The sequence below is a fragment of the Delphinus delphis genome, chromosome 6 (genome assembly GCF_949987515.2).
Source record: "Delphinus delphis chromosome 6, mDelDel1.2, whole genome shotgun sequence".
Classification (NCBI taxonomy): domain Eukaryota; kingdom Metazoa; phylum Chordata; class Mammalia; order Artiodactyla; family Delphinidae; genus Delphinus; species Delphinus delphis.
In genome coordinates this window covers 68,872,417-68,933,364 of record NC_082688.1, presented here as the reverse complement: position 1 = coordinate 68,933,364, position 60,948 = coordinate 68,872,417, and the positions used below count along the sequence as shown (strand labels likewise).

The window sequence follows — 60,948 nt, the reverse complement described above, 5'->3', positions numbered from 1 at the left end:
AAAAAAAATAAAGACGATTAAAAAAAAATTCTAAATCATTTTTGAAATAAAGGGCTGTAGTGATTCTATTGTTAATACAAGGATCTGTTTAAAAATTCTAAATCATTTTTGAAATAAAGGGCTGTAGTGATTCTATTGTTAATACAAGGATCTGTTTAAAAATTCTAAATCATTTTTGAAATAAAGGGCTATAATGATTTAAAAAAAAATTTTTTTCCAACAAACAAAAGCCCAGGACCAGATGGCTTCACAGGCGAATTCTATCAAACATTTAGAGAAGAGCTAACACCTATCCTTCTCAAACTCTTCCAAAATATAGCAGAGGGAGGAACACTCCCAAATTCATTCTACAAGGCCACCATCACCCTGATACCAAAACCAGACAAGGATGTCACAAAGAACGAAAACTACAGGCCAATATTCCTGATGAACATAGATGCAAAAATCCTCAACAAAATACTAGCAAACAGAATCCAACAGCACATTAAAAGGATCATACACCATGATCAAGTGGGGTTTATTCCAGGAATGCAAGGATTCTTCAATATACGCAAATCTATCAATGTGATAAACCATATTAACAAATGGAAGGAGAAAAACCATATGATCATCTCAATAGAAGCAGAGAAAGCTTTTGACAAAATTCAACACCCATTTATGACAAAAACCCTGCAGAAAGTAGGCACAGAGGGAACTTTCCTCAACATAATAAAGGGCATATATGACAAGCCCACAGCCAACATCATCCTCAATGGTGAAAAACTGAAAGCATTTCCACTAAGATCAGGAACAAGACAAGGTTGCCCACTCTCACCACTCTTATTCAACATCGTTTTGGAAGTTTTAGCCACAGCAATCAGAGAAGAAAAGGAAATAAAAGGAATCCAAATCGGAAAAGAAGAAGTAAAGCTGTCACTGTTTGCAGATGACATGATACTATACATAGAGAATCCTAAAGATGCTACCAGAAAACTAGTAGAGCTAATCAATGAATTTGGTAAAGCAGCAGGATACAAAATTAATGCACAGAAATCTCTGGCATTCCTATACACTAATGATGAAAAATCTGAAAGTGAAATCAAGAAAACACTCCCATTTACCATTGCAACAAAAAGAATAAAATATCTAGGAATAAACCTACCTAAGGAGACAAAAGACATTTATGCAGAAAATAAGACACTGATGAAAGAAATTAAAGATGATACAAATAGATGGAGAGATATACCATGTTCGTGGATTGGAAGAATCAACATTGTGAAAATGACTCTACTACCCAAAACAATCTACAGATTCAATGCAATCCCTATCACACTACCACTGGCATTTTTCACAGAACTAGAACAAAAAATTTCACAATTTGTATGGAAACACAAAAGACCCCGAATAGCCAAAGCAACCTTGAGAACGAAAAACGGAGCTGAAGGAATCAGGTTCCCTGACTTCAGACTATACTACAAAGCTACAGTAATCAAGACAGTACGGTACTGGCACAAAAACAGAAAGATAGATCAATGGAACAGGATAGAAAACCCAGAGATAAACCCATGCACATATGGTCACCTTATCTTTGATAAAGGAGGCAGCAACGTACAGTGGAGAAAGGACAGCCTCTGCAATAACTGCTGCTGGGAAAACTGGACAGGTCCATGTAAAAGTATGAGATTAGATCACTCCCTAACACCATACACAAAAATAAGCTCAAAATGGATTAAAGACCTAAATGTAAGGCCAGAAACTATCAAACTCTTAGAGGAAAACATAGGCAGAACACTCTATGACATAAATCACAGCAAGATCCTTTCTGACCCACCTCCTAGAGAAATGGAAATAAAAATAAACAAATGGCACCTAATGAAACTTCAAAGCTTTTGCACAGCAAAGGAAACCATAAACAAGACCAAAAGACAACCCTCAGAATGGGAGAAAATATTTGCAAATGAAGCAACTGACAAAGGATTAATCTCCAAAATTTACAAGCGGCTCATGCAGCTCAATAACAAAAAAACAAACAACCCAATCCAAAAATGGGCAGAAGACCTAAATAGACATTTCTCCAAAGAAGATATACAGACTGCCGACAAACACATGAAAGAATGCTCAACATCATTAATCATTAGAGAAATGCAACTCAAAACTACAATGAGATATCATCTCACACCAGTCAGAATGGCCATCATCAAAAAATCTACAAACAATAAATGCTGGAGAGGGTGTGGAGAAAAGAGAACACTCTTGCACTGCTGGTGGGAATGTGAATTGGTTCAGCCACTATGGAGAACAGTACGAAGGTTCCTTAAAAAACTACAAATAGAACTACCACATTACCCAGCAATCCCACTACTGGGCATATACCCTGAGAAAACCAAAATTCAAAAAGAGTCATGTACCAAAATGTTCACTGCAGCTCTATTTACAATAGCCCGAGATGGAAACAACCTAAGTGCCCATCACCGGATGAATGGATAAAGAAGATGTGGCACATATATACAATGGAATATTACTCAGCCATAAAAAGAAACGAAATTGAGCTATTTGTAATGAGATGGATAGACCTAGAGTGTGTCATACAGAGTGAAGTAAGTCAGAAAGAAAAAGACAAATACCGTACGCTAACACATATACATGGAATTTAAGAAAAAAAAAAAGTCATGAAGAACCTAGGGGTAAGACAGGAATAAAGACGAAGACCTACTGGAGAACGGACTTGAGGTTATGGGGAGGGGGAAGGGTGAGCTGTGACAGGACGAGAGAGAGTCATGGACATACACACACTAACAAACATAGTAAGGTAGATAGCTAGTGAGAAGCAGCCGCATGCCACAGGGATATTGGCTCGGTGCTTTGTGACAGCCTGGAGGGGTGGGATAGGGAGGGTGGGAGGGAGGGAGACGCAAGAGGGAAGACATATGGGAACATATGTATACGTATAACTGATTCACTATGTTATAAAGCAGAAACTAACACACCATTGTAAAGCAATTATACCTCAATAAAGATGTTAAAAAAAAGATTAAAAAAAATAAAGACGATTAAAAAAAAATTCTAAATCATTTTTGAAATAAAGGGCTGTAGTGATTCTATTGTTAATACAAGGATCTGTTTAAAAATTCTAAATCATTTTTGAAATAAAGGGCTGTAGTGATTCTATTGTTAATACAAGGATCTGTTTAAAAATTCTAAATCATTTTTGAAATAAAGGGCTATAATGATTTAAAAAAAAAATTTTTTCCAACAAACAAAAGCCCAGGACCAGATGGCTTCACAGGCGAATTCTATCAAACATTTAGAGAAGAGCTAACACCTATCCTTCTCAAACTCTTCCAAAATATAGCAGAGGGAGGAACACTCCCAAATTCATTCTACAAGGCCACCATCACCCTGATACCAAAACCAGACAAGGATGTCACAAAGAACGAAAACTACAGGCCAATATTCCTGATGAACATAGATGCAAAAATCCTCAACAAAATACTAGCAAACAGAATCCAACAGCACATTAAAAGGATCATACACCATGATCAAGTGGGGTTTATTCCAGGAATGCAAGGATTCTTCAATATACGCAAATCTATCAATGTGATAAACCATATTAACAAATGGAAGGAGAAAAACCATATGATCATCTCAATAGAAGCAGAGAAAGCTTTTGACAAAATTCAACACCCATTTATGACAAAAACCCTGCAGAAAGTAGGCACAGAGGGAACTTTCCTCAACATAATAAAGGGCATATATGACAAGCCCACAGCCAACATCATCCTCAATGGTGAAAAACTGAAAGCATTTCCACTAAGATCAGGAACAAGACAAGGTTGCCCACTCTCACCACTCTTATTCAACATCGTTTTGGAAGTTTTAGCCACAGCAATCAGAGAAGAAAAGGAAATAAAAGGAATCCAAATCGGAAAAGAAGAAGTAAAGCTGTCACTGTTTGCAGATGACATGATACTATACATAGAGAATCCTAAAGATGCTACCAGAAAACTAGTAGAGCTAATCAATGAATTTGGTAAAGCAGCAGGATACAAAATTAATGCACAGAAATCTCTGGCATTCCTATACACTAATGATGAAAAATCTGAAAGTGAAATCAAGAAAACACTCCCATTTACCATTGCAACAAAAAGAATAAAATATCTAGGAATAAACCTACCTAAGGAGACAAAAGACATTTATGCAGAAAATAAGACACTGATGAAAGAAATTAAAGATGATACAAATAGATGGAGAGATATACCATGTTCGTGGATTGGAAGAATCAACATTGTGAAAATGACTCTACTACCCAAAACAATCTACAGATTCAATGCAATCCCTATCACACTACCACTGGCATTTTTCACAGAACTAGAACAAAAAATTTCACAATTTGTATGGAAACACAAAAGACCCCGAATAGCCAAAGCAACCTTGAGAACGAAAAACGGAGCTGAAGGAATCAGGTTCCCTGACTTCAGACTATACTACAAAGCTACAGTAATCAAGACAGTACGGTACTGGCACAAAAACAGAAAGATAGATCAATGGAACAGGATAGAAAACCCAGAGATAAACCCATGCACATATGGTCACCTTATCTTTGATAAAGGAGGCAGCAACGTACAGTGGAGAAAGGACAGCCTCTGCAATAAGTGGTGCTGGGAAAACTGGACAGGTCCATGTAAAAGTATGAGATTAGATCACTCCCTAACACCATACACAAAAATAAGCTCAAAATGGATTAAAGACCTAAATGTAAGGCCAGAAACTATCAAACTCTTAGAGGAAAACATAGGCAGAACACTCTATGACATAAATCACAGCAAGATCCTTTCTGACCCACCTCCTAGAGAAATGGAAATAAAAATAAACAAATGGCACCTAATGAAACTTCAAAGCTTTTGCACAGCAAAGGAAACCATAAACAAGACCAAAAGACAACCCTCAGAATGGGAGAAAATATTTGCAAATGAAGCAACTGACAAAGGATTAATCTCCAAAATTTACAAGCGGCTCATGCAGCTCAATAACAAAAAAACAAACAACCCAATCCAAAAATGGGCAGAAGACCTAAATAGACATTTCTCCAAAGAAGATATACAGACTGCCGACAAACACATGAAAGAATGCTCAACATCATTAATCATTAGAGAAATGCAACTCAAAACTACAATGAGATATCATCTCACACCAGTCAGAATGGCCATCATCAAAAAATCTACAAACAATAAATGCTGGAGAGGGTGTGGAGAAAAGAGAACACTCTTGCACTGCTGGTGGGAATGTGAATTGGTTCAGCCACTATGGAGAACAGTACGAAGGTTCCTTAAAAAACTACAAATAGAACTACCACATTACCCAGCAATCCCACTACTGGGCATATACCCTGAGAAAACCAAAATTCAAAAAGAGTCATGTACCAAAATGTTCACTGCAGCTCTATTTACAATAGCCCGAGATGGAAACAACCTAAGTGCCCATCACCGGATGAATGGATAAAGAAGATGTGGCACATATATACAATGGAATATTACTCAGCCATAAAAAGAAACGAAATTGAGCTATTTGTAATGAGATGGATAGACCTAGAGTGTGTCATACAGAGTGAAGTAAGTCAGAAAGAAAAAGACAAATACCGTACGCTAACACATATACATGGAATTTAAGAAAAAAAAAAAGTCATGAAGAACCTAGGGGTAAGACAGGAATAAAGACGAAGACCTACTGGAGAACGGACTTGAGGTTATGGGGAGGGGGAAGGGTGAGCTGTGACAGGACGAGAGAGAGTCATGGACATACACACACTAACAAACATAGTAAGGTAGATAGCTAGTGAGAAGCAGCCGCATGGCACAGGGATATTGGCTCGGTGCTTTGTGACAGCCTGGAGGGGTGGGATAGGGAGGGTGGGAGGGAGGGAGACGCAAGAGGGAAGACATATGGGAACATATGTATACGTATAACTGATTCACTATGTTATAAAGCAGAAACTAACACACCATTGTAAAGCAATTATACCTCAATAAAGATGTTAAAAAAAAGATTAAAAAAAATAAAGACGATTAAAAAAAAATTCTAAATCATTTTTGAAATAAAGGGCTGTAGTGATTCTATTGTTAATACAAGGATCTGTTTAAAAATTCTAAATCATTTTTGAAATAAAGGGCTGTAGTGATTCTATTGTTAATACAAGGATCTGTTTAAAAATTCTAAATCATTTTTGAAATAAAGGGCTATAATGATTTAAAAAAAAATTTTTTTCCAACAAACAAAAGCCCAGGACCAGATGGCTTCACAGGCGAATTCTATCAAACATTTAGAGAAGAGCTAACACCTATCCTTCTCAAACTCTTCCAAAATATAGCAGAGGGAGGAACACTCCCAAATTCATTCTACAAGGCCACCATCACCCTGATACCAAAACCAGACAAGGATGTCACAAAGAACGAAAACTACAGGCCAATATTCCTGATGAACATAGATGCAAAAATCCTCAACAAAATACTAGCAAACAGAATCCAACAGCACATTAAAAGGATCATACACCATGATCAAGTGGGGTTTATTCCAGGAATGCAAGGATTCTTCAATATACGCAAATCTATCAATGTGATAAACCATATTAACAAATGGAAGGAGAAAAACCATATGATCATCTCAATAGAAGCAGAGAAAGCTTTTGACAAAATTCAACACCCATTTATGACAAAAACCCTGCAGAAAGTAGGCACAGAGGGAACTTTCCTCAACATAATAAAGGGCATATATGACAAGCCCACAGCCAACATCATCCTCAATGGTGAAAAACTGAAAGCATTTCCACTAAGATCAGGAACAAGACAAGGTTGCCCACTCTCACCACTCTTATTCAACATCGTTTTGGAAGTTTTAGCCACAGCAATCAGAGAAGAAAAGGAAATAAAAGGAATCCAAATCGGAAAAGAAGAAGTAAAGCTGTCACTGTTTGCAGATGACATGATACTATACATAGAGAATCCTAAAGATGCTACCAGAAAACTAGTAGAGCTAATCAATGAATTTGGTAAAGCAGCAGGATACAAAATTAATGCACAGAAATCTCTGGCATTCCTATACACTAATGATGAAAAATCTGAAAGTGAAATCAAGAAAACACTCCCATTTACCATTGCAACAAAAAGAATAAAATATCTAGGAATAAACCTACCTAAGGAGACAAAAGACATTTATGCAGAAAATAAGACACTGATGAAAGAAATTAAAGATGATACAAATAGATGGAGAGATATACCATGTTCGTGGATTGGAAGAATCAACATTGTGAAAATGACTCTACTACCCAAAACAATCTACAGATTCAATGCAATCCCTATCACACTACCACTGGCATTTTTCACAGAACTAGAACAAAAAATTTCACAATTTGTATGGAAACACAAAAGACCCCGAATAGCCAAAGCAACCTTGAGAACGAAAAACGGAGCTGAAGGAATCAGGTTCCCTGACTTCAGACTATACTACAAAGCTACAGTAATCAAGACAGTACGGTACTGGCACAAAAACAGAAAGATAGATCAATGGAACAGGATAGAAAACCCAGAGATAAACCCATGCACATATGGTCACCTTATCTTTGATAAAGGAGGCAGCAACGTACAGTGGAGAAAGGACAGCCTCTGCAATAACTGCTGCTGGGAAAACTGGACAGGTCCATGTAAAAGTATGAGATTAGATCACTCCCTAACACCATACACAAAAATAAGCTCAAAATGGATTAAAGACCTAAATGTAAGGCCAGAAACTATCAAACTCTTAGAGGAAAACATAGGCAGAACACTCTATGACATAAATCACAGCAAGATCCTTTCTGACCCACCTCCTAGAGAAATGGAAATAAAAATAAACAAATGGCACCTAATGAAACTTCAAAGCTTTTGCACAGCAAAGGAAACCATAAACAAGACCAAAAGACAACCCTCAGAATGGGAGAAAATATTTGCAAATGAAGCAACTGACAAAGGATTAATCTCCAAAATTTACAAGCGGCTCATGCAGCTCAATAACAAAAAAACAAACAACCCAATCCAAAAATGGGCAGAAGACCTAAATAGACATTTCTCCAAAGAAGATATACAGACTGCCGACAAACACATGAAAGAATGCTCAACATCATTAATCATTAGAGAAATGCAACTCAAAACTACAATGAGATATCATCTCACACCAATCAGAATGGCCATCATCAAAAAATCTACAAACAATAAATGCTGGAGAGGGTGTGGAGAAAAGAGAACACTCTTGCACTGCTGGTGGGAATGTGAATTGGTTCAGCCACTATGGAGAACAGTACGAAGGTTCCTTAAAAAACTACAAATAGAACTACCACATTACCCAGCAATCCCACTACTGGGCATATACCCTGAGAAAACCAAAATTCAAAGAGTCATGTACCAAAATGTTCACTGCAGCTCTATTTACAATAGCCCGAGATGGAAACAACCTAAGTGCCCATCACCGGATGAATGGATAAAGAAGATGTGGCACATATATACAATGGAATATTACTCAGCCATAAAAAGAAACGAAATTGAGCTATTTGTAATGAGATGGATAGACCTAGAGTGTGTCATACAGAGTGAAGTAAGTCAGAAAGAAAAAGACAAATACCGTACGCTAACACATATACATGGAATTTAAGAAAAAAAAAAAGTCATGAAGAACCTAGGGGTAAGACAGGAATAAAGACGAAGACCTACTGGAGAACGGACTTGAGGTTATGGGGAGGGGGAAGGGTGAGCTGTGACAGGACGAGAGAGAGTCATGGACATACACACACTAACAAACATAGTAAGGTAGATAGCTAGTGAGAAGCAGCCGCATGGCACAGGGATATTGGCTCGGTGCTTTGTGACAGCCTGGAGGGGTGGGATAGGGAGGGTGGGAGGGAGGGAGACGCAAGAGGGAAGACATATGGGAACATATGTATACGTATAACTGATTCACTATGTTATAAAGCAGAAACTAACACACCATTGTAAAGCAATTATACCTCAATAAAGATGTTAAAAAAAGATTAAAAAAAATAAAGACGATTAAAAAAAAATTCTAAATCATTTTTGAAATAAAGGGCTGTAGTGATTCTATTGTTAATACAAGGATCTGTTTAAAAATTCTAAATCATTTTTGAAATAAAGGGCTGTAGTGATTCTATTGTTAATACAAGGATCTGTTTAAAAATTCTAAATCATTTTTGAAATAAAGGGCTATAATGATTTAAAAAAAAATTTTTTTCCAACAAACAAAAGCCCAGGACCAGATGGCTTCACAGGCGAATTCTATCAAACATTTAGAGAAGAGCTAACACCTATCCTTCTCAAACTCTTCCAAAATATAGCAGAGGGAGGAACACTCCCAAATTCATTCTACAAGGCCACCATCACCCTGATACCAAAACCAGACAAGGATGTCACAAAGAACGAAAACTACAGGCCAATATTCCTGATGAACATAGATGCAAAAATCCTCAACAAAATACTAGCAAACAGAATCCAACAGCACATTAAAAGGATCATACACCATGATCAAGTGGGGTTTATTCCAGGAATGCAAGGATTCTTCAATATACGCAAATCTATCAATGTGATAAACCATATTAACAAATGGAAGGAGAAAAACCATATGATCATCTCAATAGAAGCAGAGAAAGCTTTTGACAAAATTCAACACCCATTTATGACAAAAACCCTGCAGAAAGTAGGCACAGAGGGAACTTTCCTCAACATAATAAAGGGCATATATGACAAGCCCACAGCCAACATCATCCTCAATGGTGAAAAACTGAAAGCATTTCCACTAAGATCAGGAACAAGACAAGGTTGCCCACTCTCACCACTCTTATTCAACATCGTTTTGGAAGTTTTAGCCACAGCAATCAGAGAAGAAAAGGAAATAAAAGGAATCCAAATCGGAAAAGAAGAAGTAAAGCTGTCACTGTTTGCAGATGACATGATACTATACATAGAGAATCCTAAAGATGCTACCAGAAAACTAGTAGAGCTAATCAATGAATTTGGTAAAGCAGCAGGATACAAAATTAATGCACAGAAATCTCTGGCATTCCTATACACTAATGATGAAAAATCTGAAAGTGAAATCAAGAAAACACTCCCATTTACCATTGCAACAAAAAGAATAAAATATCTAGGAATAAACCTACCTAAGGAGACAAAAGACATTTATGCAGAAAATAAGACACTGATGAAAGAAATTAAAGATGATACAAATAGATGGAGAGATATACCATGTTCGTGGATTGGAAGAATCAACATTGTGAAAATGACTCTACTACCCAAAACAATCTACAGATTCAATGCAATCCCTATCACACTACCACTGGCATTTTTCACAGAACTAGAACAAAAAATTTCACAATTTGTATGGAAACACAAAAGACCCCGAATAGCCAAAGCAACCTTGAGAACGAAAAACGGAGCTGAAGGAATCAGGTTCCCTGACTTCAGACTATACTACAAAGCTACAGTAATCAAGACAGTACGGTACTGGCACAAAAACAGAAAGATAGATCAATGGAACAGGATAGAAAACCCAGAGATAAACCCATGCACATATGGTCACCTTATCTTTGATAAAGGAGGCAGCAACGTACAGTGGAGAAAGGACAGCCTCTGCAATAACTGCTGCTGGGAAAACTGGACAGGTCCATGTAAAAGTATGAGATTAGATCACTCCCTAACACCATACACAAAAATAAGCTCAAAATGGATTAAAGACCTAAATGTAAGGCCAGAAACTATCAAACTCTTAGAGGAAAACATAGGCAGAACACTCTATGACATAAATCACAGCAAGATCCTTTCTGACCCACCTCCTAGAGAAATGGAAATAAAAATAAACAAATGGCACCTAATGAAACTTCAAAGCTTTTGCACAGCAAAGGAAACCATAAACAAGACCAAAAGACAACCCTCAGAATGGGAGAAAATATTTGCAAATGAAGCAACTGACAAAGGATTAATCTCCAAAATTTACAAGCGGCTCATGCAGCTCAATAACAAAAAAACAAACAACCCAATCCAAAAATGGGCAGAAGACCTAAATAGACATTTCTCCAAAGAAGATATACAGACTGCCGACAAACACATGAAAGAATGCTCAACATCATTAATCATTAGAGAAATGCAACTCAAAACTACAATGAGATATCATCTCACACCAATCAGAATGGCCATCATCAAAAAATCTACAAACAATAAATGCTGGAGAGGGTGTGGAGAAAAGAGAACACTCTTGCACTGCTGGTGGGAATGTGAATTGGTTCAGCCACTATGGAGAACAGTACGAAGGTTCCTTAAAAAACTACAAATAGAACTACCACATTACCCAGCAATCCCACTACTGGGCATATACCCTGAGAAAACCAAAATTCAAAAAGAGTCATGTACCAAAATGTTCACTGCAGCTCTATTTACAATAGCCCGAGATGGAAACAACCTAAGTGCCCATCACCGGATGAATGGATAAAGAAGATGTGGCACATATATACAATGGAATATTACTCAGCCATAAAAAGAAACGAAATTGAGCTATTTGTAATGAGATGGATAGACCTAGAGTGTGTCATACAGAGTGAAGTAAGTCAGAAAGAAAAAGACAAATACCGTACGCTAACACATATACATGGAATTTAAGAAAAAAAAAAAGTCATGAAGAACCTAGGGGTAAGACAGGAATAAAGACGAAGACCTACTGGAGAACGGACTTGAGGTTATGGGGAGGGGGAAGGGTGAGCTGTGACAGGACGAGAGAGAGTCATGGACATACACACACTAACAAACATAGTAAGGTAGATAGCTAGTGAGAAGCAGCCGCATGCCACAGGGATATTGGCTCGGTGCTTTGTGACAGCCTGGAGGGGTGGGATAGGGAGGGTGGGAGGGAGGGAGACGCAAGAGGGAAGACATATGGGAACATATGTATACGTATAACTGATTCACTATGTTATAAAGCAGAAACTAACACACCATTGTAAAGCAATTATACCTCAATAAAGATGTTAAAAAAAAGATTAAAAAAAATAAAGACGATTAAAAAAAATTCTAAATCATTTTTGAAATAAAGGGCTGTAGTGATTCTATTGTTAATACAAGGATCTGTTTAAAAATTCTAAATCATTTTTGAAATAAAGGGCTGTAGTGATTCTATTGTTAATACAAGGATCTGTTTAAAAATTCTAAATCATTTTTGAAATAAAGGGCTATAATGATTTAAAAAAAAATTTTTTTCCAACAAACAAAAGCCCAGGACCAGATGGCTTCACAGGCGAATTCTATCAAACATTTAGAGAAGAGCTAACACCTATCCTTCTCAAACTCTTCCAAAATATAGCAGAGGGAGGAACACTCCCAAATTCATTCTACAAGGCCACCATCACCCTGATACCAAAACCAGACAAGGATGTCACAAAGAACGAAAACTACAGGCCAATATTCCTGATGAACATAGATGCAAAAATCCTCAACAAAATACTAGCAAACAGAATCCAACAGCACATTAAAAGGATCATACACCATGATCAAGTGGGGTTTATTCCAGGAATGCAAGGATTCTTCAATATACGCAAATCTATCAATGTGATAAACCATATTAACAAATGGAAGGAGAAAAACCATATGATCATCTCAATAGAAGCAGAGAAAGCTTTTGACAAAATTCAACACCCATTTATGACAAAAACCCTGCAGAAAGTAGGCACAGAGGGAACTTTCCTCAACATAATAAAGGGCATATATGACAAGCCCACAGCCAACATCATCCTCAATGGTGAAAAACTGAAAGCATTTCCACTAAGATCAGGAACAAGACAAGGTTGCCCACTCTCACCACTCTTATTCAACATCGTTTTGGAAGTTTTAGCCACAGCAATCAGAGAAGAAAAGGAAATAAAAGGAATCCAAATCGGAAAAGAAGAAGTAAAGCTGTCACTGTTTGCAGATGACATGATACTATACATAGAGAATCCTAAAGATGCTACCAGAAAACTAGTAGAGCTAATCAATGAATTTGGTAAAGCAGCAGGATACAAAATTAATGCACAGAAATCTCTGGCATTCCTATACACTAATGATGAAAAATCTGAAAGTGAAATCAAGAAAACACTCCCATTTACCATTGCAACAAAAAGAATAAAATATCTAGGAATAAACCTACCTAAGGAGACAAAAGACATTTATGCAGAAAATAAGACACTGATGAAAGAAATTAAAGATGATACAAATAGATGGAGAGATATACCATGTTCGTGGATTGGAAGAATCAACATTGTGAAAATGACTCTACTACCCAAAACAATCTACAGATTCAATGCAATCCCTATCACACTACCACTGGCATTTTTCACAGAACTAGAACAAAAAATTTCACAATTTGTATGGAAACACAAAAGACCCCGAATAGCCAAAGCAACCTTGAGAACGAAAAACGGAGCTGAAGGAATCAGGTTCCCTGACTTCAGACTATACTACAAAGCTACAGTAATCAAGACAGTACGGTACTGGCACAAAAACAGAAAGATAGATCAATGGAACAGGATAGAAAACCCAGAGATAAACCCATGCACATATGGTCACCTTATCTTTGATAAAGGAGGCAGCAACGTACAGTGGAGAAAGGACAGCCTCTGCAATAACTGCTGCTGGGAAAACTGGACAGGTCCATGTAAAAGTATGAGATTAGATCACTCCCTAACACCATACACAAAAATAAGCTCAAAATGGATTAAAGACCTAAATGTAAGGCCAGAAACTATCAAACTCTTAGAGGAAAACATAGGCAGAACACTCTATGACATAAATCACAGCAAGATCCTTTCTGACCCACCTCCTAGAGAAATGGAAATAAAAATAAACAAATGGCACCTAATGAAACTTCAAAGCTTTTGCACAGCAAAGGAAACCATAAACAAGACCAAAAGACAACCCTCAGAATGGGAGAAAATATTTGCAAATGAAGCAACTGACAAAGGATTAATCTCCAAAATTTACAAGCGGCTCATGCAGCTCAATAACAAAAAAACAAACAACCCAATCCAAAAATGGGCAGAAGACCTAAATAGACATTTCTCCAAAGAAGATATACAGACTGCCGACAAACACATGAAAGAATGCTCAACATCATTAATCATTAGAGAAATGCAACTCAAAACTACAATGAGATATCATCTCACACCAGTCAGAATGGCCATCATCAAAAAATCTACAAACAATAAATGCTGGAGAGGGTGTGGAGAAAAGAGAACACTCTTGCACTGCTGGTGGGAATGTGAATTGGTTCAGCCACTATGGAGAACAGTACAAAGGTTCCTTAAAAAACTACAAATAGAACTACCACATTACCCAGCAATCCCACTACTGGGCATATACCCTGAGAAAACCAAAATTCAAAAAGAGTCATGTACCAAAATGTTCACTGCAGCTCTATTTACAATAGCCCGAGATGGAAACAACCTAAGTGCCCATCACCGGATGAATGGATAAAGAAGATGTGGCACATATATACAATGGAATATTACTCAGCCATAAAAAGAAACGAAATTGAGCTATTTGTAATGAGATGGATAGACCTAGAGTGTGTCATACAGAGTGAAGTAAGTCAGAAAGAAAAAGACAAATACCGTACGCTAACACATATACATGGAATTTAAGAAAAAAAAAAGTCATGAAGAACCTAGGGGTAAGACAGGAATAAAGACGAAGACCTACTGGAGAACGGACTTGAGGTTATGGGGAGGGGGAAGGGTGAGCTGTGACAGGACGAGAGAGAGTCATGGACATACACACACTAACAAACATAGTAAGGTAGATAGCTAGTGAGAAGCAGCCGCATGCCACAGGGATATTGGCTCGGTGCTTTGTGACAGCCTGGAGGGGTGGGATAGGGAGGGTGGGAGGGAGGGAGACGCAAGAGGGAAGACATATGGGAACATATGTATACGTATAACTGATTCACTATGTTATAAAGCAGAAACTAACACACCATTGTAAAGCAATTATACCTCAATAAAGATGTTAAAAAAAAGATTAAAAAAAATAAAAAGAAAGACGATTAAAAAAAATTCTAAATCATTTTTGAAATAAAGGGCTGTAGTGATTCTATTGTTAATACAAGGATCTGTTTAAAAATTCTAAATCATTTTTGAAATAAAGGGCTGTAGTGATTCTATTGTTAATACAAGGATCTGTTTAAAAATTCTAAATCATTTTTGAAATAAAGGGCTATAATGATTTAAAAAAAAATTTTTTTCCAACAAACAAAAGCCCAGGACCAGATGGCTTCACAGGCGAATTCTATCAAACATTTAGAGAAGAGCTAACACCTATCCTTCTCAAACTCTTCCAAAATATAGCAGAGGGAGGAACACTCCCAAATTCATTCTACAAGGCCACCATCACCCTGATACCAAAACCAGACAAGGATGTCACAAAGAACGAAAACTACAGGCCAATATTCCTGATGAACATAGATGCAAAAATCCTCAACAAAATACTAGCAAACAGAATCCAACAGCACATTAAAAGGATCATACACCATGATCAAGTGGGGTTTATTCCAGGAATGCAAGGATTCTTCAATATACGCAAATCTATCAATGTGATAAACCATATTAACAAATGGAAGGAGAAAAACCATATGATCATCTCAATAGAAGCAGAGAAAGCTTTTGACAAAATTCAACACCCATTTATGACAAAAACCCTGCAGAAAGTAGGCACAGAGGGAACTTTCCTCAACATAATAAAGGGCATATATGACAAGCCCACAGCCAACATCATCCTCAATGGTGAAAAACTGAAAGCATTTCCACTAAGATCAGGAACAAGACAAGGTTGCCCACTCTCACCACTCTTATTCAACATCGTTTTGGAAGTTTTAGCCACAGCAATCAGAGAAGAAAAGGAAATAAAAGGAATCCAAATCGGAAAAGAAGAAGTAAAGCTGTCACTGTTTGCAGATGACATGATACTATACATAGAGAATCCTAAAGATGCTACCAGAAAACTAGTAGAGCTAATCAATGAATTTGGTAAAGCAGCAGGATACAAAATTAATGCACAGAAATCTCTGGCATTCCTATACACTAATGATGAAAAATCTGAAAGTGAAATCAAGAAAACACTCCCATTTACCACACCAACAAAAAGAATAAAATACCTAGGAATAAACCTACCTAAGGAGACAAAAGACATTTATGCAGAAAATAAGACACTGACGAAAGAAAGTAAAGATGATACAAATAGATGGAGAGATATACCATGTTCGTGGATTGGAAGAATCAACATTGTGAAAATGACTCTACTACCCAAAGCAATCTATAGATTCAATGCAATCCCTATCAAACTACCACTGGCATTTTTCACAGAACTAGAACAAAAAATTTCACAATTTGTATGGAAACACAAAAGACCCCGAATAGCCAAAGCAATCTTGAGAACGATAAATGGAGCTGAAGGAATCAGGTTCCCTGACTTCAGACTATACTACAAAGCTACAGTGATCAAGACAGTACGGTACTGGCACAAAAACAGAAACATAGATCAATGGAACAGGATAGAAAGCCCGAGATAAACCCATGCACATATGGTCACCTTATCTTTGATAAAGGAGGCAGGAATGTACAGTGGAGAAAGGACAGCCTCTTCAATAAGTGGTGCTGGGAAAACTGGACAGGTACATGTAAAAGTATGAGATTAGATCACTCCCTAACACCATACACAAAAATAAGCTCAAAATGGATTAAAGACCTAAATGTAAGGCCAGAAACTATCAAACTCTTAGAGGAAAACACAGGCAGAACACTCTATGACATAAATCACAGCAAGATCCTTTCTGACCCACCTCCTAGAGAAATGGAAATGAAAACAAAAATAAACAAATGGCACCTAATGAAACTTCAAAGCTTTTGCACAGCAAAGGAAACCATAAACAAGACCAAAAGACAACCCTCAGAATGGGAGAAAATATTTGCAAATGAAGCAACTGACAAAGGATTAATCTCCAAAATTTACAAGCAGCTCATGCAGCTCAATAACAGAAAAACAAACAACCCAATCCAAAAGTGGGCAGAAGACCTAAATAGACATTTCTCCAAAGAAGATATACAGACTGCCGACAAACACATGAAAGAATGCTCAACATCATTAATCATTAGAGAAATGCAAATCAAAACTACAATGAGATACCATCTCACACCAGTCAGAATGGCCATCATCAATAAATCTACAAACAATAAATGCTGGAGAGGGTGTGGAGAAAAGGGAACACTCCTGCACTGATGGTGGGAATGTGAATTGGTTCAGCCACTATGGAGAACAGTATGGAGGTTCCTTAAAAAACTACAAATAGAACTACCACATTACCCAGCAATCCCACTACTGGGCATATACCCTGAGAAAAGCATAATTCAAAAAGAGTCATGTACCAAAATGTTCACTGCAGCTCTATTTACAATAGCCCGGAGATGGAAACAACCTAAGTGCCCATCATCGGATGAATGGATAAAGATGTGGCATATATATACAATGGAATATTACTCAGCCATAAAAAGAAACGAAATTGAGGTATTTGTAATTAGGTGGATAGACCTAGAGTGTGTCATACAGAGTGAAGTAAGTCAGAAAGAGAAAGACAAATACCGTATGCTAACGCACATATATGGAATTTAAGAGAAAAAAAATGTCATGGAGAACCTAGTGGTAAGACAGGAATAAGGACACAGACCTACTAGAGAACGGACTTGAGGATAGGGGGATGGGGAAGTGTGAATTGTGACAAAGCGAGAGAAAGGCATGGACATATATACAGTACCAAACGTAAGGTAGATAGTTAATGGGAAGAAGCTGCATAGCACAGGGAGATCAGCTCAGTGCTTTGTGAAGGCCTGGAGGGGTGGGATAGGGAGGGTGGGAGGGAGGGAGATGCAAGAGGGAAGAGATATGGGAACATATGTATATGTATAACTGATTCACTTTGTTATAAAGCAGAAACTAACACACCATCGTAAAGCATTTATACCCCAATAAAGATGTTAAAAAAAAAAGTTATTTTCATGGTGGATGGGGTGCAATTTTTGTGACTCTATTTCTTTTGGGGAAAGATATGTACTTCATACCGCCCAGTCCCTGAGCAGTATTGTTAGCTGTTAGGCCATGAGTGTGAGACCTGTTTGAAGCAATTGTCCCAATAGAGATGTGGGAAAAATTCAGTTAGTCACATGAAGGGATTAATTCTTCAGGCCTGAGCTCCGGTGGTTATTGAGCATAATTGGCTGCCTAGATTGATTCTGCAATGTCCCAAGGCCACGCTGATAGGTGTGTATGGAAGGGCAGAGGAGACACTATTTTTGTTATAGTGCATTACAGAAACATAGCTGCTTCTGCAGCAGTCATCTTCAATTCATTGTGTTCAGGGTTTTCCTCTGGAATGTGTAAGTTTGCTTAAGATTATACTTTAGTTCTCCATGAGACCTTCAACTCAAGTGGTTGAGCTGTCATTAAATATTCTTGTGGCTGAATGGTTATTAAAACACCAGAAAGATGATGCCAATAGGTATGGACCACTTTGCCAGGTTAGTACAGCATCACAAGCCTGAAGAAAAGTGAGGTTACACACCATCACATACCAAAGAAACCATAAACAAACCAAAGATTTTCATTGGCAAAGGGTAGTTAAAATATTTAATTGAACCCAGCAGCAGAGTCAACATAGCATATTTATATTTTAAAGCAATTGAGTGTGTCATAGCATATATCAAAATTTGACCATTTGCAGAGAGGCAACACTTCAAGCCCATTCTGGACCAACTAGAGTTCAGTAGTCTAAAAGGGACTTGCTTTATCAGAATTCTAAGATGAAGTTACTGCAGATGTTGGATTTACAGAATGAATAATATAAGCCATCTATTAGAAAAGATTTGGGAATTTTGCTTTGATACAAGGACAAGGAAGACAGCTATTCAAGTAGGTCCTTACTATTAGGTCCCCCCGACCCCTTCTGTTACATGAGAATAAATACTCTAGTCTTAAATCATTTCCCTGATGTTAGAGCCCACCTCCCTGGCTAGAAATACCTATTTGCGAATGGTCAGGTTTCCCCATAGGGGCTGTAAGACACACACATGGTTGATAGAGATTACAAAAATTGCATAGGTCCATGAAATATATAAACATGTATCTGTAACGTATTTAAAATAAAGACAGATGGAAGAATGTGCCCACAAGATGACGAAACAAGACTATGTATGTGTATTGGTCCAAGTCTTCCATCAGTATTGCTCCAGCTCCACACCAGGTATACGTTATGGCCTAGAGAGTATATGCATGCATACACCCAAGGGAGCCTCAAAGAAAGGAAATTGCAGTAGGCACACAATTCATCTCTAGCTGCCCACCTGCTAAATGTTGGCAGACTACTCTGGGTCACAACCCACATGTTGTGAACTACAGTTTTACCTCCCTGGGTAGCATGTGGTTTTGAAGGCAAAGGCTGTGAGTTTACGTTCCCGGATGCCATATGTATGCAGTTAGCGGACAACTATGGTCTCTTTATATGTACATGGCCACAAATCATTCCAGATTGATGCCTGGATGATGGACTCCATGTCCTGCAAATTTCCCATATGCTTCACCTGACTCCAGAATGAGTTGGAAGAAAATATGCAATATTGGGAGCTTTTAACAGAAAAATGGGAAGCCTCTACTTGGGGAACTACGGCATGTGAAGCTACAATTGGCAATGAAGGGAAAGTCAGCTTTTCCTGAATTTCCTTATGCATTCAAAAAGCAAATCGAAGAAAAGGAAACCACCTGCAGTGAAAATATAATAGACTGCAGGGGCTTTCTCCCAAGTGGTTCTGATTCATCCTTAGTATTTGCAAGGGAAGAGCCATCCCCATGTTAAACTATGGCGTTTTCACAGATCAAACTGTGGGATTCCCAGTTTCTCTTTTTCTTCTCTCTCACTTTCCTTTTGTTCTTTCTTCCTTCCATTTCTCCTTCCCTCCTTCGTATGTATGTACATATTATTTTTCTCACTTTATGAGGGACTTGGGAGAGTAAGCAAGAACTACAATTAAACAATAACCTCAGCACCATGGCAACTGAGAGCACAAGCTGACCATAAAGACCAGGAGTTTATTATTACTGAGCCTCCAGATAACCTACTTCTCCTGTGAGTGTCCTTAGAATAAAGAACAAGAGAAACCTAACTTACATGATTTGTTATCAAAGGGGGGAAACGCATTGCTTCCTCATACATAGGTATCCATAGGGGTGTATCAGGGCAGGTGAGCGGGGTGGGTTTGAGTGAGGCTTTAGGGCCCCTCTTTTTTTCATGAAATATTTCAAATAAACGGATAAGTACAGAAAAGATGAGAAACACCCAGTGTACCCCCCCATTTCGTATAAAGGCTAAAATTTCCCAAGTTTCCTCAGGCTTTGTAAAGAAAATATTTCAGATATAAGTGAAAATTCCTGCCTACCACTCTTAACTTTCATTCCCTCCTTCCTTGCTCACGGTGAGTACAAGCGAGGGTTATTCTTATGCACGTTTTATCCGTGTAGAGCTCAGGCTCAGTAGTTGTGGCTAACGGGCTTAGTGGCTTCGCGGCATGTGGGATCTTCCCGGACCAGGGCTCGAACCCGTGTCCGCTGCACTAGCAGGCGGATGCTTAACCACTGCACCACCAGGGAAGCCCAGCCCTCAAACTTTTAAAACCCTATTTTACATTATAATCTACCTCCCCTACACACACCCTTGAAAGTATTTACCCCTCCATCTTAGGGCAGTTTCCCTAACAGCAGAGCTTGAGACAGAATTGCTAGTGGGAGAAAGTGAGAGAAGTGAGGAAAGGAAGAAGCTTAGCAAAGACTTGCCTTCTGCTGAAGATTAACTTCAGCGCGACCCCGCAGGAAGTTCCGAGCTCCGCAGGAAGTTACCTCACTGAGGCAGGGGTTGGGTCTGGCCTTTATACCCCTCATTTATCAGCCATTGGCTGCGGGCCACGGTGGAGGGGTTGCACGGTGTCAAGGGGATGGGGGTGGGGTGGGGACGGTGCAACCGCCCAGGCATTTCCAGTTAAAGAGGCTCCGCTTTGGGAAAGAGTGCAGCTGTGAGCAGTTAGCAGCTAATAGACCAGGTGGGGGTGAGTGCGCTCGCCCAGTAAAGGAGATCTGGGCAGGGCACCGCTAGCACTGACTGCACCTTCCAACGTGTGATACGTCCTGATGTTTTTCTCCCTCCCCTCCCCCCTCCCCTTCCTTCTGTTCATTGCCCACTAAATTGATTTCATTAATTTAGCGAGTTAGCGGGGATAGGATAGATTATTCAATAAATGGTGCTGGAATAATTGGCTATTTATGTAGAAAATAAAGCAAAATTATATCCCTCATCTACACACACACACACCCACGCACACAGATTCATGGATGAGTAAAGATCTATAGTTAGTAAAGATCTAAATCTAACCTTCCCTCTCATCTCTTCCCCCTCCCCCTTCCTTCAGTTCACTGTTCACTAAAATTGATTTCATTACCTGTTAATGGATCACAACCTCAAGTTTTAAAAACACTGTCCTGGGATATGCCTAGAAGGGGAATTGTGGGTGTATGAACATCTACATTAGAAGATACTACCACCTGGCTCTACAAAGCAGTTTAATTGATTTATTTTTCTGCCAGTAGTCTGAGAGTTCTGGTTTTATCACATCTGTGTATGGTGGTACTTGTCATTGCTTTCAGACTTTGATTTTTTACAAAATTTATGGCTGTGAAATGGATATATCATTATTGTTGTAAACTGAATTTCTCTGATTACTCAAATTGAGCAACTCCTTGCGTTTGTGAATCAATAAGTTTTCCCTTTTGTAACTTGACCATTCATATTCATTGCCTTTTGTTCTTGTTGGTGATTTCTAGAAGTATAACTGAGCAGGGCCCTGTGAGGGCTTCCCAGGACAAACATACCCCACCCCCCACCCCCCCACCCCCCCACTCCCCCCACCCCCGTCCCCACGTCCTCCCTCTGCCTCTTGTTTGCAGAAAAACATTAGCTTCCTAGGTCCTCCCTGAGTTCCAAAGAACAGATTTAATCAGAGCAGTGAGAAAATACGCAAAACAAAGGAAAACGGTTAAGCAAGACAAAATAATAGTAGTTTAGCATTAAAGCCAAGGACATTTAGTTCCTCCTCAAGGGTTAGAGATAATATTCTGAGCCATATCCTTGAGCTATTTTGCAGATACTGAAACCCTCACCAGGTGGAAGAAGTTAACTGCATGCTGCCCACAAGCACGTAGACCCCAGACCAGGTGGAACCAGGTTGATGATGTTGACTCGCGATTACCTTACCATCCAGCAAGCAGAATAATGTGCACAAGGTGATCGCGTAGCCCGCAACCCTCTCCCTCACCCTGTCTCTAAAAACCTTTCCCTGAAAGCCATCCAGGAGTTCAGGCCTTTTGAGCATTAGCCATATTCCTTGCTTGGCCTTGCAATAAACCTGCACTTTCCTTCACCAAAACCTGGGGTCAGTAGATTGGCCTTACTGCGCAGGCGAGCGGATTGTAGTTTGGTTCAGTAATAGGAGTTCTTTATGTATTTTGGGGAAAAAAAAATATATAAGTTTTTTGTGTTTTGGTTTTTGTTTGTTTTTGGTTAATGTGTTGAAAATACCTTCTCCCCGTGTTTGACTTTTTACTTTATGTATCTCTTGATGTGCAGAAGTTTTAAGTTTTTATAAAGTCAAATTTATATTTTCCTTCAGGTTTTGTGCTTTTTTGGGGGTACAATTATGAAATTTTTCTCTAGCTTGGAGATATAAAGATATTCTACTTTATTTTCTTCTAAATAATTTAAACTTTTATTTTTCACACTTAGATCTTTATTCATCCATGAATTTTTTTTTTTAGGATGTAGATTAGGGATGTAATTTTGTTTTATTTTCTACATAGCCAATTATTACAACACCATTTATTGAAAAATCCATCTTATCCCCACTAATTTGTAATGTGTCCATTTTCCCCATATACATAAGTCTGTTTATAAGTCTTGCTATCCGATCCCATATATCTATTTGTCTATTCACCTGCACCAAGATCATGATCTCTTACTTTTTATAGCTTTATGATAACTCATGATATTTGATAGGGCCAAACTACCCATTTTGTTCTTCAAAATTTTCTGGGTGTTTTTTGTCCTTTTTTTCTTCCATATAAATTTTAGGATCAGCTTTTTAAGTTTCATAGAAATTTCTGTTGCATTTTTATTGGAATCAAATTGATATATTAATTTGAGAAGACTTTATGTTATTGAATCTTTCCATCAATGAACATGGTATATCACAACATTTATTCAGATCCTTCAATGCTATTTTTAAGTCTTCCCCATAAAATTATAGCATATCTTTTCTTAGATTTATCCCTAGATTTAAAAAAAACACACTTTATTGATATTTTGAGGGGTATATTTTTTTCTATTACATTTTCTTTGTGGTTATTGCTAGTCCATAGGGACATAACTGATGTTTGTATAAACTCTTCCTGAGCTCTCTTATTGATTCTAACTTTGTATAGACTCTTATTTTCTTTAGGCAATCACATCATCTACAAATAAGAAGAGGTTTCAGGTTTCCTTCCCAAGTTTTATGCTTTCCTTTCTTTTCTTATTTCATCAGTTAGGACTTTTATCACAATATTGAAGTGAAGCAGTCATGTAGGTGAAATGTTTTATTAAGATAGTGCTTGCTATAGGTATATGGTGTTAAGGAAGTTCCCTTATAATCCTGGTTTGCAGAGATTTTTTAAAATCTTGATGAATATTACATTTTATAAAATGACTTTTCTGCATCTATTAAGTATATACTTATCTCCTTTAATCTGTATTTAAAGTGTATGACATAGATTTTCTTATAAACTCTTTGGTTTTTATACACTGACAAATGATTTGCTGATGTTTTATTTAGGACTTTGTATCTCTCTGCAAATATATGCTTTTCTTTTACAATCCTTGTCTGGCTTTAATATTAGTGTTAGACTAACCTTACAAAATGAGTTGGAAATATTACTTCTTTTATTCTCTGAAGCAGAGATTACCAGATGTGCTATAAAAACACAATCTACTTTTAAATTGCCTGCAAAAGACTCACAAAACCAAGCTTAATTTTTTATTAGGCAAGGTCAAATACTTACATTGACTGAGTTTTCTGACATATTTGGGTTTACTTCTACCCTTTTATTTTAGGTTTCCTGATTGCCTTTTTTTATTCTTGCTTATTTTCTTTTACTTCCTTTCATCTAGTGGACTAACAAGAGAACTACAATTTTTCCTCCCTTATGCTGTTTTATAAACTAGATTGTTTTCCTACCATTTTAGTTATTACTCTTAAATGTTTACCAAAATATTTAACCATACATTTTTCTAACAACATTTAGCTATGTAATATTTCTATCTTTCTGGCGAACATTACTTTCCGCTTTTACTACCAAGGAACAATGCCCCCACTCCATCTTTTTTGTGTGTGTCTGTGAATAATATTTTAGTCATCTTTGTTTACAGCTGAAACTCTGGGAACTCAAAATTAACATCCTTGCCCATGAGCTTGTTATAGACACCAGAAAACGTTTCAGCCTTGTGTTCCACATTGTTCTGCTGTGCTTTATTCAAACGAACCTTTATGAGTCGGCTGCCATCCAGCTTCACGCGGATTCTCTTGCCCACGATCTCACTTCGGAAAACCAAGTCCTCCAGGATGGCATCATGCACGGCTGTCAGAGTGCGGCTCCTGGGACGTTTTTGCTTATTTTTTGTACGGCTTTTTCGAGTTGGCTTAGGCAGAATTCTCTGAACGATAAAGACAACGTGCTTCTCGCTGAACTTCTCCAACTCACACACTAGCCAGACCTGGATTTTCTGGAAGGATTTCAGATGAGGAACGGAAACAAAGATTATGATAGCTTTTGGACAACCAACATCTTCAATTTCTTTGGCGGCTGTGATGTGCAGCTCCCGCAGCTGGGCCTTGAGGTCCGAGTTCATCTCCAGCTCCGGGAGAGCCTGGGAGACGCCAGACTCGAACTCGTCCGGCTCCTCGCCATTGGGCTTCACGATCTTCACGCTGGAACTGAACATGGCCGGGACCTTGATGACGCGGCACCCCACTCCATCTTTTTATTGTGTTTAGAGCTTTTATTGTACTTAAAAAAATTCAAAATAGTTATTTTTATTTTTGTGTGTGTCTGTGTGTGTGTGTGTGCTGTTTCATTTCTTCCTTCTGGGTTCATTTTTTCTTCTTGAGATAAATCATTTAATAGTTCCCTTTGTGAGGATCAGTAGTTGGTAAATACTCCAAGTTTTTGTGTGGTGAAATGACTTTTTTGTCTCTACAACTGAAAGGTTGTTCGGGCATAAGAGTGTAGATTGACAGTTATTTCTTGTCAGCCCTGAAGATATTATTGTTATTTTTTGGCATTGATTGCAGCTGAGGAAAAGTCTGCTATCTGAGAGCTTTAAAAGTCTTATTTTCTTTGATGTTCTGCAGCTTCATTTTAATGTTGACATGTGGATTTATTTTTATATATTCAGTTCAAGACTTTGCACTTCCAGTCTGAGGACTTATGTCTTTTTCAATTTTAGAAAACTACTATTTATTATGGTTTCAGATCTTTCTTTCTCCTTCATTCTGTTTCTTCCTAAATTACTATTTCATAACTTCTCCTCTTTCTTCAAACCTTTAACACCTCCGGTACCCTCATCATCCAAAACGAAACCTTCACCTTCTTCCCCAAGTTAGCTTCTCTCGTGTTAACTTTCTTTTCTTTCTCTTAAATTCAATCTATTAACAATCCTATTGGCTCTAATTTAAAAATAAACCCAGTAAGTGACCACTTCTCACCTCTCTCACTATCACCACCCTATGCTAAGCCACCATTGTCTTTCTGCTTCACCCTTTTTCCCCCCAGTCTATTCTTAGCACTTAAAATTTTAAATTGCATCTCCTCCCCTACTGTCCTCGTCTTCTCCATTTTTCATTTTTCTCCATGGAATTTACACAATTAAAAAAAAAAATATATATGTATACACACACACACATACATAGTCCCTTCTTCTTTTTCTTCTTCCTCTCCTCCTTCTCCCTTCTCATTCTTATTCTTATTCTTTTCACTGTTTCTCTTTCTCACTAATATATAATAAGTTCTGGTGAGATAAGAATAAGGATGCTTAGAAGCATAAGGATTTTGATTTGTTTTGTTAACCCTGTATACTCAGCACCTAGAACAGTGTCACACATAGTAAGATTTCATTACATATTTGTTTAATAAATACATATATATTAAAAAAAATTTTTATTATTTATTTTTGGCTGTGTTGGGTCTTTGTTGCTGCGCACAGGCTTTCTCTAGTTGTGGCGAGTGGGGGCTACTCTTCATTGTGGTGCACGGGCTTCTCACTGCAGTGGCTTCTCTTGTTGCAGAGCATGGGCTCTAGGAACAAGGGCTTCAGTTGTTGCAGTATGCAGGCTCAGTAGTTGCAGCACATAGGTTCAGTAGTTGTGGCGCACGGGCTTAGCTGCTCCACAACATGTGGGATCTTCCCGGACCAGGGCTTGAACCCGTGTCCCCTGCATTGGCAGGCGGATTCTTAACCACTGTGCCACAAGGGAAGTCCCCAATAAATACATAGATGTTTTCCACTTAGGTAAATGAGAGCCAAGAAATTCAAATAAATGATGAGAAATATATCTCAAATAATTAAGAACATGACATTATTTCAGAGAATTAGCAGTCCATCCTGGATCTTAGCATTCATGTACTTTTTAAAGGAAAGGCATCATGACTGCATTCTAAGTTAGGAGATGATGCCGCAGGCAGAAGAAAAAGAAATAGGAAACTTTGTAACCAACTGCCCAAGCGAAAGCTAAATAAACAAACAAATTAACCAACTGTCTTTCTGGGCTTATGACAGAGGTGCTGGAAATCACAGGAGACTTGCCTGGGACATGTGTTGTGTAACAAATCCTGACAAATACAGGGATCATCAAAGAGATTTCTATTTTATATACTGAGAAGCTTTATGATCCAGGAAGTGGTCAGGCCATCTGGGATCTCCTGCTTACCCATCTGGAGCTCTGATTGAATATGTGAGAATAAAAGGAAAGCTCAATTTTAGTGAACATGAGCTGTTTGGAGTCAGCATGGGGGTGCATCAAAGGTGGTGGTGAAACAAAGGGATTACTTTTCCACCAAGCCCTTGTAAGGGAGGGCAGAGGGTGGTCAGTGTTGGAATAAGAAGAAGGAATGACAAAGAAGGAAGCAATGACCTTCATTTCTCCCAGTGATGATGTTATAGGATGCTGTCACTGACCTAAACAGCCAGGCATTTTCTTGGGATGGGGAATTACTGAGAAATACATGGAAGCATCATGTTGTCAGGAAAATAAATTATTTTAAACTATAGGAACCTTCAGTAAATGTAGTAATAAATTGTGTTTATATAGCACGTTACACTTTTTCAAAGCATATACACCACCCCATTTAGTATTTTCAACCCTGTAAGGTAAGGAGTACAGACCACTTGAAGCCAGGAAGTAAGCCATAATTCTTTAAGCATGCTCTCCTACCCTCCCGGCCCCACCAGGGTCTAGTATAGTGCTGGATGTATAAATCGCTTTTAATCACTGTTATATTAATTCCCATTTTACAGTTGGGATTGAGGAAATTATGAAGTTTTTAGTTGCCAAACATCACACAGCTAGTCGTGGCATAGCTGGATCCAGGAGCAAGTCTACTACCTTTTAAATCTTGTGCACTCAATATTCCATCATGTGCCCTGCCAAGCGTGCCAACATCCAAAGACCACACAGATGCAGGAACAAGAAATACAAGTGTTCTTGGCAATTATCCTGTGCCAAGGGTCACTGATCTTCTTGATGAAGAGCTACTGTTGATTTACCTAATGTTTAGTAATCTACCAATGAAGGCACCATTAAGAATTGCTTAACATAAATACTACTTGCCAGTTAGGGGAAGCTTGGCACAGACAATGTGTTGGCTAGAATGCCCAAGTCCATCCAAAGCAGGAAAATTTATTAAAATCTCCAAGACTGGCCTAGCTTCAAGGAAGCATGCCAAAGAGGCTCTAGGAAAACAAAACAATGTTTCTTCCAGCCCTAGGTGACTTATTCAAAAAGCCTCACTTTTTTTTCTCTTAACTTCAGTGTCCTGCTCCAACACTGGCAGAGGTAATAGACCTCCTTGCTTCAGGCTCCCAGTGTGCTTCCCATATCTACATGGAAACCCACTCCACACTGCGGGCATCCACCTGCTCATAGGAGGCTGTCCCTCGGTTCACTTCACCAGCAAGTATACGCAGTTTTCTCTTCCCATACAAGTGAACGATGTCTCTGCGAAATTATCCACCAATGGGAATGTCCTGGGGCCTACTCAACCCCACTGAATAACTCAAAAATAGAGACCTCTATCTCCCTCACCCTCACATATACAATAACAGAGGTAATATCTTTCACTAACACTTTTCCTTTCTCAATTCCCTAACTTTCTCATCTTGTTAATGTGAATCAAGCCATCAACACTTCATCACTGGGATCCCCTCATACACAAAATCATTTTCTTTGAGTTCCAAATGATTCTGGGTCACCTTGGCTCCACTAAAACTGTAAATGGTAAGGGTTATTGTCACTCATTCATCCCACATTTGCCTAACAAGATCTAGGGTCCTCTGTATCTCCCCACCCTTTCCTTTTGCTATCCTGTTCTGGAGGGACCCATTTCTCACCATGTGCCATTTAGGGGCTACGAGCAGCTAAAGGGCTTGGTGATGACTCTATCTCCCCATTAGGAGTAAAGAAGGGACTGACTTGGGGGCTAATTCTCAAAAAAGTGAGAATTCTAGATTGACAAGTTGAGTCCCTTGCTTTATTTCAATGTCTAATTAATATTGAAATATCTTTTAATTGAGAAGGCAATGATTGATAGGAGAGATATATTTAGAAATTCACAAAATATTTTTCTAGGTTTTAACCTTGCATCATAGTGAAGTTCTAGAATTAAAATATTGGGTTTTATTTTTTGAATTTTTATGTTTTGCAAAAGGAATGTAAAGTTGCCTGTAACAAAAGATGTATCAACTGCTTAATGAAGTAAATATAAAAAACAGATCCCAGGGCTTCCCCAGTGGCACAGTGGTTAAGAATTCGTCTGCCAATGCAGGGGACACGGGTTCGATCCCTGGTCCGGGAAGATCCCACATGCCGCGGAGCAACTGGCCCTGTGTGCCGCAACTACTGAGCCTGCACTCTAGAGCCCGTGAGCCACAACTACTGAGCACGCGTGCCACAGCTACTGAAGCTCGCGCACCTAGAGCCCATAATCCACAAGTGAAGCCACCACAGTGAGAAGCCCACACACTGCAATGAAGAGTAGCCCCTGCAACTAGAGAAAGCCCGCATACAGCAACGAAGACCCAAAGCAGCCAAAAAAAAAAAAGATCCTAGCACTGCTTTTCAAACCAGGGTAAACCAGTCAGAAGAAATAACATATCCATAGAGGCAGGGAGTCAAAGTAATAGAAGCATGGCTGAGGTTTCTAGGGCATCAAGGAGGGACTGTTAACTGAACATTAACCAATAACTCAAATATCAGATGTTGAAAAAGCCAACAGCAGACCATGGCCTGGAGGATGCCAGAGGTCTATTTTTTGATAATGCCAGTTTCTTTGTAAAGAGGTTCCCTGGAATGTGAAAGGAGATGTGTAGGTCAAACGAACACTGCTGCTGTGATTGAGCTACAGATCTGGCTCAGAGTTTCCTAGTTTTCAGTCAAAAGGGGACATATGGTCAGTAATCTAGCTTTTGAAAGCAGAATGCAGGAAGCCTAATAGGTCCTTAGGATGATACATTTTTATTTTGGCAAAGAAAATACCTCTTTCCAGTTGTAAGATTAACAAGTTCTGGGACCTATTGTACAGTATGATGATTACAGCTAATAATACTATGTTATATAGTTGAAAGTTGTTAAGAGAGTATATCTTAAGTGTTCTCACCACAATAAAGGAATGATAATTATGTGATGAGATAGAGGTGTTAGCTAATGAGATGGTGGTAATCATCTTGCAATACAGAAGTATATTGAATCAACATGTTGTACACCTTAAATTTATACAGTATTATATGCCAATATAATACTGTATAAATTTAAGGTGTACAACATGTTGATATGCCAATATATTAATAAAATAAAATACAACTGGGGGAAAAAAGAAAAAGTATCTCCATTGTTGGCTTTTAAGAAGTAAGTTACCATATTATAATAGGGCCCATAAAAGAGCCACATGACAAGGAACTCTGAGAAGCTTCTCAGAGTTGAGAACAACCCTTACCCAACAGCCAGCAAGATAGGGACCTCGGCCCTACAACTGCAAAGAGATAAATTCTGCCAACAGCCTGAGAGCTTAGAAGCAGCTCTTTCGCCAGTTGAGCCTCTGATTAGACCTTAGCTCTGGCTGACACCTGGATTACAGCCTGATGAGACCCTGAGGTGGAGAACACAGTTAAGCTGTGCCTGGATTTCTCACCTACAGAAACTGTGAAATAATACACGTGTGTGTTGATTTAAACTGCTAAATTTGTGGTAATTTGTTATAAAGCATAGAAAACGAATACAACTGAACATTAAAAGACATGGCCCCCGTTCCTTGAGCCAGTCCTGTATGAACTTGACTCAGTTATTTTACCGTATCCAACATAAGAACTAGAGCTTTATAGGACGTTAGAACTCCAGGGAATAATCTTGTGACAACTACCCCTGTTAACATTGCTTTTCTACTGATCCATAAAATCTAAGTCTAAATACCCCTGGTTTGAGGACATTCTTCTGGAGTGGTTTTCAATGCTCCCAGCACAAGCTTGAGTGTGTGTGTGTGTGTGTGTGTGTGTGTGTGTGTGTGTGTGCATGCGTGTGTGTGTGTGTGTGTGTTGTGGTGGTAAAGCAACTTTTTAATGGGGTCAGAACAGCTGGATGGGGAATTTGAAATCCAGGCGGGTGTAGAGCAGAATATCGAAGTCTAATGTTAGATCAGTGACATGGAAAGCGTTCCATCACCAGGAGTCAAATGGGAGATACCAATGACTGAGTGGACAAACGTGAGAGGCAGAATTCATGGAGCTTTTGATGTGACAACGAACAGGAGTATCTGAGTGGATGGATTTGGAAATTTAGGTTCTAATGATGGTAGCCTGCGGTGACTTCCTTGTTTAAAATTGATTTTCCCCTGAATATCTTTTGAAAGCTCAAGGCTCACCATTATGGGAATCTCCTTGCCACAGATACTTCTCTGATAGAGAGCCAAGAAAATGGTTTCCTCGATCCACAGATCATACCCAGAGAAGGCAAATTGCTTGCTTAAAGCCACATAGCATCATCGTAGGAAATAAATCTGGGGCCTCTGATTGCAAGCTAACTGTTTTCTTTGAGATTGTTGAAAAATGGATATAATTGATTTAACAAAATGCATAAAGGATGCAAAATGGGAGGTGTTGAAAGTTCCAGTGAAGATAGAAAAGAAATACAAAAGCAGACTGAGATCAGGAATATAGGCAGGAAATAGCCAGATATGATTCAGATTGGAGAAAGAGAACCCAAAACATCTGGGGAACAATAATTTGAAACAGATACTCTCTTGGAGAAAGAAATCTGGAAAGCAGTAGCAGGGTGAGAGACCTGGGTAGCACTGTTAAGACAAATGGGGTCTCTAATGTTCGTGCAATGGTCAAACCTGGCTAATTGAATTTGGAAGCCACGGCTAGAGAGGTCAATGGATACAAAGGGAGGATGCAATTCTTAGGGTCTACGTGTCTGACACCATGCTCTTCCAGTCCTTCCTGGCTGTGCACTCAGATCCCTCTGGCTAGAAGGGAAAGTCATAGATTCCCTGCTAATGAAGACAAGGAAAGGTTCTGAAAAATTGATCCTCTCAGCCCCCAGGGCAGCTGGAGCCCCTGGGCCAATTCTTCAGTTTTTAACCAATCTCTCTTTTTACTCCAATCTGCATCAAATATTATCATGGTCTCTGTGCGCCATAAATTAAAAAAGGACCCACAGGCCTAGAAGAAACTCCCACTCTCTGCTTGTTCTTCTTTCTAAATAGTATCAATTAAAATTTTTATATCAAATAGTACACACATACAGAGAGGAGCACAAATAATAGATTTACAGCTTGATGAATTATATAAACTGAACACACCTGTTTAACCAGTACCCAGATTAAGCTGTTGAACACCACCAGAACTCTAGAAGTGCCTTCCCCCCACCTGCTATGATAACCTTCTTCTGATCACTACTCACCCACTAAGAGCAGAGATCAGTTCTGCCTGATCTTGAACTTTATATATAGTTGGTAATTTTTACATCTGGCTTCTTTTGCTCAACATTATGTTTGTGAGTTGCAGGTATGTTGTTGCATGGTAATACATTTTCATCTTCTCATCGTTGTATAGTATTCCACTGTATGAATATATTTATTCATTCTGTTGGTGATGAACATTGGGTTGTTTCAGTTTGGGTCTATCTTCTGGTAAGCATACGTACAGACTTCTTTTAGTCTTAGCCAGCTTTTAAGAGTCTTTCAAGATAACCTGGTCTGAATTCCATCATGTGCCTGAGGCCTCAGGGGCTCAAAACACATTTAATTATTTCGCCTCCCTCTCTTCCTTAAAAACAGATGAAAACAGCCAATGATCACTATTAACAATTATTCTCAGTTGAGGCCAAGATCTTTATATACTTGCTCAGAAGCATTATTACAAATGGAATATGTAATATTTACAAGTGACCAGTGAGAAGCCTTTGTTCAAGAATTGAGCCAGCTTTCCGTTTGATGGTGTTGCTGCAGAAGAAATGGTACCTGTTCATTGAACCTACTACAGATGAGGCATAGATGGAATCAGTGCCCCAGGGGAGACAATGAAAGAGGGTCAGAACCAAGGGTTGTTACCTGGATTGTCTTTTGGGAACCCCACAACCGACCTCAAAGAGGGTGACCAACCTCTTTGTTTACCCCAATATGCAATTCACATATCATCATGGTCTGTGTATGCCATAATATCAAAAACAAATGTTTCTTTTTTAACACTTTAACAGAAACACTTGGTAATTCTCCCTTCTCTGATAAACACCGTAGAGCTTTATTACCTGTAGAGGCCAAGATTTGTATAACTCAAATCTCTTAAATATGCTTATTCCCAGACACCAGGCCCCTCCCTACCTCTTGCCTTAGAAGAAATTCGTTTTCCAAGGAAGACTAAGGCTGTTCTATTTCTTCGTTGGGAGAGGAGACAGAATGAAAACAAAATCAAGGTTAATCTCTGACAGGTCATCCTGTTCTTCTAGTGCCCGTGTTTCTGTCACAGCACATGTTTTCCTGAGGCAAACCGGATACAATATGATGCATCATTTAGGAAAGACATTTTGCATTAGACTAACTGCCCAAGGCACCATTGATATCAGGTACTAACACTGCAATGGTAAATAGAAAAAAACAAAACCAAAAACTCTTGTTTTGTTTGAATGTTTTTAGGATTTATCATTAAAAAATGGGTCTATCAATTAAGGTTTTTTTCTCCCTTGTAAGTAAAAGAAATGGACTCGGGCTAACTTGAACTACAACCAACACAACAAAAGGATTTATTGGGAGGATATTGGGAACATCACAGACTTGAAGTAATGGCTGAACAGTAAGACTTTAGGGCCAGGAATAAATGTGAGGAAATGGCATGCTTTCTCTCTAGGGTTAAAGGCCCACCTATTTCAGATTAGTGTTCATTTCTTGGGTTGTTTCACTGTGGCTGAGGCAGCCTCAGGGGACCAGCATGGGTCACGGACCCTTTACCTCAGGGACAGAAGACGGTCACAGACAAAAGCAGTAGCCTAGCACTGCAAGGGTGATAGCTGAAGTCATCAGCCTACTGATGGAAATAGTACAAGAAAAAAGGAAAAGTGGTTTGATAAAGGTGATAACATGGGTAAGCAATATAAGAAGACCTGGGCTAATGACAGTACCGGAAGATACACGAAAAGGCTTCATTTCTGCACATACCATAATCAAAGGGTAGATATGCTCAGTGTAGGTTTGCTACAGCTACACATTTTTTTCTATTAAAAATTATTCCACTTCCTGCAGGAAAGTAACTTTGTTATTGTGTCTTCTCCTTCATCTCATTGAAAGAATTTTTTAATAACATAGTTCTCAATAATATGAGGTTTCTTAGGAATGCAACTATTACGTTATAGTTAAACACATACACACATATATGTTGGGTAGGACTTTCATATCCATATACATAAGTGAGACTGTACTGTAATTTTTCCATACTATACTATACTATACTATACTAACTATACTGTATTATGGGAGTTCCCAGTGTTCTCATTCTCTCAATAGTTTGTTGAGTTACCCTTATGTGACAGGCTTTATGTGAATGTAGGTGCTGGGAATACAGGAGGTGCTCATGGAGGACACTTAGCCTGGTGGAGTTTAGAGTTTAGTAGGGAAGACAGATGACAACAACAGAATGTAATGAGTTTTTTGATAAGAGAAATACAGGGTGATATGGAAACAGAGCAATGTACATAATAATACCTACTTTATAGGGTTGTTATATCGGGGTAATGAATAAAGTACCTGATCCAAGGCAGAGCACATAGTAGGCACTCAAAAATATTATTAATAATGTTTCACAACTTTTTCTAATTTTTTAGTTGGATTACTAGTTTATACAAGTTTTTAAGTTCCTGAGCCAATTTTGGTAATATCTATTTCTTGCAAATATTGTCCACTTCATCATTATATTAGCATAAAATTATGTTGAGTATGATCTAATAATTAAAAAAATCTTCATGTCTATGGTTACCCACACCTTTTTCTTCCTATTTTTTCTCTTCTTTAGATTTAAGGAGAGGTGGTTGGTAAATTATGTTAACTTTTAAAAGTCTTTTTTATGCTTGAATGTATTTATTGATTTTTTGACTTTTAAGTCAATTATTTATGTTATCCTCCTCAATACCTTCTACCAATTTTTCTTACAAATTTTTTGTTTTCTATCTTAAATTTAATGCTTAGCTTATTACATTTCGTCCTTCTTAATACTTAAAACATTTAAGAATGAATTTTTATCTGATATAAACTTGGCTTCATCCTAAAGGTTATGATGGTTATTTAATTACTTTATAAATCATTTGTAACTCCAGTTTTTATTTTTTCTTTTAATAAAGAGTTACTTAAAGGAGCATCTTAAAACTTCCAAATGGCTGGCATTTATTTTGACTTTTAAAATGAAGGTTTTTTTTTTTTTTTAAACAGGTCAATTTAATAAGAGATTGATAAAATTTCTGTTTTTCTTAAAAGCATTTATATCTTCTCTATAAACGTTTATCTTTTATATAAACATTTAATTGTAAATATTTATAATATATGTATTTATGTACATTTTATACACGTACACAACACACTCTGGTTTTTGTTAATATTTCATGGGAGCCAAAAAACGTGTTGTCTGTAGGCTGCAATGTTTGAGATGGATATCTGTACATACATGTTTAGTAAGTCACTCACATCAATTGTTATTTTTCAGCCCCTCCATGTCCTGTGTATATTTGGCATTATAGAGCTATCTAAAACTGAGAGCGTTCTTTTCATGGATCAGTTCTATTTTATTTCTGTCACTTTCTCCTACTGCAAACATTTTCCTTTTGTACATTTGGATGCAATGAGTTTTGGCACATAAAATCTGTTGACTCATATCTTCATTATGAATTGAACCACTTATCAACATGATAAGTTGATATATATCACAAGTTATATTTGTGTCTCATGATTATTGTGGTAAATTTTCCTTTTTGTTGTACTAGTATTGTGACACCTATTTTTGGTGGGAAAAGGGGAAAGGGAATACATTTAATATCTTTTTATCTTTTTGGCTTTATGTTTTAGTAAACTTTAATAAATTTTCACTTTTAATAAACTATCATTGAGTTTTAAACATTTACTTTGAAATTCTTTGTATTTTAATAGGGAGTTCAACCCATTTATCGATGTAACTATTGTGATTTTACTTCTAATATCTATTTTAATTATTCTCTCTAGGCCTCTTTATTGTTTTCCCCCATGTAGACTATAATTTCCTTTTATTTTCTACAGTGCTTGGAAGGTTCATTTTCCAGTTTAATTCTATTTCTTTTTAAGTTAAAAAATTGTCCATTGACCAACATCTCTTTAATTATTAAAGTCAAAAATAAACATGAATCTTTAAAACCCTGTATTTTAGACAAAGAATTTAATATTCTTATATTTTTTCATGCTTTCTTCCAGCTTCTTATTTCCCAATTTTTTTTTTTTTTTTTTTTTTTTTTTTGCGGTATGTGGGCCTCTCACTGTTGTGGCCTCTCCCATTGCGGAGCACAGGCTCCGGACGCGCAGGCTCAGCGGCCATGGCTCACGGGCCCAGCCGCTCCGCGGCATGTGGGATCCTCCCAGATCAGGGCACGAACCCGTGTCCCCTGCATCGGCAGGCGGACTCTCAACCACTGCGCCACCAGGGAAGCCCCTTATTTCCCAATTTTTGAAAACATAATTTGGGGGTTAGCACTAAATTATTTTTATTCAATTATTGCTATAATTATTATTTTTTACATTTTATATCTAATATTTTAAGAACAATCTATGGACACATTTGCTTTTGCAACCATACTTAGTACAATTCTTTAGATTGACATCCATGTGTAACTGGCTTTAATGTTCACTACGAGTTTCTTAGCTGTGCAATTAGCATGTATTATTTTACAATCATAAAAATAAGAGGGTTTTTTTTTTTTTTTTTTTTTTTTTTTGCAGTACGCGAGCCTCTCACTGTTGTGGCCTCTCCTGTTGCGGAGCACAGGCTCTGGACGTGCAGGCTCAGCGGCCATGGCTCATGGGCCCAGCCGCTCGGCGGCATGTGGGATCCTCCCAGACCGGGGCACGAACCCATGTCCCAACCACTGCACCACCAGGGAAGCCCCTAGAGGGCTTTTTTTTAAAGATTGAAAAGTTAAGTGTCCATACCAATCAGGATAGCAAATGCTTGTTAAAACTTTGTACATTGTTTTCTTACCTTGAGCACCAGCAGCTGTTTTTGAGGGAGGTCCTAGAATCAGATGTATGTCTAGTGGCCATAATACAATGATTTTTTTCTTCTTCTTAAAGCCGAAGTCAAGTTTCTCCTCATAAAACCTAAAGTTCTGCCTATTCCAGGACACATTCTAGAACTGAAGGATTTACATTGACTGTTTGGACTGAGGTAGAACAGAAAAGTCTGGCGATGGCAGTGTGGCTGCAATGACAATCTTATTTCAGATTTCTCTCCCCCTCTCATTACTTATAAGCCCTATCACTTGGCACTCTTCACATGCACGAGAACATTCTACATGATGATCCTGTCCATTTTTTCTTCTTTGAACGCTGTTTAGCCAAATGTTTGTCTTTTGTCACTGCTTTCTATCACCCTACAGATTTTTTTTTTAAGAGCCATTTGTTTACTGTCATAAATTACTTTTCCAGTTGCCAGCACTTGCTTTAAACTGTGTATGTGATGTTAGTGTGGCCCTAACTATGGGAGGCCATCTGCCTCTCTGCCATCTTGCCAGGCACTGGGTCTGGGCGTGTGTGTACGGGTGTTAAACCTGTCCCTCAAAGAAAACCACATCAGGTATTTTATCCTTTTTAATGCTGTGGTGGGCTTGTTCATCCTGCGTGAATGTAAACTTCAGAGCACTTGGTTCTTGGAATTCAGGAAGAAATAACACTTGCTAGAAACTCCTGACAACGAACTGTTCACAAGACCCCTCACATTAAGCTGTCTGCAGGTTTTAAAAAGTGTTTCAAGGTTCTAAGTACTTTCTTTCATTTGAGGTCCTGAGATATTCCTGTGAAAGGCCCTATGCAAAGGTCAAAGGAGGGGTGTTATTCTAGTTATTTCATATTTCAGGCATGCTTAAGCCAAATGTACACTTTTGGAAGTCTTGCTAACTACTTTCCAAGCACAATCTTGATGTGGTTTCTATTGATCCTTGTTCCACTGTGGGTTAGGTAAGAGAGAGTCACTTTTCTCTCTCGGATGCATTGGACCTTGAGGGGGCTTGTGGTTGGAAAAATACCAAAGTCTGTGATTACTTCATGCTTTGCCCAGTCTTGGGGGAGTGTGGCAGGCTCAGGGTGTTGGTGGGTGTAAAATGAGGGCTTGTGAAAGTGCTCTGCTCAGAGTGGGGATTCGGGTGCCCCCCGCCCCCGGGGGTGTGGGTGAGTGACAGGAGAGGGGCTGCTCTTCTCAAAGCTGCAGTGTCTGTTCAGAGCCGTAAAGGAAGCAGTTGGCAAATTCTGTGAAGAGAGGGCTCTTTTAGAACCATGTTTCAGATTTTAATAGAGAAGGCTTTCTTAGAATATTTTTACAGGGTATAGAGGTTACAGCAGTAAGGAAGGGGGAAAATCTTGTATGGCTGCTTGGCTAGGATTCCATGAAATGAGTGTTATCTGCACGAAGACTAAAAACAGACTGATTCATTACAATAACTGTGTCCTTCAGATGCCAAATGAGTGGTTACTCATGGGGGTAAAACAGGCAGTTAAGCTGGTCTTGAGGCCCAGCACGCTGAGACTTGACATGTAGTGAATGCTTTGCTAAGCACTGACTTACATTATCTCATTTAATGCCCATAACACGTATTAGTTCATTTTACAGAGGAGGATATGAGTGACGGATAGATTAAACGACCAAGGTCACAGAGCTAGTTCATGGTTAAGCTGGGGTTTGCCCTCAGTCAGTATACCTTAATTACTCAACAGGACCTAGGTTGTTGAAATGGCCAGCCCCGTTTTCTCCCTCCTCATTTCTAGCAAACCAACTGAAGTAATCCGTGCAGCTTTGCTAGTATTCCTCCCATTTGAGGGGCCAACCCTTAAGTAAGAGTTGGTCCCAGGCCCAGGATGGGTGTTCCCATAACATTGCCATGAATCTCTTATGTTTCAGCTTCTGGGCAGTAGCCTGAGTAGGGGTCTATCTACTCCTTCTGGAAACAACCATAGCTGGGCTATTTTTTCCTTTATTTATGGTATGTGATCACTGCCAGCAAATTTCTCTGAGGAGTGCATTTAAATATGCCACATTTGTGTTACTGTATATGTATTCTGGGTGAAACATTTATGATAAATCAAGTTTTTAGATGCCCTATGGGGAAAGTGCTGATGGAAACATACATCTGAAGAAAACTTTTCTCTTAGCAGTAGTCACTTGAGGAAACAGGCTCCATTTATCTTGTGAGGGCTTATGTGAGATGAATACAGACCACCCAGAATCACAGCTCTGCGTATCACAAGAGGAAAGTGAAGTATCCAGACTTAGCTCTGGGCCTCTTCAAGCGTCTGTGCTGTGCTGTGTTAGTCTTTCTCCCCTTCCTCCAGCCCTCACTCTACCTTTCCAGCCTGGCAAGCCTGGCAACTTTCATGGCAAGCCTTCCACCCCTGCCGAATGGCCCCCCCCATTCGGGGGGAATACTGATCAGCGGAATACTGATGCTTTCCTCAGTATTCCGCTTCTCCGGTGGTTAACACCTACACTCCTGCATATTCATGGCACATTCTCAGAAACACCCATTCTGATCCCTTTTCCCTCCCCAATCTAAATTAGACCCTTGATAATAGTATCTTCTTATGATTTTTCCTTCCCGGTCCTGCTCACCGTTTGTAATTACATACCTCATTTGTATGACATTTGTTTAATGCCTGTCTCCTTTACTGAGGGAAGACTTTAAGTTCACTGAGGGCACATGCTTCCATGAGTGTCTTGCACAAGTGTCTTGCCACATGGAAGGCGTTCTAAATATCTGTTGGAGAAATATGCTTCTCCTGGGCTCTACAGAAACACATGTATATAGCTTGCTTATTATATTCTGCCATTTAAAGACTCTCTTCCATTGGACTGTAAGCTCTCTGATATAAATATTTGCAATCCCCAATGCCTACCATAGTGGCTGACACATGTAAGTGCTCAATAAAAGTAAGTGAAGTTGACTGGGGCTTGCATGACTTATACCTAAGCTTTAACATCATGGAGAGGAAGTATTTCAGTTCAGTGTAATTCTTATTAAGCACCCATTAAGTATCAGACTCTATGTATGGCATTGAGGATATAAGAATGTGTGTAAAAGCTTTTGCACAGCAAAGGAAACCACAAAGACGATGAAAAGACAACCCTCAGAATGGGAGAAAATATTTGCAAATGAAGCAACTGACAAAGGATTAATCCAAAATATACAAACACCTCATGCAGCTCAATATCAAAGAAACAAACAACCAATCAAAAAATGGGCAGAAGACCTAAATAGACATTTCTCCAAAGAAGATGGCCAAGGGGCACATGAAAAGATGTTCAACATCACTAATTATTAGAGAAATGCAAATCAAAACTACAATGAGATATCACCTCACACCAGTCAAAATGGCTGTCATCAAAAAAATCCACAAATAATAAATGCTGGAGAGGGTGTGGAGAGAAGGGAACTCTCCTACACTGTTGGTGGGAATGAAAATTGGTACAGCCACTATGGAGAACAGTATGGAGGTTCCTTAAAAAACTACAAATAGAGCTACCATGTGACCCTGCAATCCCACTCCTGGGCATATATCTGGAGAAAAACATGGTCTGAAAAGACACATGCACCCCAATGTTCATTGCAACACTGTTTACAATAGGCAAGACTTGGAAGCAACCTAAGTGTCTATCGACAGATGAATGGATAAAGAAGATGTGGTACATATACACAATGGAATATTACTCGGCCATAAAAAAGAATGAAATAATGCCATTTGCAGCAACATGGATGGACCTAGAGATTGTCAAACTGAGTGAATTAAGTCAGAGAAAGAGGAATATCGTATGATATCCCTTATACGTGGAATCTAAAAAGAAATACAAATGAACTCATTTACAAAACAGAAACAGACCACAGACTTAGAGAACGAACTTATGGTTACCAGGGGGGAAGGGATAGTTAGGGAGTTTGGGATTGACATGTACACACTGCTATATTTAAGATGGATAACCAACAAGGACCTACTGTATATAGCACAGGGAACTCTGCTCAATGTTATGTGGCAACCTGGATGGGAGGGGTGTTTGGGGGAGAATGGATACATGTATATGTATGGCTGAGTCGCTTTTCTGTGCACCTGAAACTATCACAACACTGTTAATCGGCTATACCTCAATATATATATTTAAAAAAAAAGAGAGAGAGAGAGAGAGAGAGCTGAACGACAACAGCAAAAAAGAGTATGATTAGTAGCAGCTTGATTGCTGAAACATGAAGCATTAGGCAGGGAGTGGTGGAAATGAGGTTAGAGGGGAAGCCATGGAGGATCTTAGAGGGCATATGAAAGAATGTGTGATCTTTCCTTTATGTTTTGCTCCACAACCTGGTCATTGTGACTGCTGGAGTTTTACTTGGCCAGTGAGACCAAGGACAGCATTACAGAATGCAGGAAAATTTCAGACACTGAAGTTGAATAATTTACTCATTCATTCCTGTAGTGAATATTTACTTAGTATCTACTAAGTATCAGGCACTAAGGATAGTTACAGACTCAAACAGGATATAGTGTTCAGCCTTCAGGAGTTCAGTATAGTGAGGGAGACAGAGTAAAATACAATGAAATAAGTCCACAGTTTTCAAATATTTTGGCTTTAGGACTCCTTCATTCTCCTGAATATTATTCAATATCCCCCAAAACTTTTGTTTATGAAGGCTATATATATTATTATTAGAAATTAAAACAAATTTGTAAAAGATGAATTAAATGAATCTCTTAAAGAAAGTATATGTTAACATAAATATTTTCATGAAAGTAGCTTTATCTTATCGCTATTTTTCTTTCAGAAAAAAATGTAGTGAAAAGAGTGCCATCGTTTTATACCTTTGCAAGTCTCTGTGCTGGCTTAACAGATTTTAGATTCTCTTACCTGTTTTTTGCATTCAGTCCGTTGCAATAATGTTGTTTGGTTGAAGTACATGAAGAAAACTCAGCCTCACACAGTTCTGTAGGTAGAAAAGGGGGGAGTATTTCAATAGCTTTTTCAGATAATTGTGAAAATTCTTCGACACTACACCAAAACTTGACAAGTGGTAGTTTCCTAAAAGTTAGATGAAATGTGGACTCTGAAACTAATCCGTAACATTTTTTTATTCTGTCACATAAAAGTTTATTGGCCCACTTTGTACTTTGGACGGATCTTTCAGCCAGGCATGATTTTGTTAACATCGGGTGTTAGTTATTTGGAAAATGTTGGTTTACTGAGTGAACCACAGATGTGTTTCCTTGTAAAACATCAAATCATAATATAAACAAAAAATATATAATAACATAATAAAACATCACAAACATAAGAAATTACAAAATTCATACATGTCACTGTTGACTTCATCAGAAGAATATATAAGCACCAGGAAGCTATAAAGCTCATGGTGACAAGTTTACCAAAATTCGAAGTTTTGTTTGAAAGTTCAGCTTTCATCACTGGCAACGAATAATATCAGCTGTTTTCTTTAAAGTTATAGGTTTACTTAATTCATTTTCTAGAAAACATCGGCCAAATACCCAACGAGAAACAGCCATAGTTTTTACATCATTCTTTCAAGTAAAAATGGCTTTCCATGAAAAAAGTAATTCAGCTTGCAACTCAAGCACATAAGCGCTTTTCTTCAATACATTTGTAGAAGTAAATCATCTTATCTCAATATGCAGCAGTACTTTGTGTGTGCTTCCCGTTTTGTCACAGAATTTTAAAATGTGTACTGAAGGGTCAAGTTTAATAGGAGTAATACTTTTTATTGCTTCATCAGGCATAGTCTTAAGTGAAACAAGCATTTGTTTTCACTTTAAGTGTGTGGTGGTAAAGAATACAGCAATTACTGGTACAGTTTGGTGCCACTGCCATGATTTGTGCCAAGATGCCAGTAGGTTTATCCACCATTATTTTTTCAACATCAACATGAGGTCAACGTGGTTGTTCCAGAATTAATCAATAGATTTTTAAAAAGGTGTGGAACACTATTTCAACACCACTTGTGCTTGTTATCAGACATTCAAACAAAAGACAATCTTCTTTAATAATTAGACAAATACAAGCAAAATCGCTATGTTTGTAGATTCTTCCATTTATGAGGTAAAAGTACAATTCTGCAGAAGATAGGGCAACTCAGTCTGCACGTTTCCAGCGAAATCTTTAAATCAACAAGTTACTGTATTGTTGGAACATGACAGTGCTTGAATTCTTTTTACTGACTTTTCATACAGCAGGTATTCTGCAATTCAACTGTAGAAGGCTTTATTGTCTCAGCTACTGTATATGCTTCTCCAGCCAATGCAGTTTAATGATTTACCCTGTAAGATGCCTCTGGGGCATCTTCATTTCTGGTTCAAAGAATGTAAGCAATAATTTTTGGCTTTTAAGACCTCACTACATCTATACTTAAAATATATTTAAGTCCTTTGTCTTCAAACTCTGAATCTGCTTCCTAATATATTCTTGTTGATTTTTTTTTTGTATATTGAGTTTAATTCAGCCAAGGAAGGTAAATTAGTAATGTGAATCTATTTATGAGCACACTTTTTTGTTACTAGGAAAAGAGTTTCTGTCCATAAATACGTGTTGAAAAAATATTCAAATAATGCTGATTTGAAAGGGCTCCACATTAGGGGTTTGCTAATGTGTACATACTACAGGTCATCCCAAAAAACATGAATGATGAAGTGTCACTGCCCCGGAGTTTGGGTTGAGATGTATTTTTTTCTAGTTAGTGATAATGTGTTTGCCCATTTTACCCTGCTACTCACTGGGCCCCAAGGTCCAGGACTGCCAGTGTCCATTCAGAGTGTCAGGGGCCGCTTCTGGCTCCAGAACAGAGTGAAGTTGGCTGCCCATATGCTGATGATCTCTCCCTACTTGAGTGACCCTGTCAGTGACCTACAATACGGCATACACTTAACGCCCAGTATGATTCTGTCAGCCTAAAGATGAGGTTTTAATTGTAGCAGGAGGGATGGTTCTCACTGGAGGGGATTCAGAAGCCATCTAGACCACAGATACATGGAATTGTAGAGATCATAAGTGACTTGCCTGAGTTCACCTGCTAATCAATGGTAGGGCTGAGCCAACAAGCTAATGCTTCGATAGCTGAGTTAGAAGCAAATTTACATGCAACTTTAGGGACAACTCCCTGCCATGAGAAGGAACTACATTATCTAGCTTAATTGTCACAACAACAAAAGAATCACAACATGCATTAAGGTAATGGGGGCTCCACACTGAAAGGGGTAGGAATAAATCCTATCGCCAAGCCCTAGAGAGATCTCCACTCTTGCCCCCATCACAGCTGGACTGGATGGTGCTGTGAAAGGAAAACTGACAGGCTAACCCAGTCTTTTTGTTTCTTTGTTTCTCCCTTTAGGTCAGTGGTTCTCCAGCCTTAGTGTGGATAAGAATTATTATTCATGGATATGTGTAATTAATGGGAGATTTGAGGATATTCAAGCCAATTTTGCTAATAAGCAATATCTGCCAATCTTGAAACCTAACTCTGGGTAAATGGAAATCCACTTCACTCTAGCGCATTAGAGATTCAGTATTCAACACATTGGAGCTGTTTTCCAAGTTAGAATTTTGAGGATAAATTTCAAAAAGTGAAATTGGAAGAAGTGTTTTGGGGAAACCCTGAAAATGACTGCTTTCTATGTTAGTACCTGGTCTCAATGCCAGTTACCAAGGGATTCTATTATATTACATACATTTCTACCCTTCCCTCCCCCTTCTTTTCCTGTAATCCAGCAATACATCCCTCTTGCCTTTCCCCCCTCTTTTTCTCTGCCCCAGAACACTCTTTTTTGGAACATTCAAGTCCCAGAGGAGAACTGTGAACTCTGAACTCCCCCCAAATCCAAGCCAACTTTTACAGTGTCTTATTCTGTGTTTTTATACATAGACAACTCCTCCCCAGCTCCCCTCTGCCCCCAACTCACAACTGTCCCCTCTGGCCCCATTATCACTATGTTTTCCCACCTGGCAAACAGCCTCACTGAATTCTGGGTGGTAGGCATTGACCAGACTTCAATACAAATGCTCCTGTCGAAAATGGCACCAACTTAGGTGAAGAACAAAGACGCTCCGGCTTCAAAGCGGAAACTCCAGTTTCTGCACAGAAGGGGTTTCACACAACCCCGGTTAACAATAACAACCACCTCAGGGGAAGAAAAGACCCGGACTACAAAGAAATGCCAAGCAAGCAGCCATCAGTCCTCCCTTTCTTCTTCTGGCATGTTTAGCACAAAACCTGATCAGGAGGGCAGTTCTTTGATAATCGGGTAGACCATGACTGCTGCTAGTAGCACTTCTTCTGCCTCATATATCCCAGCAATTCATGAAGAGCTGAGTGTTCGGTGCTCACCCAGGCTTAGAGATGTTGCAATGCACACACACACACACACACACCCGTGCACGTACACACCATGGAATGGAATTGGTTTGCTAGCAAAGGATTCTGGCAACTTCCCAAAGATTACAGGTCAAGTCATGTTTTTCCTTTCCTTTTCTTTTCTTTTTTTCGGTGATTCTCTCTTTTTCTCCCCATTCTAGTTAACCACTGAAGTGTGGCCCTACAACACTGGCAAACACATATTTGCTGTAATTGCCCAGTTTTTGAGGAAAAGAAATTGAGAATAGTGGGAAAGTAGAGGCTGATGACATAGGGGGAGAGGAAAAATGAAGTTTTAAAATAACAAACAATTTTTAACTGCTATATTTCCCCCTCCCTGTAAACCCAAAGAGAATGAAAAGGACAGTTTCAGCTTGGTCAGGCCCTAACTCAAAAGAAAAGGGGGGAATCAGTCCTTTGTGGAACGTGGCAGGCAATAAATAAGTAAATAAATCAGACAAAATATTCTCAAGTTTCCATTCTTTTTCTGTTATGATACTTCTCCCAGCTTCTAACATTATCGCTCTCTTTGCACCCCTCAATCCCTCACTTCCCTTTTCCCTCCTCCACCCTAAACTGTCAGGCCGTTTCTGTCCCCTCCACCCTCCCTTGTGGTCTCTGTTATCAGCGAGGTGGACAAGAGCCAGGCTTAGCCATGGTTCTTTGCCATGTCACTAGCTATACCAGTTGTTGTTGAAAATCTGGCACAGAGAGATGAGGCCATCTGTGGTGAAGTTTAAACCTATTTACCTCTCTGGCAAGCTGGTTGAAGCCTCTCTTTCTCTGTATTCAGTGAGGCTGAAGATGACAAATGCAGTGGGATTAAAGCCATGGGATGAAGTTTGGGAAAAACAAAACCCTTCCCCAAAGACAGCTCCTGAGAGCTGTTAGCTGTAAGGATAAGCAAATCCTCTGTGTCTGGTGTGTGTGGCCAAGGGCACCCCAGCCCTGGGTTCCATTCTCTGTACACTGGAAGGAACAAGACAACTGGCTGAGTTACAGGCTGGACTTAGGGTCTTGGGAGATGCGAGTTCTTTGTTGAATGATCTTGGAATGATCCCGGGCCGTATTTTGTGGTTTGCAGGGCCAACACCCTGTTTCAGAGAACTGTTCTCATATAGTTAATGAGCTACACATGAAAACCTTCTGCCTTTAAAACGGGACTCCACAGCCTGACCAATTACCTGAACCCCATGACACTCAGAGTCCAAAAGACTTTGGTTGTTTCCCAAAGTCCAATCAACCCATAAAGCTACCAGCGAAACAATTCAGTCATGAAGTAAGCTCTGAAGTCAATGCCAAAAGCTGTGGACAATGGCAGGATCCCTGGGCAGAGGCCAATTTACCGTGAAGCTAATAAAGCGTAAGCTTCTGTGCCCCTTCTGAGGCCCTGAGAGGGAGCCTAGCAATGTGTTCACATGTTTGTTGCAAAAATAAGGTATTTTAAGCTCAATGAGTTGACTGCTGTCTTCGTTTCAACTTTTATATTTCCCCTGTTTCATGGAGTTGGAGTGATCCTAAGCAGTTGAGTTGGAGATTCATTTAGTTTGGGCTTAGTGAGATAGATTTATGAGGATCAAAGTCACTTCCATGTATGGTTACTTTATTGCTGTCCATCTTGGTATAGGAATGGCTTCCAGGAACATGCCTTCAGCCTGCCTGGTAATGTGACACCAAGACGCAGGGCCAGAGGTAACTCTCCATATGAAAATGTCCCATGGTGCTTGGCACTGAAAATACGTGGTTAATGGAGGAGGAGAAACTAGGTTTGAAATGTGTGGAATTAGAGGCTAGTCTGTAAAATGGGGCTAAAATATACTGTCAGCTTATTATGAAGATTAAACAAAATTAGGTGTGTGGAAGTATTAACCAGAGTCTAGTATGAATGGCAGGTAAGTAAAGGTACTTTTCTTTCTTACTTGAAGCATCTCAGTATCTTCCCTATGAAAACTAGATATCAGAATGCTTGGGAGATTGTGATAGCCCTTGAAACATACTATTTTTTTTAAATGTCTGACGTTACTTTTTGCCCCTTTTTTTGCCCATCTATTCTCAAAGTGAATTGTTGGAGAAAATATTGAGGATACTGGTTATTTAGATTCCAGATAATTAGAAGTGCTCTCACACTAAATGATTGAAAATTTAAAACACCCTCAAGATGCTTCATAGTGACATTAATAATAAGAATCAAGACCTCTCAAATGCCACTGGGAAGAAGCAAAGTCCATCTGATATTACCAAGCAGCTCTCCGCTTTATTGACTGCTAGATTCTCTGAGGAAAGGAGGAACATTTGGGGGCTTAATAACATGGCGGCTGTTCCATGACATAGGTGCCCCTATGTGACTATTACGTCTCTCTGTTCTTTCTATTGGTCCATGATACATGGCCTCTATCCAGCCTGAGTTTTAAAGATGAAGTTGTAATGGACCACTTACTCTCCATTTGGTATCATTTCTAAAGTAACGGCTGAAATCATCCCTAACTGGAGAGAGAGAAAATAAAATGACACCTGAAACATTCTTGTCAGTTAATAAGCAATTGGCTGGCTAGAAATGAGCTTTTCTCTGCAGAAGAAAAGGCCATGTGTCCCTGTCCCTTGCCTAGGCTACCTTCTGTCTCATTCCTTTCTGCTTTCTTTTCCCTGCACCATCTAAAAGAAAAGAGGTGCCTCATTGAACTGCAAGCAAGTTTCCCCACATTGGAGAACCGGCTCCCCATCCCTTTTAGCCCCGGCATCACCTTGGTGAAACTTCAAGAATGTGCCCATACACAAAAGAGAATTTGCTCCTCCTTCTGGGAAAAGGCTCCCTCAGGGCCCCATCAGGTTTGTCAGAGCCAGCTGAAAGTTCAGCAATCTTAACTGTGCTTCAGGAGGTCAAATCCAGCTAAGGTCCCAGCTACTAGATGTTAGCACCTCGAGGTGGAGTGCAAGAGAGAGGGAGATGCAAGGGGACCCCAACGTGTTCCCCAAAGTGCATCTCTCCCGCACCCAGCCATGAGTGTATGAAATAATTCCTCCTTTGTCCTCCAGCTGGCTTGCAAAGCTATCAGGATGAGTCTGCAGGACCTGTCTGGGAAGCTTGTTAAACTGCACAGAGTAAGTCAGCGAGAGGGAGGGGTGGGGAAAAGATTAAAGGGCGAATACAATCTGTGTGAGGCAGTGGCCCTGACTCTAAAGAAGCAGATGATCTAAGGAAAGGAAGAGCTTCCCTTTAAAACCAGAGACTGCATGCAATGCAAATGACCCCGCATGCAGCTGCCTCTGGCAGGCAGCCACACGTCTCCTAGAGAATAAAGTCAGAGCAACAATTCCCTCCTGAACCCTGAAGCTTAGTGACTTCAAACAAGAAAAAAGAAAAGTGACATTTTTTTTTTCCCTTTCCCCAGTGAACTCATCCATTCCCCGAATTGTGCTGATGACCTCATCATCTGCAGCTGTGTGCTCCAAGCTCTTCCCCCACCTCAGCTCCCAGGGATCACATCTGGTGCAGAGCCTTGGTACCTGGGACTGACACATCTGGAGGGAACTGTCTTTGAAAGTGGAGCATTTTGGAACCCCTTTCACTCTTGCTGATGCAGCCAAGTGGCAGGAAAGTCCTCAGCAAACTTGTGCCTTGGGAGATGCCTCTCTGGTCTTCATATAGTGAGAATTTATAGGGAAGGACAGGGAGGTCACGGTTACTGTTTCTGGTACCTTTTCATTTTTCACCTTTTACGTTCATGGGCAAGTGCAGACCTGACCTTAGAAATGATATTGAATCATCTGAATCAATTCTGCCTGTGTTCGTTCTAGAGTCTGGCAAGACCCTGATTGACAAAGTTTATTTAGGTGTTAACTGACATGGGTAATGATCCCAATCAATGGAATTAAACTGACTTTAGAAGAGTTCACAGTATATATGGCCCCAAAGTATCTGTATCTTGGGGAAAACATATAAACTTAAGAAGGGGCCCTTCCCCTACTGTGAGAATATAAATTGATCCACTAACCCTTAGGAAAGCAATTTGGCACTCCTCTCTATATCAAGGACCTTAAAAAATGCTCATACGCTTTGATCCAGAAGTTCCATTTCTGGGAATCTCTCATACAGATAATACAAAAAAGCACTGAACCATAGTAAAAGATCTTCACTCCAGCATTACATATTACAGTAAAAACAAAAGACCCCCCCCCCCAAACACAAAGAATCTAATTAAATGTCCAATTTTAGAAGAATGGCTATGGTACATCCATACCACGGAATAATATGCAGTTATCAAAAATGATGGAATACTGTTCATGTTGCAATGTCTTTGACATGCAAGGCTGGAAAACAGCAGAATACAAAACATGATTTCAACTTTATACAAGAAATATATGTATGGATGAAAGACTTAAAAGAATCTATACATAAATTCCACCAGAGTTATTTTTAGGAGGGATCATATTACTGACATTTATTTTTTAGGCATTTCTGTGCTTTTAACTTTTCTACAGCGAGTATGCCTTACTTTTATAATTAGGAAAAAGAACTTATTTAAAAGAGGGGGAGAATCGAATCTTTGGCAGCTCAATGCCCTTGGCAAGATGTAATGAATTATTAGCCTAAGTGTTGTAAGCTAAAACGGCACAGGTATTAGGTAGGTAAAATACATGAGTGGACCAGGACTAGTACAAGAAAATGGCAAACTATGGAGGAGACTGTCTTCGGTTTCAGCTAATTGTTATCATGTGGAGATACAGGTAGCTCAGAGTTGTTGAACTGATTTTCCTAAAGAAGTTCTAAAGCAATACTTAAACGGAAATCTATTAATTTTTAAATGAAGGCAATAAACTCACATTAGAAAAATTAACTACATGTGTTGGGCAAACAAAAAACCCAGCTACTGGACATCATTTTGAAACTTCCTCATAGACAATGCAAGTGTAGTCCTGTGGAGCCATCCACCAGCCTGGGGGGCTTCCAGGCATGTCACTTCTCTTCATTACTATTAATAATGCTGCAATGAAGAGTCCTCTGTGTCTGTCTTTTCATATCTAGGCAATTACCTCCTTAAGGTGAACTTTAAGAAGGTGGGTTTTAGATTCAAAGGGTATGGACATAGTTTTATCTTTTGATGCACGATGTCAAATAGTTTTCCAGCAAGTTCAAACAAATTATATTCCCATTAACTGTTCATAAGAGTCTCCTTTTCTCACATTCTCACCAGCACACAGTTTGGTCAAGCTTTTTCATATCATTGATCTTAGAGATGAATGTTTATATCAAATTATACTTACTTGCATTTGTTTAATTAATGGTATTAAACAGACATCATATGTTTATTGACCTTTGGTGTTTTTTATTTTATAAATAGCCTGTTCATATTTTTTTGCCCATTGAAAAGTTGCCTTAACTTTTTCTTATGGTCTTATGACTTTTTTGTATACTAGGGATATTAACCATCTCTCATATGAATTACATTTTAAAAAACTGGTCATTTGCCTCTTAACCTTGTATAATAGGATAAAATTTTTATCATTTTAACACCTGTCATGACAGTATTTTAAGGAATTAATTTTGCTTAAGAGAATACCTTAAGAAATCATTTAGATTATAAATGTAATTGTGCAGGTATATGAAAACAATGAAACACAGAGACAGCCAAACATAGTGAAGTGCAGGCAAATGTTTAAAAACAGATGATAAAAAAGAGAGAAAAGTGGGAGGTTTTGCAACCCAATATATATATATTCCTAGAAAATTGCATGCTTTTTTTATATCTATATCTATATCTGTATCTATATCTATACACACACACAATAATGCTCACTGAAGCCTTGTTTATAATTTCCTCAAACTGGAAAGAACTCAAATAGCATTAACATAGAATAGATAAATAAATTGTGGTATGGAAAACTATACAGCTGTGAACCCAGATGCATTAAAGCTACATGCTACAGCATGGATAAATCTTACCAACATGTGTTGGGTAAGAAAAGCGAGCCACAAAGAACATAGCCAGGGTTATTCCTTGTACACAAAGATCAAAAAGAGATTAAATTATATGGTTTAGGGATGTATGCTCAGGTAGTAAATCTATAAAGAAAAACAAGCACATGATTACTATTTAAAAAATTAAGGACATGATTAATAATTAGAATACTGGTTGTTTCTAGGAGATGGAGTGGTGGTTGTGCCGTGTGTGTGTGGTTTTCTTTTGACAAGGGTCCTAGGGTGTCAATGATGATGTCTTTCTTTTTTTTTTTAATTTTTGAATTTTATTTATTTTTTTATACAGCAGGTTCTTATTAGTCATCCATTTTATACACATCAGCGTATACATGTCAATCCCAATCGCCCAATTCATCACACCACCACCACCACCCCTCCGCGGCTTTCCCCCCTTGGTGTCCATACGTTTGTTCTCTACATCTGTGTCTCAACTTCTGTCCTGCAAACCAGTTCATCTGTACCATTTTTCTAGGTTCCACATATATGCATTAATATACGATATTTGTTTTTCTCTTTCTGACTTACTTCACTCTGTATGACAGTCTCTAGATCCATCCACGTCTCAACAAATGACCCAATTTCGTTCCTTTTTATGGCTGAGTAATATTCCATTGCATATATGTACCACATCTTCTTTATCCATTTGTCTGTCGATGGGCATTTAGGTTGCTTCCATGACCTGGCTATTGTAAATAGTGCTGCAATGAACATTGGGGTACATGTGTCTTTTTGAATTATGGTTTTCTCTGGGTATATGCCCAGTAGTGGGATTGCTGGGTCATACGCTAGTTCTATTTTTAGTTTTTTAAGGAACCTCCATACTGTTCTCCATAGTGGCTGTATCAATTTACATTCCCACCAACAGTGCAAGAGGGTTCCCTTTTCTCCACACCCTCTCCAGCATTTGTTGTTTGTAGATTTTCTGATGATGCCCATTCTAACTGGTGTGAGGTGATACCTCATTGTAGTTTTGATTTGTATTTCTCTAATAATTAGTGATGTTGAGCAGCTTTTCATGTGCTTCTTGGCCATCTGTATGTCTTCTTTGGAGAAATGTCTGTTTAGGTCTTCTGCCCATTTTTGGATTGGGTTGTTTGTTTTTTTAATATTGAGCTGCATGACCTAGGTGTTTGCTATTTAACTATTAAGCATTTTTCTAATACATTTTACACTTAACAATAAAATGGAAATTTCAGAAGTTAGAAAAAGCAGAGAAGTGAGGATACAGGAGACAAAAAGAAATACTGGGAGAGAAGGGGTTAGATGACATAGCAGGGGGACTGAAGCATACAGAAAAATATTGTTAATTATATATTCCAAGCAGTGGAGTGTACGAAGGAGATTTTAGGACAAAACTATCCAATATTCAATTTGCTATTGTTAGTATATCTTTCCTCACTCTAGACATTTATTACATTTTGTTAAATATGTAGTCTGAAATTTCGAGGAAATCAAAGAAAAGTAACCAAGTTGGCATGAAAAAGAGAGGGAGACGTATGTAGATTTAGATCAAGGATTCTTCAAGAAAGGTGAGTAGTGGCCATGAGAATGTGAGCCTAGGGCATGTATAGAAGTCTTGGGGAGGAAGTGGAGGGTCTCATAGAATCAGGTGCCGGGGTTTAAGCCAAAGAGATTTAAGTCTCCAGAGAGTGCTGCCTTATCTGAAGCCCATAGATATTGGTTTGTAACAGGATTTTCTCTTCTTCCTCCTTCTTTATTCCACACAGAAACTAAAGACTTACAGATAATCAAGTTTATTAGTCTTTACTTTTTTTAAAAATTAATTTATTTATCTATTTTTGGCTGCATTGGGTCTTCGTTGCTGTGCACAGGCCTTCTGTAGTCGCAGAGAGCGGGAGCCACTCTTTGCTGCAGTACATGGGCTTCCCATTGCGGTGGCCTCTCTTGCTGTGGGGTGTGGGCTCTAGGTGTGCGGACTTCAGTAGTTGTGGCACGAGGGCTCAGTAGTTGTGGCTCGCAGGCTCAGTAGCTGTGGCACATGGGCTTAATTGCTCCACAGCATGTGGGATCTTCCCGGACCAGGGCTTGAACCTCTGTGCCCTGCATTGGCAGGCAGATTCTTAACCACTGCACCACCAGAAGTCCCTATTAGTCTTTACTTTTTGACTTTTAGATTTCCTAACATGCTTGAAAGATATTTCCTCATTTTTAAACATTTAAACTCCTTGATTTGCCTAGAATTCTATCAATACTTAGGGTAAAAATAGAGGGAGAGCTCAAGTTTGTTTTCCCAGAGAGCGAGCTCAATCTTTTTCTCTGATAATTTAAAATGCCTCATTTAATCACATATTAAATTTCATATTTACATACTCTCCATTCTGTTGGTTCTCTTCCTGTGTTATTCCTGTTTTTTGATTACTGTAGTTTTAGGATAAATTTTAAAATCTGATAGGGAAAGTTTTCTTGCCAGTATTTTCTTGGCACTTCCTCTTTGATGATTCTGTCAAATACATCTTAAAATCATTTTGCCAGGTTCTAAAGCAAAATAAAACAAAAACAAAACCAAACCCCATTGGGACTTTGATAGAGAAGTCATTGAATTCACAGATTACTTTCAGTAGCAATACAGCATATTCTTATTCAAGAACCTTCTGTTTCCAATTATTCAATTATTTTTGTATGTTTCTCCATTGTGTTTTCTATTTTTCTTTATTAACATCCTAAATATTTCTCATCTCTAAACAAACTCTCTTGTTTATCAGTTTCAGCATCCAGTATTAATTTTAGAACCTTGTTTGATAGATATTTATTTTTACATTAAAGGAATAGCTCTATTTCATTAGGGATATCAGTAGGGTTTTTAAAAATACATTATATTTCCTTCTATTTAATGGGATATCTTCCTAGATTCTGGCACTGAGTTGACAGTCTTTGTTTTGGGTAGTTTGAGTTTTCAAGTTTCCTTGTTTTTCTGTCTCCATAGATATTTTAATGGGAAACTGGGGAGGATACAGCAGGAAACACCAGCCAGGCACAATTTTAAACCAGAAGTATGTTCACTGACTAATAAATAATAGAATCCCAAGGCATAATTTATGTGTCTTAGTGCTGCTCAAGGGTGCAAATCTAGTCTGTTGCTTTCTTTATTTCAAACCCATTCCTGTCACCTTAATTGATATATGTGTATCATATCTGTATATGTCTGAGCTTTAAATGTATATGATTTCAAGGTCTACTTAATATACAAAGTATGTGGCGTCTTCTACCACCTGGCATTGTTGCTTTTCATCAGACCAAACCAGAGCAGGGATCTTGCTACTTTTATTTAATTCCAAGTTTAGCCTTTTTATGATAATCAAATGTCAGTTGCCCAGAGCCAGGGATGGAAAAGCACTATACTGTGTGCCTGGGGGTTGTTGAAATAAAAGGTTGGGTAATTTATATTTTTAATATAAGTGATTTAGAGCCTGAGGCTTTGATCCAATTAAGAAGAGAATCAAATTAGCTGGAGATTAAATGAAGATGGAATAAGGGGAAGTCTTGCTGGCTCCTGAGTTTTCTAAAGAAGGCTTGTTGGGGTGCAGTGGTTCTCAGCCTGGGCTGCACATTAGAATTGCTTATGGGGCTTTAAAATATACTGATGCCCACACTCCACCCGAGAGGTTTCAATTTAATTGGCCTGATGAGCTGCCTGGGTATGAAGAATTTAAAAATCTCCCCAACTGATTCTCGTATGCTGCCATGGTTGAAAATGACATAGTTCTTAATCCCCAATAAGCTAAGAGTCACCCGGGAGCTAGTTTAAAAATATATAGCTTCCAGGGCTCTACCTAGACACCTCCTGGTACAGTGACCTGAAACAGAGTCTAGGAATCTGCATTTAAAACAAATGTCCACGTGACTATGATATAAATGATTCCCGCCCTACCCACTGTAGTCTGTACTCTCCTCATCTACCTTTAACTTGGCTTTCAGAATATCTTTCTTAAATACATATGTTTTCCCAAATTTAAAACATTCCCTGCTTGCCCAATGTGTTCAAAATGCAGTCTTTAGTGTGGCTTTGAAGGCCTTCCCCTGCAGTTTTCATCCATCTCCGTGACCTTCTCAGTGTCTCCACTCCAACTCCTCTCTGATGTGCACATTGGATGCTTTTCTGAATTGACTTCTTCTTTCAGAGCCTTTGCTTATGCCTCTGCCTTCAACAGCCTTTTCCCCCTTGGCCCATGTAAATCCTGCTCTCGAACAGCTAGAATGCCATGGCTTCCGTGAAGCTTTATTTCATCTTTTCAAATTAGGATAATCAATGCTTTTCTCTACGTGCCTAGTGCAATTGACCTGCAGCTCTCTTGTATTTTGTTTGCTTTGGTTGGACTCGAGATGTGGAAAGCTGAGTTCATCCTGTCCCTCTGGCACAGCACATTATCTTCATCGGTCAGTGCAAGGCCCCTACTGTTCGGACAGTATCCATAAGTATGTGCATACCCTCCAAAAATAAGTCATGTTGCCTTGTGCATAGATGCTTTTAATTTACCTAAATGGTTTTGTGCTAGAGACCTCACTCTCTTTTTCCACCCCAGATTTTTTTATGATCTATCCACATTCCTGAAATTAAGTCGAATTCATTACCTCTACCAGCCACATAGTAATCCTTAGGGGACATTCACCACAACATTTTAGCTGTCAACATAACTCTTATTTTCTCAAGGAGGCCACAGTGAACATTCTTGTAGGTGGCCTTGGATGAATCTGTGTGAGAATTTCTCTGAAATACCGACTGAAGAATGGGATTACCTAGTTACATGTGCTCTCTTGGTTTCACCAGATACTTCCAGAACGCACCCCTGGCAGGCTGTGCAGTTTCTTCTCTTCTGGTCTCAGGCACTCACCTCCTCATAAGTGCATTTATTCTTGCTGAGGATTTAGTCCCTGTCAACCACCCTGGCAAAGGAAGTCACCACTTATGAACTCAAGATCTTTTAGGAAAAAGTGAGCCAGGATCTTAAAGTTGTGATTCTACAAAAATCCTCTGAGATATTTTTATGTCAGTTAAAACAGTTAAAAAACTTGACAACTGCTAAGGAGATCATCAATGATACTTTACAAACTAAAAGCAATAATGGATATTTTCATGAGTGGAAGTGAGAGATCTAAAAGTCTGTCCCAAGAAAAAGTGATCAATGAAACTTAAAAGCTTTTGCACAGCAAAGGAAACCATAAACAAGATGAAAAGACAACCCTCAGAAGGGGAGAAAATATTTGCAAATGAAGCAACTGACAAAGGATTAATCTCCAAAATATACATGCAGCTCAATATCAAAAAAACGAACAACACAATCCAAAAATGGGCAGAAGACCTACATAGACATTTCTCCAAAGAAGATATAGAGATTGCAACAAACACATGAATGGATGCTGAACATCACCAATCATTAGAGAAATGCAAATCAAAACTACCATGAAGTATCACCTCACACCGGTCAGAATGGCCATCATCAAAAAGTCTACACACAGTAAATGCTGGAGAGGGTGTGGAGAAAAGGGAACCCTCTTGCACTGTTGGTGGGAATGTAAACTGATACAGCCACTATGGAGGTTCCTTAAAAAACTACAAATAGAACTACCATACGACCCAGCAATCCCACTACTGGGCATATACCCTGAGAAAACCATAATTCAAAAGGAGTCATGTACCACAATGTTCACTGCAGCTCTATTTACCATAGCCAGGAAATGGAAGCAACCTAAGGTCCATTGACAGATGAATGGATAAAAAGGATGTGGCACATATGTAAAATGGAATATTACTCAGCCATAAAAAGAAATGAATTGAGTTGTTTGTAGTGAAGTGGATGGGCCTAGAGTCTGTAATACAGAATGAAGTAAGTCAGAAAGAGAAAAACAAGTACTGTATGCTAACACATATATATGGAATCTAAAAAAAAAAAAAAGAACCTGGGGCAGGACAGGAATAGAGAATAGACTTGAGGACATGGGGAAGGGGGAAGGGTAAGCTGTGACAAAGCGGGAGAGAGGCATGGACATATATACACTACCAAACGTAAGGTAGATAGCTAGTGGGAAGCAGCCGCATACCACAGGGAGATCAGCTCGGTGCTTTGTGACCACCTAGAGGGGTGGGATAGAGAGGGTGGCAGGGAGACGCAAGAGGGAGGGGATATGGGGATATATGTATACATATAGCTGATTCACTTTGTTATATAGCAGAAACTAACACACCATGTAAAGCAATTATACTCCAATAAAGATGTTAAAAAAAAAAAGAAGTATAACTCCCAGCATATGTGTTTCAAAAAAAAAAAAAAAATCTGCTTTTCTAGAGCAGGGGTTGGCAAACTTGTACAAAGGGCCAGGGAGTAAATATTTTAGATTTGCCTTGTGATCTCTGTTGTATCTACTCAGCTCAGTCATTGTAGGCAAAGAGCAGCCACAGTAAAATGTAAATAAAGGAGTATAACTGTGTTTCAATAAAACATTATTTATAGACAAGGAAAAAAAGAATTAAAAAATAAAAAATCTTCTCGCTATAAAAAAAAAAGAAATGAAAAAGTGATCCAGAAAACATGGTGACTACAGCTTGATTAGGCCAAGTTTATGACCTTGAGTGACTCACGATCACTCAGTCTGAGATTTTTCTTATTGGAGAGACAATCTTCAAAAGTCAGTTCACAAACATTAATTTTAGAAGAGGGGAAGTATATTGGTGAAGGAATTACCGTGAGAAGATAAGTCTCTTGAGAATAGCATGAAAAAAATAATCATTGTGTCGTTAATACTTTTTGAGAAATTATTATTACGAAGTACTGTACTAAACAACACATAAACATTATCTTATTTAATCCTCATTAATCCTATGAAATAGATTTTATTTTTATCATCCCCTTTTACAGATGAAAACACTAAGGTTTAAAGAATTTAATTGGGCCAAAGTCATATAATTATTCAATAGCAAAGCCAAGATTTGAACCTAGATTTGTTTTGTTTTGTTTTTCATTCCAGATTTCTAGCTCATAATTAGTACAGAAAAAGCCCAGGCTTGGAGTCAGGCAGAATAGGTTCGAATTCTTGCTTTGTCCATGACTTACTAGTTATATGATGCTGGGTAAATTATTTAACTTTTCTGAGCCTCACTTTTCTTATCTAAAAATGGGGCCAGGAGTCCACTTCATGGAGTTGTGAGTATAAATGAGCACACTGTGTGGCACATAGTAGATGCTCATCAAATATTATTTCCCTTATTAATCTGTTCTTTCCAGTTTCTGTCACAGAGTAGATATTTATATGTTTATTACATAAATATAACAGGCAATTAAAAATTTTCATATATTACCTGTCTCATCTGGATTAATTTGGTAGGGCATAGATCTGAGAGGGGTAGGAAGATGTATATAAGAGGAAGGGGCCCTAAAAGGGTTACTTTAAGAAGCCAGAGACAAACCTAGTCTATTTTCCGTGAAGACTGCGCTGCCTCCTGTGCCTTCTACGGAGAGCCAATGAGTTACCTGACTCACCTCGAGAGATGGAGGAACAAAGATACCAGTGAGCAACAAGCTCATTTTGTCTCTTTCACTAGGTCTCCTGCAGGGAGTGTTGTGGGTTCATACAGCTAGGAACTAATGCAAACTCTCCCAGGGAACCGCTGGAGAGGAAATTAATTAACCCCCGCCTCAGCTTCCCGGTGGGGGACTGGGAATTAAGCTGTCATTCGTGCCTCGGGCCCCTCTCTGTGGCTGTCTGAGACCCCGAAAGACAGCCCACCTCCCCTCCCCGTCCTGCTGCCCTTGAACGCCGCTCTGAGCAGGTGAGATGGGCATTCCCCTTCGGAAGCAAAATCGTGCAGTCACTGCCACTTGTATGCAGGGTTGGAAACGCTGGAGACACTGCCTCGAAGGGGGCTCAGAATCAGTTACCCGTAGCTAAAGTAATGCGATTTGCAGAGATCTTGAGAAAGAAGCTTTCGCTGTGGGCACCAAGGAAACTGTTCAGCGTTTGGGATTCTCCGGCATCTACAGCATTGTTAGCTCTCCAAAGGGAGGCTCATGCCCTGTGAAATTCAAAGCTGCTGAGAGCTCCAGTCTTAATGAGATCTTTCAAATAGGAGAGCTCAAATGGTCCATAAGAATCATAATGTCAGGTGGATTTCATGGTCTAGACAGATTTGAAATTGCCGCCCCCCTCTTCTTTTTTCTTTAAGGTTTCCCCATAAACCAACAGTAATAAAAAATTTTAAAGTTCTTCTGGGAAGGGATTGATTTATTAATAGAAACTACTGTTTTTCTGCATTGATGGTCCCAGGGATTTTCATTCCATGGTTATGATGACTGGCTTTCCCCAACAAGCCTCCAGAGTTCCCAGCGGTCGATTTATCAATGCAGGATGACAAGTTCATTGTTGTTCTCTGGAAGTTTTGGCTCTCAAGAACTACTTGGGGTTTTAGGCTAGGAAGATGCCTTTGGGAGAGCATTCTTGTATGGAGTGGTAAATCTGCTTGAAAAATGCTGGATCTTTTGAAATTGAGATAGAACCAACCCCTTGCTTCTCCTCCACCCCCACCCACCCAAGGGAGTAGATTTCTTTCTAGAGCTTTCCAAGAGCCAATCAGCTGGAAATATAACCAGTTTCTGCAAGTCCAGGACTGTAGGAGTTAACTTGAATATCCCAGATATTACCACACCACAGCTTGTGTAAACAGAGAAATTGACATTAATATGAATAACTCAGCCTTCCTACTTGTACCAGTTTCCCAGTGCTACTGTAACAAATTACCACAAATCTGGAGGCTTAAAACAATATACATTATCCTTACAGTTCCATAGGACAGAACTCTGAAACAGGTCTCACTGGGCTAAAATCAAGGTGCCGGCAGGGCTGGTTTCTACAGGAAGCTCCACGGAAGAACCTGTTTCCTTGCGTTCCCCAGTTTCTAGAGGCTGTCCTCATCCCTTGGCTTGTGGCTTTTCTTACCTTATTCCAACCTCTGCTTCTGCAGTCATTTCTCTCACTCCAACTTTGATTCTTCTTGCATCCCTCTTATAAGGACCATTGGGATCCCGTCAAGCCCACCTGGATAATGCAGGATAATCTCCCCATCTCAAGATCTTTAACTTAAATAACACTCACCAGTCCCTTTTGCCATATAAGATAATATTCACAGATTCTGGAGATTAGGATGTGGACGTACCTGGGGGGCCATTTTCCTGCCGACCACACTATCTTGCTCCCATTTGCTTATTCAGGACCTTCAACTCCTGCAGTTATTCCTAAAGGGTTATATGGAGTTCCTAAGGAGTGCCTTCACCCGCTTCAGGTGCTTACAACAGATTCCCCCTGTTAAACTCGGCCGCTCCTCAGAAAGCTTCACCTGAGGAAACTTCACCGTGGCACCCAAGATGAGAACTCT

At 38.9% G+C, this 60,948-nt stretch overlaps 1 protein-coding gene across 1 annotated transcript; it reads right to left on the bottom strand.

Moving 5' to 3' along the window:
• Positions 1–24,564: 24,564 nt before the first annotated feature.
• On the bottom strand, positions 24,565–25,152 carry LOC132426670 (small ribosomal subunit protein eS7-like). Its single transcript, XM_060013470.1, has one exon. It carries the CDS (start codon positions 25,150–25,152, stop codon positions 24,574–24,576), a length of 579 nt encoding a protein of 192 aa, XP_059869453.1. The 3' UTR covers positions 24,565–24,573.
• Between the last annotated feature and the right edge of the window lie 35,796 nt (positions 25,153–60,948).

Bases quoted from the DNA above. Each gene is read 5' to 3' on its own strand.
- LOC132426670 (XM_060013470.1), bottom strand. From the start codon at position 25,152: ATGTTCAGTTCCAGCGTGAAGATCGTGAAGCCCAATGGCGAGGAGCCG.